Source organism: Vicia villosa, unplaced genomic scaffold (genome assembly GCF_029867415.1).
Source record: "Vicia villosa cultivar HV-30 ecotype Madison, WI unplaced genomic scaffold, Vvil1.0 ctg.001461F_1_1, whole genome shotgun sequence".
NCBI classification, from domain to species: Eukaryota; Viridiplantae; Streptophyta; class Magnoliopsida; order Fabales; family Fabaceae; genus Vicia; species Vicia villosa.
Window position 1 is genome coordinate 1 of NW_026705623.1, and position 72,089 is coordinate 72,089.

At 35.6% G+C, this 72,089-nt stretch overlaps 3 long non-coding RNA genes across 10 annotated transcripts; 2 read left to right on the plus strand and 1 right to left on the minus strand.

Moving 5' to 3' along the window:
• Positions 1–181: 181 nt before the first annotated feature.
• LOC131635256 (uncharacterized) lies at positions 182–6,695 on the minus strand. 7 transcript variants are annotated; one of them, XR_009293775.1, is made up of 8 exons: positions 6,541–6,695; positions 5,227–6,466; positions 5,028–5,112; positions 4,684–4,754; positions 3,950–4,032; positions 3,260–3,396; positions 2,328–2,418; positions 182–2,194 (listed from the first exon to the last, which is right to left on the minus strand). It is a non-coding gene; the product is annotated as an uncharacterized LOC131635256 (long non-coding RNA). The 7 variants fall into 7 exon arrangements; XR_009293774.1 differs by having other exon boundaries at positions 3,260–3,486; XR_009293776.1 differs by lacking the exon at positions 3,260–3,396 and having other exon boundaries at positions 185–2,194; positions 5,227–5,485; positions 5,824–6,466.
• Positions 6,696–12,089: 5,394 nt separating this feature from the next.
• LOC131635259 (uncharacterized) lies at positions 12,090–15,667 on the plus strand. 2 transcript variants are annotated; one of them, XR_009293781.1, is made up of 3 exons: positions 12,090–12,380; positions 15,117–15,300; positions 15,389–15,667. It is a non-coding gene; the product is annotated as an uncharacterized LOC131635259 (long non-coding RNA). The 2 variants fall into 2 exon arrangements; XR_009293780.1 differs by lacking the exon at positions 12,090–12,380 and adding an exon at positions 12,925–13,009.
• A 212-nt stretch (positions 15,668–15,879) lies between these two features.
• LOC131635261 (uncharacterized) lies at positions 15,880–19,866 on the plus strand. The gene is made up of 8 exons (XR_009293783.1): positions 15,880–15,944; positions 16,652–16,807; positions 16,899–17,105; positions 17,488–17,626; positions 18,163–18,558; positions 18,646–18,773; positions 18,854–19,385; positions 19,690–19,866. It is a non-coding gene; the product is annotated as an uncharacterized LOC131635261 (long non-coding RNA).
• Positions 19,867–72,089: the final 52,223 nt, after the last annotated feature.

Genomic DNA, 72,089 nt, shown 5'->3' on the forward strand with positions numbered 1-72,089 from the left:
CGCCATCCCATTAGATTTTAGAAGAGCTTTTTGGAAACAATGTAATTAATAAAATGCCTATTTTACGAGGTCGTTATCTATTTAAATCTCCTAATCTCAAACTTTCGCTCTGTTGACTCGGAACATGCTAATATCCCTAACGTACGCTTTCGCCATCCCGCTCGAGTGTAAAAACAATTTTTGAAAATAAATAAGTTCCAATTAGTTTTAATACGCTTTCGCCATCCTTAAAACTAATGTCCTATGTCTACTATCCAGTTAAAGATCTCAAACTTTCGCTCTATTGATTTTAACCTTTGACCGTCCTAATCCCTCAAACTTTCGCTCTATTGGTTTTAAGACTTACTAATCAAACTAGACATATAAACCAAAAATAAGTGATAATTAATAAAACATAATTTAAGCCAATTTATTTCGGACCCCTACGGTTAACTTACTTTACATACCGACACCTTTAGTATTTTAGCCAGACATATTAATACGATTAAACATGCATAAATCGGTTCGGTTCATAATAATAAGCATATTAAATGGCATATAATATATCATGCAAATAAATAATATAAATAAGGCGGTAAATAAAAAAACCTGAATTAAAATAAATCTGGATTGAATTGAATCTTGAAGTACTCGAACTTCCACCACAGGTTGGCTGGATCGTTCTTCGGAATTTAAATGGCAGAAAATAAAAACAAGGAAAATAAAGCGATAAACCTAACGTAAGGCTAGATCTATGAAAAGTTCACAACAATTTCCAGTGTAGAAATCGTTGTGAGAAAATAGACGGTTAAATGAAAGCAGAATAAGGAAAAGCAGTTCGCGGTACAATTTCGGCAGCACTTCGTTGGCAGGAAATCGGACCGATTGAAGTGAAGTGACAGGTCCTATTTATAGGAGGAGGTATGCAGTTGCTTTGCGTGAAAAGAGGAACTTTCTGCAGACTGGGCGTGGAGACGTGGGTCTCCGTTTCTTCAGGAAGACTTGAGACGTGCGTCTCAAGTGGAGAAAATCTTGGGCAGTTGGAGACGGGCGTCTCCTCTTGGTGACGTGGCTGAAGAGAACGTGGAGACGTGCGTCTCCACTTGCTTGCAGGTCTGGGCCACGCGCCTTTTGATTCATGGTGGGCTGAATATCTCTTTTGGGCCTTTTGGGTCCTAATTGCACCCTTCTTTCACTTTAGCACTCCCTTTTCATCTTTTAGGCATAAATATTGGTCATTTAAGCTCAATTTTCTTTCCTTTTCGCAAATAGTCGAAATTGAAGTGTAAAACCTGAAATAAAGCAAATACACGCGTAATATCATAATAAATTAACATAATAAACGGAAAATGCTATAAATATCTATGGATTTTAGGCTAAATATACGATATAAAATCGTGTTATCATTGTACAACTTTAACACCGCAGACAATCTTGTGAATTTTGTACAACCCTCATACAACGGTTTCTCTGCATCGCTTACCAACCTCTCAAACATTTTGGGACAATCCGCAAGATCTTCTTCAAGCGCTTCTGCAATCTCTTCGACTCGATCGCACTCGTATGTGTCTGTGCAATCGTCGTTTGAAGCATACTTCCTATTACAACTTAACTCAGCATTCCCGTTACTTTTCTCACCATGCATTGTCCAACATGTATAACTTCTATCAATTCCAAACCGTAGTAAATGGGATGCCAACTTATTCCCGTCAACCTTACCCCCATAACAGCAACCCAAGCAAGGACACGGCATTCGAAGCGGGTCTTCGGAGTGCGCAACCGCAAACTTAACGAATTCCCATACCCCTTTCTCGTACTCTTTCGACAATCGGTTTGAATTCATCCATGTCTTATCCATGTCTTAATTAAGCTAAACAAATGCTTCTTGGTTTCTCTATAAGGTACTAAGGAATTATGTCAAGATAATAAATAGCTATCATCATAATAGAATACCTAATCAGAATACCTAATCAGAATACCCGATTTCTTAAAGAAGACATTACCTTATTTCAAGGTAATATAAGTCCACAAACCAAAAAACTGGTTGAGAGATACTAAATTGATATTAAATAGAACCATAAACAATAAACTATAAGCAGAAAATAACAAACTATAAGCAAGAAGAAAGGGATAGTAACCTGAGTTAGACTTTATGTGGGAGATGGGTAGGTTTGAATCGGCGTTGTACAAGTAGAAACCAGAGACTTCAAAGTAACTGTAAAATTAAACACACACACTACAATGATTAAGAAACTATATGCAAACTGTAGCACAAACTACAATGATTAAGAATAGATTAATATTATTTTGACATACATTTTTATATTAGCAAAAGAATAACTAATTACCTTTAGAGAAATTCAGAAACTTCTGGAACCACACACCGTAAGCTAATCTGATGTCTCTAGTGATATTCTTTTAAAAAATCTTTAATATCCCCTGAAAAATAATCATAACCCAGATGTTATAGCAATTCTAGATACATAGTACCGCAAGGTAAATCAAAGTTTAACAACTACTTAGAAACCGGGGCAGCAACTACGCATGTCAAAACAACGTCGTGAAAACGACCACAAATCATAGTCGAGTCATACAAATGGAGAAATCAAGGTGGAGCAATTATATCTCATGAGAAAACAACAATTTAGCATGTATTTTCATAACGGGGCAGCATTGATGTCTAACAAAATAAAGAGGAAAATACACTCAACTCCCTTTAGATTTAGCTAAATAACACAAACATCTTCTTTAACTTTCAAAATATAATAACAGTCCTCTATCGTGATATCGTGTTATTTAGAGAAATCGGAAGAATTAACTTATGTGAGTGATGGAGAGTTGAGCCTGTATCCAGAAGAAGAAGCATGCAATAGAAGCATAGTGAAGGAACTGACTTACAATCAAAGGAGAGTGGGATTTGATTTGGATATAATGGCAAAGATATATCAGGCTATGATTATTTGTTGATAAGATATATTAGACTTGTCAAACATTGTACATGGTAAACTATACCATTATGATGAATCATAAGCCAAAGATATATAGAAAAAACTATTTGCTTGCTATCATACTTTTAGAGTAAACTGTACCATTATCACTTCAGGATCAAATAAGATAGCAACACAAAAACAAATTTCTACATTACAGAAATTATGAACAGAAGCAGAACCAGAAACTATTTGCTTGATATCATACTTTTAGAGTAAACTATACCATTATCTCTCATAAATGTTTCAAAGTATTCTCACAATTTGCTCTTAAAATAGTGGGAAGACTTTACCTGAACAGAAGCAGAACTGGACTTTGATTTTGACCAAGAAAAACCCTAAAATCCCACAAGACTTTGATTCTGATAGAAGCAGCAAGAAGACGACGACGGCGGCTAGTTGAGACGACGACGGAGGGATGGAGGAGGGGCTGAGACCACGGCGGAGGGAGTGAGAGCGAGGAAGCAGAGAGTACGTGAGCGAGGAAGAAGAAGAAGATGTACGGAGGGGTTTTGGGTTTCTGAAAATAGCGTGTTTTAGTTTTATGAAAATTTTAAAAAGGGCTACCAGAGCGCTTTTCAGAAGCGCTTTCATATGCCCCTTTATACCAGCGCTTTATTACTAAAGGCGCTTTCGTACCCACCCCCTATAAGAGCGCTTTCAAAAGCGCTTTCATACCCACCCCCTATAAGAGCGCTTTTAGAAAGCGCTTTCATACCCACCCCCTATAAGAGCGCTTTTAGAAAGCGCTTTCATACCCACCCCCTATAAGAGCGCTTTTAGAAAGCGCTTTCATTACCCCCCCTATAAGAGCGCTTTTCTAGCGTGATTTTTAATTTTGTTTTTAGCCAAACCTACCAGAGCGCTTTTGGGCAAAAGCGCTTTCGTAGGTGTGCTGTTAAAAGCCAAATTTGGCGTAGTGATTGCAAACTCTTTAGAGAACCATATAGGAATAAACAAAGCATCATCTTTCATATACGTACATATTGGTTGTTGGATTTAAAACTTTAATAAATCGCCTACATTCTTCCTGCTCCCTCCGTCAATTACTTTTGCAATATCCAAGCTACAAATCAATGGTGGAAGTTAGATTAAATGATTAATACAAATCAGCTGCTCTCAACTTATCCAACTTCTCCACAGGCCAAGACAGTATTCACGCAAATTACTACAAATAAAATAATCATTAGTTATAAAGTAAAACTCATGAAATGTTAACAATGGTTTAAAGAGAAGTTGTCATTCTCACAGAAACTCATTAAATGTTACATTGTAACAATTGTTTATATCAATTCTACCTCAAAGATAAATACTATAGGCAACATTATCAAGTCCATTATAGTCAACTATGCATTTATGACCGTGCTTAACACTGAAATGTGAATAAAGATGATTATATAAAATTGCTATTGTTCTTCATCGTGTTTCAACTATTCTTATTTTGTGTGAAAAACTTACGAGGGCTAGCATTTTAAATTGTTATGTGTATATTTTTTTGGTTAGACCCTTGATTTTGGGTTATTCAAGTGGGTGTTTGGTATCTGAAATGCTTTAAAACTTCTGGGCAATATAGTGAGGTGGAATAACAATTTCCCATATTTCATATGCAAGGTTAAAATTGAACAAACAATTATATAATTCAAATAAACAAACCCAAAAACAATACTCATTAACATCCCAAATCAACAATGAGCAAAACATGTAACATAAGAACTACCTCAGAGCTAACGATATTTTTGGGCCAACTTCTTAAGTTCTTCCATTACACAGTCTGTGATACACTGGTACCTAAAATTCCAAAGTACAAATAGAATAGTTGTAAGAATATTGCACAAAAAATTCCAAAATAAAACACATACCATATTCATTAAGCTAATAAAAACTAAAAAGAAATTGATACTGCACGTTTCTAAGATAACTATTGAGTCAAATCTTACAAAGACAGAAAATTCGTATTGCTGAACACAAATTATAAAATCCGAGATATTAACAAAGAAAATCAACATAAGCAATGAAAAATCAACATCAATAGTGTTAATAAGACAATGTTACAGCTCTTACCGGCGACAAAAACCGATGGATTTATGTTCTGGAATCATAGAGGGAACGAAGGATCGTACAACAGTGTCAAACAATATATTTTACCCTGAAAACAAAATAAAAGGCATCAATCATCAACAAAACAGGTTTTACATAATCAACAAGTTAGACCTAAACAAATCCAAAACAAATATTAAAAAATGACAAATTCAAAACTTACATGAGATGGTTTCCAACTTGAAGATTGAAATGGAAGAAGAGAAGTTGTGGCATTTTCTTTTGGCATCTTTGACTTTAAATGTTTAAGACTGAAAATAGAAAATGAAAAGGCAGCACTTGATGACACAATATGGAAAGTTGCTCTTTTGGTTCATTCAAAGCAGGCTTTTAATAATATTCCATTGTACCCGTGCAACTTTTCAATTGATTGCACTTCACATTCCAAACAAAATGTTTCAACGTATCTTTCTCTATTACATCTAATTCATGTATTTTATAAATACAGGGAATGATTAGTTAACTTAATAATAGAATTAAAAAAAATAAAATACAATAATAATTCTGGTTATGCCACAACAGCCGTATTAAATGTCAAACTAATATAAATCAAGTATTGTGCAATTAGATAGTTTTATCCATGTAATTAGATTAGATTTAGTCTTATAATCAGAGGGCTTATAATGTAATTATCAAGTACTTTAGTTTTTATATATTTATATTTATAATAGACTATTGAATTTATATTAAATGGTTTAGATTAAAAGATATTTTTAAAATTTGATTAATAATTTATCTTTATATATTTATATATACTCACAAAATTCTATTTGACGCCGCCATCAAACCACGCGTGAAGCGTCAACCGCCATCAACTTTAAACTCGAGTATCATATCGGAAGAGTTACGGAAATATCAACTCTGCATATGTTGTTTTAGTCTTTATTTTCTCTTTATAATTTTCTCCATTATTTTTGTTGTAATCATAGTTTTTTTGTTTATGTTTATTTTTTTCTATCAATAATGTTAGCTTTTGTTTCATTTTTTGATTTGTTATGTAATAAGTTATTGAAATTCTTGTATTGTATTTTGAATATATTTTCATTTCTCTTTCAAAAAGTAGTTCGAAGATTCTCATTAACATTTCTAATAATTTTGTCATGATTGAGTTATATAACATGACATTAGTAATTGAAATTAAAGCAAGAAGTTCAACAAAATGATATAAAGGATATAATTTAATGAAGAGTGTCGATGAAAGTTATATCATTTTTATCTTTCACCAGGTTCCATTCCTTTGTCTTTTTCACCTCCATTTTGTTCACCTCCTTCACCACTATTTTCTTTAGAGCTCGATTCCCTTGATTTCTTTCCAGGTCTTTTAGTTCCAGGTCTTCCCCACCCTTTTCTAGGATTCCATATATCCATCCCAACTTTTGTTTTAAATTCAGTTGTTGCATCAACTACAAACCAACAAATAATTTTTTATTAAATATAACAAAAAGAATGAAATTGTATGTTCAAATTATATATATACATTGTTTCTCATCTTTAGGTTGCTCAAGTGCCATAAGAGAGATAATAATAAATACACTAATAAAGAATACAAAGATAAAAGAGTTGGTTTTCATGCTCAATCAAAACTTAGTGTAATATGAATACAATCAACATTCATTTATAGTGTTCATGAGTTAAGATATATAATATATTAATAAAAAGAGTTTGATTAGAAAATATATATTATACATAAAGAAACTTAGTATATGGAATTTGGCTTATTGTGAAGATTATAGGTCATCAACACCTATTAAACAATTTAAGGCTTAAATTAGGACATGAAATGAGGTAAGAAGATTTTTTACACAATGACAACTAATAAGAAATTAGGGAATTTGAATATTTTTTTTAATCTTAAAGATTGTTCTAACTATTTCTATGATAGTCATTATCAAGAAATAACCTTGTCAACATTAAAATTCTTATGAGTTCATTATTTTAGGTTGTCGAGTTAGCCCACATGAAAAAAGAAATTTCTTCTTTTCTTTTTTCACGGCGACACATGTAACGATCGTTTTATTTACGTATTTTATTTAATTATATGTTATGTGAATTATTTATTTGATTATGTGTTAATTCTGTGTTTAATTAATTTTTTGTTATTTATTGGGAATTATTAGTAAATAACATAAGTTAGTAAGATTAGTGGTTCTTGGGCCTATGATAGAATTAGTAGTTGAGAGGTGCTAATTAGAGTCCATTAGCAATTTGAGAGATAGTAAGGGTTTAACAAAACAAGGGTTTTAGAGAATAGAGAGTTAGAAGCTCATTTGGTGAAATTGGGTAAAGAAGAGAAGAAAGAAGATAAGAGAGAAGAGAATAGGAGAAAGCTAGGTTTTAAGATAGAGTTGGCTTCAATCCAAAACCCAAGGTAAGGGTGGGATTCTTTCATGATAAAGGGTTGTATGATGATGTTTAGGGTAGGGTTTTGATTGTATGTTGCTATCCATGAATATGTGTTGTAGAATCTTAGGGTTTATGTTGGATTTTCATGAATTTGTGGTTGAAATCATGTTTTGAATGATGAGTGTTGATGAATGATGTTAGCTGGTATTGATATGTGTCTTTAATTGTTGATTAATGATGGTTTAGAGTGGTGGAAGTGTGGTTACACAGGTCTGTCACGTCTGTGATTTTTCTGCATAATCGCGCGTCTGCTAAGCGGCTCCTAGCTCGCTAAGCGGATGGTGGGAGAAAATTTGAAAATACGCGAGCCCGCTAAGCGGAGACGCGAAGACTGAAAGTTTCTGGATTTAGTTGGGAGAAGCGCGCTTGAGTCCGCTGAGCGAACCCTGCTGTGTAAAACACGTTGGAACTTTGAAATGATGTATCTTTTGATCCGTAACTCCTTTTTAAGTGTCGTTTGAACCTCCGTGAAGCTCTAATTTATGTCTTTCTAATGAAAATGACTTGAAAACCTTTGGATATATTTTGAAACATTTCCTTGAATTGTATGTTGTCGATTTAATGATGTTTTGTGAAGTAGTATGTGATGTATGTTTGTATGCCGTAACGACGTGATTGAGATGTGGTAAATTACTATGATGGTAATGATACAGTTATTTCCATAGAACCTTGGCATTGAGTTGGTGTTATTTTAGACGATGTATGACATGTTGTTTATGTTGTGTTTGTGGATGTGCATCATTTGAGTCACATCCATTGCATTGTTTGAGACGACCTTAATGGCAAATGTTTGAGATGGCCTTAATGGTAAATGTTTGAGACGGCCCAATGACAATTGTTTGAGACGGGAGTTTTACTCCAATGGTACCACATGCATGTGCATAAAGTCAAGTCACATATTGAGTTTCATTTTGAATGTTTGTAATTATGACGGGAATGTTGTGATATGTTGATGATTTAGTTGTGCTATTGAATAAGTTATTGCAATTGAATAATCATATTGTGGTTTGTGATGAAAGTTGTTGTAAAATGTTATGTGATTAGAAGTGATGAACTATGTATGATCTTTTCATTTCTATGAATATTATCATACTTTCCTTTATACTGTTTGATATCTCACCGTTCTGTTTGAATGTTACCCTATGTTGGTAACGTGCAGGTAACGACGTGGAGTAGTCGTTTACCTTATAGCTCGAGTCGGTGTGTTTATGCTATGATACGTAGCACTCGGGAGGACGTTTGTGATGCTTGTTGATTTATGTCGTTATGTTTTGATTGGATGTTGTTAGCTTTTGTTTGATTATGTTATTGTTCTCTTTTGAGACATGTTGGATAGTTGTTTCCATGTTGGCAAGGATGTTATGATTTGAAATTATGTTGTTCTTTGAATTACGCTGCGAGATTATGAACTATTTGGTTTGAAAGTTCAATGAAGTATAATTCCTGTAACACCCCAAATCTACCCCGCAATTATAAGCGAAAATCAGAGTGCATTTAAAAATATTCATCAAAGATGAGATGTCACAATTCGACTTAAACCAACAAACATACTCAAATTGCAATCAACACAGATACATAGCATTCGGAAAACAAAACTTTATCCAACATCTTCCAATTCCAACTTATAAACATCTCTATAATCGACTTAACACAAATGTCATCATAGAATACAACAATCAAGTAATAACGACTAATCCCCCCGAGTGCTACGTATCAGAGCAATGGACACCGACTCGACTTGCTATAAAGCAACATCAAGACTTCACATCAATAACCTCGAACATCCAGGACTAATCTTGAGTACCTGCCCATTTCCCATGGTAAGGGAAATATCAGCAAAGGGGTGAGATATCTTACAATATAAAGGAATGCATGATAAATAATATAGGAGATATAGATCATACATGATTTTACCACTTCGCATCACATAACATCTTACAACAAGTTTCACCGCAAAATAACTTATCAATATAATACAACTTTCAAAACGGCAGCAATATCATTAATCAGTTAAGACAACATATTCAAATTCACAATTATACTATCATCATGTCACAACAACAGATCATCGACTCAACAATTCAAATAACATAATCAACTTATGGAATGGCAACAATGTCAACAATCAACCATGACAATATATGCAATTCACAAGTAAGATCCTAACACATCACGATAAACATCTCCTCATCAAGTCAACACGTCACCACAAACATAACAAAATTAGACTCAAATGCAACTCACCCGTGACTTGACTTATGCAAATGCATGTGGTACCATTTGGAGTAAAACTCCCACCGTCTCAAAATTTGCCATTGGACACACTGTCGCTATTTGCCATCAAGGCCACCGTCGCTTTTTCCATTAAGGCCACCGTCTCTTTATGCAATGGATGTGACTCAATAAATGTAACATCCACACAAGCACAACACACATAATTAATACGTCACAAAATCATCTAAACCACCATCGAACATTATCAATATAATGTCGAACTTCAACAACAACAAAATCATCATCATTCATAAGAATGCATCACTTCTCAATCACGTCACTATGTTGCATCATTATACAACATTAATTCACCTCAAAATACATCACAATACAACTTATCAACATTGACCATAGGGTCTACGACAACGACAATAATTTCCACATACTAACGACAACGACAACAAATTCATCATGTTAACAACAACCACAAATTCATCATATTATAAAAAACATCAACGATTCATCATATTGCACAACAAAATCAACACATTCGTCATATTCCTTAATTCAAGTAATTAGCATAATACGTTATATTCAATTTCATATATATTGTTAAGTCATCGCATGGCATCATTGTCGACTCATACATATCAAATACGCACAATTAATCGCATATAGTATACAACATCTTTATTAATCATGCATATCATCACATACATAATTATTTCATTCATCATAAGGAAGGTACTTATCATCATCTCAATAACATTGTATCCTCATAAGAAAACATACGTCAAGTTATACTACAACACAATTATGTCAATTCATCGCAAAGAGCATACTTCATATATTAACACAACATAGTTCATCACTTAATCCTAATAAACATAATAGGAAACTATATCATATGGATCATTTTATTGCATCATGGTATAGTTCATTGTGTCAGCTTTCCAACGCTTCGAACGGCGCATAAAACGGAGTTACGGATCAAAAGTTACATCATTTCAAAGTTTGGAAAAAGTTCTGTAAAACAGGGTTCGCGGCGCCAACAAAGTTCGCGGCGCGAATTGAGTGAATCAAATATTCCTAAGTTTCTGCCAAGCAGTTCGCGGCGCCAACAAGGGTTCGCGGCGCGAACTGAGCGAATCCAATTTGTCCTGAGTTTCTGCCAGGCAGTTCGCGGCGCCAACAAAGTTCGCGGCGCGAACTGGCGATTTTCAGAAAACCCCAAACACAGAAAACAGCATACGAAACCCATCCCAAAACCCATAAACTCAACCCAATCAAGTTGGAAAACACCAAGCATCACGAATAACAATATAATACATGTTATAAACACAATTATAACACCTATTATGGGTCTTCTAACATCATAACATCATCAAACATCAATTAAAACACATATCAAATCATAAATTCATGCATTTGTTCATAAACCCTAATATCTCTACACACAACTTCCATGGAGAATAACATACAATCTAACCCACCATAAACATCATCATGTCAACCCTTAGAGAGTAAGAACCCCACCCTTACCTTAGCAAAAGCTTCACTTCCTTCAATGGAGCTCTTCCTCTTCATGCCATAGCTTTCCCTCTTCCTTCCCCTCTTTCTCTTCTTTCTCTTCTTTCACTTCTTTCTCTTCTTTCACCAAATGAGAGTTATGTCTCTAAAACCCTAACTCTCTTACTATCCTTCTTTTCTCACTAATGGGCTTAACCCATAACCCATCCATTGTGTCATATTTCTTCCACTTAGGCCCAATTCATAATATCTCTTTAATGCCTCAATTAATCCAATTAACATACACAAATAATTAACCACACAACATAACCGGATATTATTTCCAATAATATTCCACACTTACCATCGATCCATAACTTAAATATAACGACTCAAGAATTGTATTTCTCCGACTAATCCGACTAATTAATCTGACCATAACTTAACTGCGCAAATCAACATATTAATCCAAATTACGCCTTTAGAATAATACCGATAAATCCCAACTTCAACTAATTCCAACGAATAAATCCTTAATAATTTAATTAAGTAATTAATTATATTCGGGGCGATACAATTCCTCCGTTATATGTGTTATGTATCTATGATTATGAGCATGATTTGTGATGTGTTCTTAGTTGATAATTGTGGCGCCTCAAATATGATGTTTGTTTGAGATTTTTGTACTCTGATTTTCCTTGTTTAAATGTGGGGTAAATTTGGGGTGTTACAATCTTGCCTTCACCAGGCGCCCGTTCCATAATGCGTCGCTTAAAGCATAACTTTCATGTAACAAAGGTCTCACCCTAAGGGGAAACATGGACAATGACGTCTACTTAGTCCATAACTACATGTGCAAAGTCATGTCCATGACTCTCTTAGAATTAGGCAGCCAACAACTTCCCTAGTCAAGGTGGAGCAGTTACCACTTCTAAGGAGTCCCGTAAATTCTAGGCCTATAAACCTCTCTATAAATACATCATCCCAAGAATAAGGAGGAACAAATCATAACATACACACGAATACATAGCATCTCACTTCACGTGAGTTTGCTCTCTCCATAGCTAAAACACCGCCAAACAGAATTACTCACCATCATGAGCAAGCTTTAAAACACTGAAAATCATTATGACCTCTAGCCATCCCTACCAAGAAGTAGGAGTGTCATGTATTTTTTGACAAATACATAAGGTAATATACACAAATTCTAAAACCTTCTTATGTAGCATTCATATTATATTAAAATATTAATAGAATTATTTAAAAAATAGGGAAATTTGAATCGGTAACACATATGTTGTATTCAAATCTTATACAATATGTATTTCATAATCCATAAGTTGCTCTTCTAGATTGAGTTGCTAGTTTGAAGAAATCGTGAACAATATTTAAAAAGAAATTGCATAAATTAAATAAGCAAAAAAGACTACAAAATGAAGTTCTTCTCTATTCAACCGAATGGTAGTATGTTGCAAGACAACAATAATTTTGTTTGATAGTAAAAAGTGGACTTTGTAAAACCAAATAACAAAGCATAAGGCCATTTTGTGAAGTCTTTTTGGCAAAGCTAAAAGTGAAATGAAATAAATGTATAAATGTATTTTAATAAAGATGTGACAAAAAATTTGTTGTTTGATTGACACGTATAGGAATGAACCCAAATCAGATTCTAGTTGTGTATATTATAATGAAGTGTGATTGATAACCCTTTAACATATACTAGTACTTTTGGTTCATTAAATTTGTCTCATCATCTCATTATTCTCTATGTTTGTGGTCTATGCTCAAAATTCATTCATGGTTCGTGATTACAGATGTTTGTGAGTTGGTTCATACAATTGTTTGTTAATGAGTTATTATGTTTTTCATTGTACAATATTTTCTAACACTATTAAATCATATATGTGTAGATATAGGACCTCTTGTCCCCACCCACCAAAAAGCTAGCATAGAAACAAAACATATTATCATAGTAGACATAGTAGACAAGCCAAGGCCATTAAGAACCCAAATAGAACACTATGTGTATACATAGTACTAGTACATGGTCCCCTAAACCAAATGGTTGGCACCTCATGTGCTTGGTATGAATGACATTGCTTCTTTTTTATTATGTAAGACCTAATGTTTGTCCTATAGTTTGTTTTTTCTAGTTTTTTCTCTTTGATTTTAAAAATTGGAAAGAGTGTAAACCAAAGAGCAAACTTGTGTACTATGGGGAACACTTTTGGATATATGGTCAAACTATGCTTGATAGAGATTTTGTTCTTTAAGTTCTTCTTGTTTTTGATTTTTCTTAATATGGTTTCTACTTCACCTTGCTTAATGGAAATGGTAAATGATCTTACTAGCATTGTACAACATTATAAACACAAAATATTGGCAAACTAGTTATATTTTTATACACACATATCCCCACATCACGATAGTGGTTGTAATAAACTAGTTCACCCATCCTAAATATATATGACGGTTCTTCACCATGTTGGTGTATTTTGGTCATACAAAAGAAAGAGAAAAAATAAATAAATAAATAAATAAATAAATATGTTGTAATAAATATACTCATATAACATCTATTAGAAGAGAGAAAAGACAAGCTATTTTTAGAAGGATATTTGTACAATAATTTTCTTCTTTGAGAATAAGATGGATGGAAACATCTCAATTCTTAATCAAATAATTTGGAATTAGTTTCAAGAGGTTACCATAATAATGAAATCTCAGTATTTCTTTTGCCATTAACTGGTCGATAGAAGAGAGTCAGAAAAAGACATAATTTTCTTGAAATTTGTGTTTCAATATAGAGTAATTCATACTAACAAGGATTGAATATATGCATGTAATTTATACGGGGAGGGAGGAAGGGAGAGAGAGACCAAATACTCGCTTTGATATGTGATGTGGTGAAAAATTGAAGTAATTGTAGACGAAGATGATGACTCTAATCCTTCTAAAAGTAGTTTATTTCTTATGCACCACATTCTCCACATTATCAAAGAGCTATATTACCTACCTCAATAACCATATTTTGTATAGAATTTAAAAAATTTACATTCTTAACTCCAAGAAATCTTGTAGGAATATTGGAAAGTTACACCTATGGTAAGTAGATACAACTTGTGGGCAAAGTAGTAAATAATGGGCAATAGTTTTTTCATTTCCAACACTGAAAATACATGTAGGAGAAACAATAAATCCTAGATATTTCAGAGCAAACTTGATTGGAAGAAAGTTACGACAAAGATGCCAAATAAAAAATTAAATGAATACTACTAGAGGATGAATCCCTAAACAACCTAAATTTTTAGGCTTAATAACCTTGTTCCAATTAACCAGATTAAAGGAGAGATTTTTCTTACCATGCAAAACACATTCTTCATAACTTTATTCAATGTCTCACAAACATATTGAGGAAAACAACAATTTTGCGTGAAATTGGTAGGTAAATAACACCAGTACAAAAAGATTAATATAATTTTAAAATTTACACCCAATATACTAAAAACGGGTGTAAATAAGAAATGCGGTGGCAATTTTGTAAATAAAATATCATTTTAAATATTATCATGTGACAATATACACCCTATTTTCTAAAAACGGGTTTAAATTGAAAATATTATTATAATCAAATTTTAATTACTCCCTTTAAACAAAAAACGGGTGTAAATTTATATGAACAAAAAAATTTATTGAATTTTATAACTCAAAATATATAATCTATGTGGCATATTAATGAGATGAATAAAATATTTTAAACATTATAATATTATAATATTAGTTGAAACATAATACTCTAAATTTATTTATTTTTAGAAAACTCTAAACATAATACTCATTTTCAGAAAACTCATTTTCACAAACCCATTATCAACTTTTGCACACAAGAAAACTCATTTTTAAAAACTCTTTCAACTCTGCATGCAGTTTGATTTCACGAAACTCATTTAGCGAGATTAAAGTTTGATTTCACGAAACCCATTTTCACGGAACTCTGCCAAAGTTTGATTTCTTCGCTCGCTCAGTCGCGCAGAAGTTTGTAAAACCCCTCGCCGCCACCATCGCCTTGTTCTTCGTTTCTTCCCTTTAATCGCCGTTTTTGGATTCAAAGGTATCAATTTTCTTCCCGTTGTTAGGGATTCAATTTCATTTACATTTTCCCAATCGGTACTGATTTTTGCTTCGATTTAACAATGCAGTGAAGCTGGAGTGGAATGATTACTTCTAGTGTTACCGAGCTCCACAGTCACAACAAAGGATTGTTGAAATTTTCTATAATTTTCCCGCGTGGATTGTTGAAATTGACGCTGGATCGTTTTTATTCTAGTTGAAGTTTGCATAAATTGTTCTAGATTCACTGCGTTAGTTTACTCTATGCACTTCAGTTCAGACATTATCTGCTTGAATTATAGAATTCGATATTAATTCGTCTAACTGATTCAGAGGAAACAGAAAATTGTAGAAAGAAGTGAAATGAATTTATTGAAGGTACTCATCTAACTAGCTAACTTCAATTAATCGTTAATGCATCATGAGTGTTTGCAATCTCTTCCAACCTCGAGACAATATTTTTCTGAAGTATTGTTTGCTTATTCACTATCCCTAGTTGAAGTATTGTGACTTTGGCTCATGATATTATCCTTTTAATTCCTTTTAATTTTGAAGGTATGCCAAACTTCAAATTTCTTTAATTGGAACAAGGTGAAGATATGCAATTGTGATGGTGCACCTTTTGCTAGTCTCCTAGAAAATGAGGTAAGAGTTAGTTTATCTTTGCAATTTTGAAATTTTAGGACTATATTTATTGTTTGGTCTCGGTGGTTATTTGTGTGTTGGCTGCATATCAGGATAAGAAATGCTTTCCTTTGGCTTTATTTTGATTTGAGATTTTATTTCCAGAACATATTACTATATATACTACAGAAGGAAGTTGGTTGTTTTTTATTATAATTTGTTTTGATATTTTGCAATTAAGTGGGGGTTTAAGTATCTGAGATTTGTAAGCATCAGATCTTGTTGTATAATAAGGATGCAACACAGCATCTTTTTGAAGTTGTTGCTGGTCTTAATTCACTTGTACTTGGGGAAGGTCAAATTCTTTCTCAGGTTAAACAAGTTGTGAAAAGTGGATAGGGAGTGCCGGGTTTTGATAGGAAAATCAGTGGTTTGTTTAAGCAGGCTATCTCGGTTGGAAAACGGGTTCGAACTGAAACGAATATATCATCTGGGTCAGTTTCTGTATGTGTTGGGTAAAATTGTATGTGTAGTTTATTCGTAATTGAATCCTATTATATATGTTAATCATGTTAATTTGATTTCCCAAATGGCAATCTAAACTTTGGAGGGGAGGAGAGGGAATCTGAACTTTGATGAAATTGAATACTAAAGTTAAGAGATTATGCGATTCATCATTTTTAGAAATGTCAAAAATATGTTACTAACACTGTTCTGCATCATTGAAGGCTCAGGATAATACAGATGTATTAGCCTATTGGTTGTCTAATACATCTACTTTATTGATGCTGCTACAACGCACCCTCAAAGCAAGTGGAGCTGCTAGCTTAACACCTCAGCGGCGGAGAACAGCGTCATCTTCTCTGTTTGGAAGGATGTCTCAAGTAAGAAGCAGTTGCTTATCCTTTCTGAACGAATTTGGTCACTTTATGTAGGTTTCATTTTAATTTTGAATGAATGGATTTGTAATTTTAGGGGCTAAGGGCATCTCCTCAAAGTGCTGGATTGCCTTTTATAAATGGAAGAAGTCTTAGTAGACTTGATGGTTTATGACAAGTAGAAGCAAAATATCCGGCACTTTCGTTTAAGCAACAGCTTACTGCCTTCCTTGAGAAGTTATATAGAATGATACGAGACAACCTGAAAAAGGAGATATCCCCATTACTTGGACTGTGTATATAGGTAAAAAAACATCTTCCATGTTTTTCTGAAAAATGACAATCAAACATGCAGGACATACATAAAGGAGGCAGTTGTGCCTGCAGTGTCTGATTTATAACCACAAACATAAAAGTTTTCCCTTTTTTACATGATAAATCCGAAAACAATTCATAGAAAAGAAACATTTTATCTGCTAATTGTACCTGGACTATCTTGTTCTGTTGTTTTAAGCTTTTTTTTTGTGTGCAAGTAATCATTAAATCAGTAGCAGGTACCTGTGCATATTCTTTCACTTATTTTCTATATGTAGCAGCCACTAGGGTTAGGCTATCAAGTAACTATAAGCTTAATTATCTGGTTGTGTATATTTGTTTATTTTATCTGTATGATAAAACAACTGCAGGCTCCAAGGACCTCCCATCAAGGTTTAGTAAAAGGACGCTCACATGCTAATGCGGTTGCTCAGCAAAGCTTTAATAGCTCACTAGCAAAGTATTGTGAAAAGCTTGAACAACTCGCTAAAGATAATGAAAACAAACTATGTGAGTTTCCCTTTAGTATAAAACAGTACATTGGCTCCTTGTTGATAACTATTACTATGTGAGGTATAAATGTGAAATTAAAACAAATGATAAAATTTATAGAGACCAATGCTATAATTTACCAACTAAGTATCAATTGAAAAATAATCGAAGAAAGGAGAGATATAAATGTAATTAAAAGTGATTAAAACCCATTTTTAAAAAATTTATTTTCTAATCCATCATATCATATAACCTAAATTCTTTAAAAGTTCTTTTAGAAAAATATTGTATGATGTTTCAAACCCAATACCTAAAAAAAAATAGCAAACTTCAATAAATTAGAGAAAGTGAAATATTGCTTTGAGAAAGAGGAGAAATATTTTATGTCTACAACAATAATAAGAAGGCCATTATTTATTATTTTACTTAGCTAGTATGTTTAACATCTGTACATTGTTGAACATTATTCGGTTGTGTGTTTTCGTTTGTAGTTGTCAATTTGATATTTGTTATAATGGTTGTGAATGAACGGTTTTTTATTATGATTTTTACAGGGTGTAGTTTCACTTTATGGGATGACAGATCCAAAAGATAAGCCTATAGTGTTCTGCTCTACTAGAGACAACTCAGTTCTCCTCTATGAATTGCCATCGTAAGTCAACTTGCAACCATTGCCATCACCATCACCTTCTAATCTAAACTTGATTTGGTTCTTGATTGTATCTCTACATTTATGAGAAGTACATGAAAGGGGTAAGTTTTATACATGTTGGATTATGCAGTGCTTTAGGCGGATAAACTAACATTGGATCAACTCTGAAAGAGTTGTGCATGGATAGTTTCAATCTCGTTAATACTAAAGTTATTTGAGGTCTTTCTGAAGAGTTTATCAAGGATTATGTCATGGCATGCAGTCGCAATCTTAAGGGCCTTGTTTTAAAGGATTGTATGTAAGTACTGTGATTCATTAGTCTTTTGTGTATTGATAAAAGTTACTTCTCAGTTAAGCTTACTGGTTTAAATTTGTTGTTGTGCAGAAATTTGCTCGTAGGTTGAATGTGCTTGACATTTCGAATTTGTGCAAATTGACAGATTCGTCTCTAGGATATTTTAAGAATAGATTTCGACAATTGAGTACTTTGAAGCTCTGCCGCAATCCATTCAAGTGATCTTTGGATGATGTTTCAGATTGTTTACTGAATGTAATTAGTCTTGATACTAATTTAAACCTTTTCTCCATTACAGTGATGAGGCAATTGCTGCTTTTTTGGAGATAGGTGGAAAAACCTTGAAAGAACTTTCACTTAATAACATTTACTCATCTACCCAAAATGAAGACTTTTCTACTTTAGAACAAGTGGGTTTCACTAGTTATGGTCTAAGAATTTCTTTCTTGATGCTGATTGTATGATGTTTTGGTGCTTCACTTTGTTTTGCAGCTATTCAAAAGATAAGTTTGCTATTCTTTTCGGTCATGAGTATCAAGTGTTTGGATAAATGTTTTATATACATCTAAGTATATAATACCTATACACTGACCATGGTGCATACTCCCAGTTTGTACATGTTTTACAAAACATATTACTTATATCTTCATTATTGGATTGACGACGGCTGTTATCATTTAATAATTTGTGATAGTTATGTTGTATAGGCCCGAGCTTTATAAGTCTAGGGTTTTGGAACTGAATGCTAGTGATGATCGTGGTATTAATGTTGTTCGGACTAAGATTAAAGATTTTGCGGTCGTGGCTGTCGGTACCAATCAGAAAAAGAAGTACGTGAAATTCAGTGTTGCTTATTTTTTCTCGTTTCACTTCATCAATTATGGTTTTTGTAGTACTTCTTTGTCATTGTTTGAATAAATTAATTATGTGTACTAGTTTCTCTATTGCATACTTTGTTTTTCTTATGTTGGCAAGAATGTTAAAATGTATTCACAATATTATCATGATCGATAGCCAAGGAAAGTTATAAAACTAAAACAATACATTGTAGTCTTTTTTTCTTATTGTTCTAGTCCATGTTTTCTTGAGGACAGGTGACATATTGGTTTTACACAAGGTTGTCATATTTTATAGGATTATAGAACCACTTGATTCTAGGTGTGCCAAGTTCAGGTTCAAGCCAATGACAGAAGAAATCATGAGCAACCGAATATTGTACATCTGCAAAGAAGAAGGAATCTACCTTGACGCTGAGGTAAGAGCCTTAGAGCATATAAAACTGTGTTATTTTAATGGTATGCCTTAAAACCCTTCCTTAGAAAGCTCTCTTACTTTTAGTTTGACCAAAGTGAGAACTTATGTTTTTATTTTGTTACATTTTTAAAAATATTCATAAACACGAGAAATTCCCATTGTTTATATAACTTTTCACTAGTTCTCAATCCATCAAATCTCATTGTAACTTCAGAAAAGAATCTAGATGCAAATATTTGTTGATTGTTCTTGAGTTCTATATACAACTTACTAATATATATCTAAGTAATTAGTCGATAAAAAAATCAAAGTAATTACTATAGTTGAAATATTTAATGTGTTAGTGAAAACAGTCTTACATGATTGTTCTTGGTTTTTTTTAAGTTATGTTTGATTGATGTGCATGTAAATCTGAAAGATTTGATCATATAGACTCTTAAAGAGGCTTTTGAGGTCTTTTGCAACAAAGGTGTTGTGGAAACTCTAGTGCAGAACTTCTTGCCACTTTTTGTGATAACATTCTCAACAAAGGATGCTTTCATTATTTTATGGACTTTGGCAGTACTCATGTACTCGTTTTAGGGATTGACAAGGCTGGCAAAATGGTAAAATATTTTTTAACCTAGTAGTTTTTAAGAAATTAGAGGTTTGTTGTTTGGCTCTGAATTGCTATATAATGAATAATTTTGTAGACTTTGCTTGAGAAGATGAAGTCGGTGTACACGAATGTAGAAGGTCTTCCTCCGGGTCGAATTGTGGAAAGCAATTGCTTCTCCAGGGCGTGGTATTTTGGCCATGGATGAATCCAATGCTACATGTGGAAAGCGGTTGGATTCAATTGGACTAGAGAACACCGAAGCTAACCGTCAAGCATGGCGTAAAATTATATATGAAGAAAGTGTTATGACTTGGTTAAAATATAATTTTTATGTTTATGATTTTATAGTACTTGAAATATTATGAATGCAAATGATATTGTATACTTTTTGGTTAATATTAAAAATATTTTGACTTACTTAAAATATGATTTTATAGTATTTGCAATATTATGACTGAAAATGAAATATAACTAAATGGTGTATATGAAATAGGGTGGAAATAGATTTAAATATAATATAATTGTTCATTCATAAATGACATATTTACACCCGATTTTTATTAAAATAGGGTGTAATTAAGAACATATCTACACCCGATTTTAATTAAAACATAGTGTAATTAAAACGTAATTACACTCGATTTTAATTAAAATAGAGTGTAATTAAAACGTAATTACACCCGATTTTTATTAAAACAGGGTGTAATTAAAAACGTAATTATGCCCGATTACACCCGATTTTTATTAAAACAGGGTGTAATTAAAAATGTAATTATACCTAATTACACCCGATTTTTATTAAAACAGGGTGTAATTAAGAACGTAATTACGTCCAATTACACCCGATTTTTATTAAAATAGGGTGTAATTAAAAACTTAATTACACCCGATTTTTGTTAAAATAGGGTGTAATTAAAAACGTAATTACGCCAAATTACACCCGATTTTTGTTAAAATAGGGTGTAACGTAGAACATATTTACACTCGATATTCTTAAAATAGGGAGTAATTACGAACATATTTACACCCGTTTTAAAATAGGGTGTAAATGCATTAGACATTTCTCACCCTGTGGATATACACCCGATTTTTATTAAAAATAATGGGTGTAAATTTAATAAAAAACGGGTGTAAATTAACATTTCTGTACTAGTGTAAGTAGGTAAATAAGTAAGAATGAAATTGGCAAAACATAAGTAGGTAAATAAGTAAGAATGAAATTGGCAAAAGTGGCACGCCCTAACTTGATCAAGAGGCTACCTTTCCAAGAAACAACTTTTGAAGCTATCGTATCATATATTTATAATAAATCATATTTCAATTTTCGTTCATATTTCATTTTGAACCAATTCGTAAATCTTATACTTGTAAGCTTCTCAAGATTATTTTTAGTGGCTCGAATGATACCTTTATAGAAATAAGGTCTTGATGTAACTAGACTCACATTGAAACTTAAAAAAATAATTAAAAGTATCCAAAAGGTTAACAATGAATTGTGCTTGAGAAAAGTTTACCTTGATAAATAGTAGCACATCATTTACAAAGAACAAGTGAGATATTTTAGGACCATGACGAGTGATATCCAATGCAATGGAGATGTCATAGAGAACATATCAATCCACTCTATAATAAGTCTTCTCAAGATCAAGCTTATAAATAACGTTACTATGTTTCTTCTTAGACTTATGCAAATGGTATATGAATTCATGGAGAATAATAACATTATAAATTGTACCTCTATCTAAAATGACGCTACTCTCCAAAGGAACTGTGATCTTTCTAAGCATTGGCCTAATGATATTCACACAAAAATTTAAGACCTAGCTACAATTCACGTTACACAAGCTAACATGATGAATTGTTTTGAAAGTGGGTGTGTTATCAAATTTCATAATCAAAATAATAAGTGACTCAACCACCTAAGAATCCATGTAACCTTTATCAAAAGTAGACCTCACAAAATTCCAAATATCTTCCTTAATATCCTCGCATAAAATTTTATAGAAAATGGGTTGGAACCTAGACTTTATAGGATTCTATGCTCATAAGAGTCTGAAAGACTTCTTCGATTTGTAACTATGACCAAGAAATAATTCTTTAAGTTAACATTCAAAGAGGAAGTGATAGAGGCTACAGGAGCGGTATTGATACCATGAATATTTAACTATGTAACTATGTAATACAAAATAAACTTTTAAAATGCCTTTAAGTCTCCAAATGCAAAGTATCGTTGTTTGTGCACTATTCACTAGACGTAAAAGTGATACCATGAATTTTATTTCTTTTATCCCAAGTAATTGTTTGTGTGGAAGAGAAAGAGGTGTCATGACTTCCCAACCTAACCTAGTGCTTTTTAGATTTTAGGTAACAAAGGATTTATTCTTGGAAGAAGGCATCCTCATATTTTTTAACAAGTTTACTTTAAAGGCATTCTCTCATCTTTTAATTAAAATTACCAAAAAAATTGTTTTTGAGGCCTAGCAGTAGGTTAAGGGATTGTATGGTTGGTTAGGAATTTTTTTCTAAACTATATAATCGATTACATGGTGCCTAATCGAGTCTCTAATGGATTATTACAGTCTTTTAATGATTGGTACTGGCTTTCTTTATAAATCTTTCATTTTGGACAATAACAATCTATTAATTGAATATCCTAATCGATTAGGTTATTTATTTGTCCCATGGATTATTTTGAAATTTACAACATGTCTTGGCCGATAAATAGAGAGCCTCTTTATCATTTCAAAGTATCCATAAAATGTGAAAAATATCACTTTTCATTTTTCTCACCACCTATCTAAATCATTCTTATTTTTATCATATATTTTAGCCATAATACTTTGAGAGTGTTCTTGAGTCTCAGTGAAGATATTGCCTTGGGTGAAGGTATTATTGTAAATTTTCCACGAGTATATTTTCTCTTGAGTAATAATTCTTTCTTAGGAACTGATTATTTTGGTTGTGAGCTAAACCACTTATAAAGCTCTTATTTGTATTTGAGGGATTAGTCTTAGTCTCCATTTGATTCGTGAGCTATGTGTAGCAGGGAAAAATTGAGACCAAAGCCATTGGATTGACTTGACTCATTATTTTAGTGAAAATCGCCACCGCTTTATTGTTTCCAAAAGAAAGGGAAAAGAGTGAAATAAAACCCAAAGAAATTTTTAAATTAAAACTAATAAAAACAAAGCAGAGATCTTAGGTATGGGGGTTGATTATATGAGCAGAAGGTGTTAGCACCCCTCACATTTGTGGTACTCCACATGAATCTTTTTGTAAATTTGTGTGTTGAAAAAGAGTTGTGTGCAAAAGAGAGTTTTGTTTGGTTTTAAAATTATGCTCGGCAAGACGTTACATCTTGTGCCTACATACCTCCTGAGTACAATGGAGAATTCAGAGCAACTGTAGTTCCACTTAAAAGGGAAACAATGATTTTTTTAAAAATAGGATAGATACTTTGTCATAATAGGAGAGAAAACTCAGCCAATCACTCTTGAACATGAGAACAAATGGATCCTTTGCATCACAAATGAAAAAGGGATCCAACTTGGATAAATCAACAAGTATGCCACTAACTCTTTTAAGTGGAAAAAAATCAATCATATCAATCAATATCAAGATATTGGGGGATTTTGGAGAGAAGGAATTTTTGATTGAAAATTATATTATTTCTTTCTATTTTTGGCCAACCTCTCTTCATAACTTGAACCAACGAATTAGGGCATCCATGGTTGATTCTTTGTGCCTTTATTTGATCAAAACAAAAGCTATGCAATTTAATTCATTTATTTTTGTATTTTATTTAATTTATTTAGCTTTTAATTGAATAAAATCCAAATAAATATAAATAAAGGTCACAAAAATATGAAGATTGACTTAGAGGTCTTTATTTGAATCCTGGTCAAGTTTGAAATCCAAAACTTAGGCCCATTAGTTAAGAAACTCAAAATTGCTTAATTGAGGTTTCATGCATTCTTCAAAAAAATTCCCAACTTGTGCCATTCATAACTTAATCAATTTATATCATATGAAGGTGATATTGAGCTTTTTAGAAACCTAAAGATGTCTACTACAACCTCTTGTTGGTCATTTTCCCATTTGGAGCTTTTACCTTCATGTAAATTGCTTTGACAAAAGATGTGTCTTTATTGACTTTCAAGATGACCTGTAATATTTTGACCTATATCTCTCAAATGAAAATAAAATCCTTGCATTTAGTGTGACAAAGTTTTATAAAAATGAATTTTCTTCAAGGTGAGCTTTGGTTTGGAAATTTCTGATGAAGCATGTGAAAGTTATGCCTGGTCAAAGTTATGTTAACTTTTGCTTAAAAACCCTAATTTAGTAACTTTGACTTTTGATGACCTTTGAGATTTTATTAATGAATCATGATCAAACCTTTATCAAATGATGAATGAGACCTTAAAAACTTGATGTTGACCAAAAAATCTTGAAGTTTGACTATATATTGACCATTGTTGACTTTTGGGTCCAACACAATCGACTGTTGATCATTTGAGCAATTGGCTGAGCAATCTTGCACTATGAGGCTTGAAACTTGGCATGGAGGTACTTTGATACATGTCAAGCACTATGAAGTCCACTTGAGGGCTTGGAAGTTCCATTTTCTTGGGAGATACCAAAACCCTAGTTGGAGGGCCATTGCTTGGGAGGAGTGTAGGTATGTTCAAACCCTGTGTAGTCTTGAGCAATCAGTGATCCTATGAGCTTGAGGAGACCTCTTGATACAAATTGTCTTGAATATGTGAGGGCATATTTGAGGGTGCAACAGATGTGTTGAAACTCAACTTTCTCGAAGAACGTCAACAATCTTCTAACATAATCTTTGTAAGGAATCAAACCAAGATGTCGGGTCTTCCATTCTCCTTTGATTTAATTAATCACCAATTTTGAATCTCCATAAACATCAAGGTTCTTGATTATAAGTTCAATGTCTTCCTCAAGGCCGAGAATACAAGCTTCATATTCGGCAATATTATTAGTACAATAAAAACATATCCTTGCAGTGAAAGGAATATCAGAACCTTATGGAGTAATAATAAATGCACCAACCCCATGGCCATGAGCATTAGAAGCTCCATCAAAAACTAAACTCCACCGGGATCCTGATTCTGGTCCTTCTTCTGGAAACGGTTCATGATAATCCTCAATCGGTTGGTGAGCAAAGTACTCTGCCAACACACTACCTTTTACAGCCTTCTGAGTATGATTCTCAATATCATATTCAGATAACAACATCTGCTAGTGACCATTTCTTCTAGTTAGCGCATGCTTCTTAAATATGTACTTGATTGGGTCCATTTTGGAAATTAACCTAGTAGTATGATTCAACATGTATTATCTCAATCGTTTAGCAGCCCATGCTAAGACGCAACAAGTCTTTTCCAGTGGTGAATACCGTGATTCACAATCAATAAATTTCTTACTCAGGTAGTAGATTGCATACTCTTTCTTTTCAGTCTCATCTTGCTGACCCAAAATACAATCCATAGAGTGGCCTAGCACAGTTAAGTACATAATCAAAGGTATTCCTTCAAAAGGAGGGAGTAAAATAGGAGGTTCAAGATGATATTCCTTGATACTATCGAAATATTTCTGACAATTGGCAATCCACACACATCCTTGATTCTTCTTCAATAATTTGAAAATTGGTTCACAGGTAGCAATCATATTAGAAATGAACCTGGAGATATAATTCAAACGTCCAAGAAAACCTCTTACTTGTTTCTCCTTCCATGGTGCCGTCATTTCTTGAATAGCTTTGACTTTATCATGATCTACTTCAATTCCTTTCTAACTGACCACGAAGCCCAACAACTTCCCAAAACGGACACCTAAAGTGCATTTGTTCGGATTCAAACAGATTTGATACTTCCTCAAATATTGAAACGACTTTAATAGATCCTCCATATGTCCCTACTCAGATTGAGACTTGGAAATCATATCATCCACATATACTTTATTTTACTTGTGCATCATGTCATGGAATAGGGTTGTCATAGCCTTCTGGTACGTTGCACCAACATTCTTCAAACCAAAAGGCATCACCCTATAACAAAGTGTTCCCCAGGGTGTGATGGATGTTGTTTTTTCTATGTCCTCAAGTGCCATTTTAATCTGATTATATCCTAAAAATCCATCCATAAAGGAGAAAACATTGAATTTTGTTGTACTATCTACCAACATATAAATTTGTGGTAGAGGAAAATCATCCTTTGGAGTAGCTCTATTCAAATCTCTGTAGTCAACACACATGCAGATTTTTCCATCTTTCTTGGGTACTAGCACAATGTTGGCAATCCACTGAGGATAAACTAACATGACAAGAAAACCTGCGTCCATCTGCTTTAAAACCTCATTGTTAATTTTCTCGTCCATATCAGGGTGAATTCTTCTTAACTTCTGCTTTACATGGAGACATTCGGGCTTCAACGGCAAAGGATGCTCCATAATATATGTATCTAAACCAGGCATATCTTGATCGGACCAAGAAAAATTGTCAACATATTCCTTCAGAAGCTCTACCATCCTCTTCTTAACATCTTGATTAAGCAGTGCCCCAATCTTGACTTCTTTCTTATCCTCTTCAGAACCCTAATTAATGACTTCTAACAGCACTTTATATGGATGAATGGTATCTTTCTCATGCTCAAGAAACCAGGAAATCTCATCAGGAAATCATTCTTCACCTTCTTCTTGCGCCTCATACACAGGAAATTCGAAGCTGGGAGAGGGTGCAGGGTCATTATTTTCAACGGTTTTATTGATTAATTTGTACATATGATTTATTTTTTACTTTAGGAAGAAACATAGGCAACAAGTGATCATGCAGATTATTGACAACTATTTTTAAAGGTGGTTTTTTTATGTTACCATTTTTCCAAAAAAAATATAAATTAAAAAGCACATATATATGTGGGGATAAAAATTACTTTTATTAATGATTTTAATATTTGAAACAGACAAGAAAGCCCAAACAACATCACTTTCACCTTAGACAGAGTGAAAGGATATTTTGAAAGAAATAAAAACAAATTACTTTGAAACATGAGTACATTCAGGAACGCCCACGGCGATCCAGCTCTTGACAATCTTTCTACGTATCACAAAGTTTGGTATCTCCAGTTCTTGTTCATCTTCAAAAATAGCATCCACTTCTGGAAAGGTAGGGATAAATCCCGCACTATGAAATATCTCACAATAAAAACAAGAGGCAGACTCTGGTTTCACCATTTACCTGTTCTGAGTAGAGAATCTCATGCCAATTTTATTCTTGTTTTCTTGCAAACTAACTACTTGTCCCCATACACCTGAGGGCCCTCGTTGCACAACTTGTTGAGCATCTTTAAAAGAAGAAATAGAAGCTTCCACCTTCCTTGGCTCATTATTAATGGATAAAGCTTGGAACGCGGTCCCAATGGCAGTTTCGTCAGCTTCCACAATGTAACACCTCATATTTTACATTTATTAGTTTAATTGGAGATTAAATTAATTTCTTGGATTATTGGTATTTTAATTGGACTTAAGTTGGAAATTGTGTAAAATAAGCTATCGGGCCATAGGTTGTGCTTAGTGAAAGAGGGGTGCTAAATGGTTAGGCCTTTTACTAAGTTATAGTTTATTCTATTTTATTTTCATAAAACAAAAATTGGGAAATAGAGGAGGAAAAGAGGAGAAGAAGAGAAGAATGTGAAAGAGAAGAGGAAGAAGAGAAGAGCATTCAAGAGCATTTGGCTAAGGTAAGGGGTGACTAATCTATTTAGCCTATATTATCAGTTTAATGATGATAGGATTGATTATGTAGGTTTTGTATCTCAATTAAATGTCTATTAGGTTTTGGGGTTTTGGAATTATAGATTGTAATTTGAAGGATGTTGATGAAATTGATTATTTTGATGCATTTAGATGTTTGTAAATGATCCTTGATGTTAGATAGGCTTTTTGTATGATAGAAATGTGTTAAAATATGAGAATTGGTTCTGTTTTGAGGTTGCAATTGTTTTGGTATGATTTGGTTTGAATTGGAGAAGGTAAGATATCAAAGAAAATGGGATTTTCTGCTACTGGTACGCTGTAACCGGCTACGCTATGTACGGTAACTGATTACAGTAGCGAAAATAGTGAAAAATTGGGTTTTTAGGCCTCGTAACCGGTTACGCTCGGGGAGGTAACCGATTACACTGTAGACTCACGGAAAAAATATTTCAAACTTCAAAATCTCATAACTTTTGATCCGTAAGTCCGTTTTGGGTGTCGTTCGAAGCGTTACGAAGCTAATGAAATGCTCTTTTTGATGAAAATAAATTGATTAGCACTAGATGATTTAATTATTATATGGTTGTGAAAATGACATGTAATTGTATATGTGCATGTCATGGATTAATGTTATTTAAGAACAATATGTATTGGTATTGTGTAGTATGTGCTAATTGTGATACATAGAATTGATGAATGCTAATTTCTATGCATTATTGTAATTTTTACATGATGAATGTATGTTGTACAAGTGATGGATGATTCAATATGTTGAATTATGGTGATATGCTTAAATGTTAAGATTATATGGATAATTTTTAATTGCATATGTTTTTGGTAATTGTATGTATGCATGAGGCTTAAATTTATCAAATGTAGATTTTGTTTTTGGTGGTTGTTAAGAATGACATTGGTTGTCTTGTATGCAATATGTCATTTGTGGTTGATAAAAGCTATGTGAATGCCATTGATGTTATGTTTGGTGTGTTTGTACATTGTGTGCATATTTTGATAAATGTAACAATGTGGTGGTGTTGTAATGACCTAAATGTGATGTTTATATTATATTTGGTGTGAATACGTATGGTGTGATTATTGAATGATGCTAATGATATGAACATACTAATTTGGTGATGTGGTGTTGAGATGATTTTATTCATCGTAATCGGTGGTGATGGTAAGTATGTCATATGTTAAGCATGCATTCATATTCATTTTGGTGGCTGAATCCTGGTGGTGTTTGGATCAGCGGTAGCTAATTCCCATTGTGTGGAATTAGTGAGTTGGCGGTAGCCGTATCCCGGTGGTGTATGGATCGGTGAGATGGGTTAAACTCATGTTTGGTACCACATGCATAGTGTTAGTACATTGCATATGCATATTGTTATAACATGATTGGAAGATTTCCAGTGTTATATCTTAGTCATGTGGTATGTGTTTGAATTTCATTTTGTAACTGTTGGTGAATAATTTCTGAAATCTATAATGTATTGCAATAGGGTGAATGATTTGCTTATGATGTTTTATCGTTATGGACTTATAATATAGTTTAATTGTGATATGTCTCACCCTTACTATTGACCATTTTTCAGATTGAAGGTAGCGGCTTTCGACTTGGTGAGGATTAGCTCATGAGTCAGTGTGTTAGTTTAGCGTCAAGTGTCATGCTCTGATAATTGTAACACTGGGGAACGTTATCTTAGGGTTCATGTTTTAATAACTCTATTTTTTTATGATATTGGTTTTATTTTGGGATGTAGTATCAAAGATGTTATATTCATCCGAATGTTGGATTTTCGCTGTGTTGACATGAAATTATTTTATGAGTTATGATGAATCATGTTGAATTTCCTCAGTGAATGCATGGCAATGACGTATGATGTTTGTTTTTAAATTGAATTGAGGCACCCTTGTTTCATGTACTCTGAAATATTTATTTAATTGTCGCGGGGTTTAGAAGGGTGTTACACACAACATGGAAAGAAGAGAGGTAGCTAATCAGCAGAGCTTGTTCCCCATTTACAACAACAAACTTTCCTTTCTTCACAAATTTTATTTTTTAATGAAGAGTAGAGGTGACAGCCCTAACATCATGAATCCATGGGCGCCCCAAAAGACAGCAATATGCTGCATAGATATTTGTAGCGGTGAAATTTGTGAGACTAAAGCCATTGCTTGACTGAGCTCAGATATTTTAACAGAGTCGCCACCGCGCTTTATTGTTTCCAAAGAAAATGGGAAAAAGAGCGAAATAAAATCCACGTAAGTTTTTAAAATTAAAACTAATAAACTTATTAGAGATCTATGGTTCGGGGATTGGTTATGCAAGGGGAAGGTATTAGCACCCCTCACATCTATGGTACTCCATAGGAACCTTTTTGAAATGTATATTATTATTGTTATTGTTATTATAATTTTTTTTGTGTTTTGTTTAAATAGAGTGGGAGGATGAGGAAAGAAGATTTTAAAAGTGAGTTCGATAAGACATCGCATCTTAGGCCTATATATCCCTTAAGTGCGATAGGGAAGTCATAGCTTTTGTAGTTCCCCTTAAAAGGAAAATTAAAGACCCAAGAGGCAAAATCTTTTTGGTTGTTGAGCTTTAACAATACTCAACGGGTTTTTAAAATGCTAAGCTTTAACAATACTTAACAAGTTTTAAAATGTGCCAAGTTTTAACAATACAAGGCAAGGATGATTAATGAGGTTGGTTGAGCTTTAAAAATACAATACCAAGGGTTGAGTTTAAAAGGGTTGAGCTTTAACAATACAAAACAATTTTAAAACAAGTGGGGTGCAAAGCTTTAACAATACTAAGCACAAAGTAAAAGAGTTGGAAAAGAGTGTGAGTACCTTGACAATTGTAGTCAATACCATTCTCATTCCTTTGGAGTTTTAAAATCAATGAGGAATAATACATCTCAAGCAAGCATTAAGGGTGAATATCTCAAGTGATGTGTGTTGTAACGCCCTATTATAGGAAGAGAACCCCACCCTTACCTTATTCAATTCTTATAAGCTTTCCTTCAACCATGCAGTCCCATACCTGCACGACTTTAGGATCCCTCTCATTCTGATGTGGCGACCGCCCTAGCCCCAATTGGCCCCAGGTGTTCCATGTGGTGCAACCATCCCTCGCCTTCTTCGGCCTCATGTGTTACATGCCCACCAGCTTCCGCATGGTTCGTCCTCGAACCCCATCATACTGGGAGAGGTCTGGCTCTAATACCATTTGTAACACCCCATTATAGGAAGAGAACCCCACCCTTACCTTATTCAATTCTTATAAGCTTTCCTTCAACCATGCAGTCCCATACCTGCACGACTTTAGGATCCCTCTCATTCTGATGTGGCGACCGCCCTAGCCCCAATTGGCCCCAGGTGTTCCATGCGGTGCAACCATCCCTCACCTTCTTCGTCCTCAGGTGTTACATGTGTGATATCATGTGTGTATCATGGATACAATCAAGGATGAGTTCAACAATATCACGGTGTAAACTCAAAGATAAATGTTTAATTAATAAAAGGATGACATACCTCAAGATCATTTCATGTGTGAATGAATATGATGTGAGGATGGATAAATGTCTCATGCATGTGGGGCTAGTAAACAATGTATATATACAAAGATAAAACCATAAACCAAGTATAAATGTACAACTACGTAAATCAACAAGTATATGTACAAGTGTATCAACAAGGATGGATCATAGCAACAAGTTATATTTACATGGTATTGCTAAGAGATTAAAAGATCAAGGATCACAAAATTAGGGTTTAGGGTTTTTGTTTTGTACTTAAACCTAATCATTTTAAAGTTGATTTAAACAAAAACCCTAGGTGATTTAACTAAGGGAACATGTTAACATTTTCAAGAGAGGCCTACTCTAACGCTAATTGATTCACACAAAAGTATATTCAAGCTTACTTGGTGAAAATATTAAAAGAAGTTGATTTTAAAAGCTTCTAAAAGCATAAAAGACTTGTTTTTTATTTAATTTTTTAAATGAATAAATAATATAAAAAATTGTAAAAAAAAATTTTTTTGTAATTTTAAAATATATTCTCAAAATAGACAAGATAAATAAAGAGTGCACAAAAAATCAGTTCAAAATAATTAATTTTGCTATTTTTAATAAAATATTAAAGTTGGTTAAAAAGTGAAATAAATTAATGGTAAAAAATAGGTTTTGGCCCTTGGGTGACTTGAACTCACGCCCATCACAATACAAGCTAAAATCACAACCTCTGGGCCACACGCTTGTGGTGATCATAAGGCACATTCAAAACATAAAATAGTAAGACTAAATGGCTGAAAATGAAAATAAAGTTTCAAAAGTGCAAAAGGGGGGATTAGAACCCACATCCTTAGGGATAAGAGAGAGTTAAAGGCAAGCGCGTAACCACTGTGGCAAATGATGTCGTTGTTTATAAAACGCATTCCATTAAAAATAAGATAAAACAAGTTCATGAGTTTGAAAGATTAACTTCATCTTCAACCTCTAGTTCATCAAAATATCAGAAATTGAGTGTATGATTTAGGCATCCATTTTGAAAAGTACAAACATGAAATTTATTCAGAATTTAATCAAAAACTCAAATATATGGGTATCACAAATTTATTCATCCTCTAACTCATGAATTTCTGGAAAAACTGTATGAACCCAAAAAACTCAAAAACGAAATTAAATGATGTATACCAATGATCAATAACAACTAACTGAGGGTTAATAATCCTCACATGATGCTTAACAACATAGAATTAAGAATTACTCAAAATGGTACCATAATCATAGAGTTCAAAGTCAGGTTAACTTATCTCTGAAGTGAGAATCGAAAGTTGAATTAATGGACTCCTGGAGGTGTTGTGATGATTTAGATAGCTTCATTAAACTCCCAGGAATCTATTGCAATGCTTACTTTGGATTAAAAGTGTCTGGATTCTTCTGGAGAACTTGAGTTGCAGTGATGAACAAGTGAGGTATGGAGGTTTGATTTAAGTGTTACAGTGTTTCCTAATGCTTACAGAAGCCTCTATATGAAGTTTGGAAGGTGTTTGGATGCTTAGTTCACAAGAAACTTGTTAAGATGGGAGATTCGAAAACTTGGATTTCAAGCATCAATGGAATTCTCAAAATGCCAATTCTAAATACAAGGGTGTTTGGGATTGATCACGGTAGTGAATTCGTGTCTTTGAAGTGTAAATAACCTCTCTATTTATAGGCACGAGGTTTGAGAACTTGAGGCAACCAGAATTTTGAATTCCAAGTTCATGGTTTGGTTTGGAGCCAAAAGCGAAGTTATGTGAAAATGGTGGTTTCAATGTACAATTACAAGCATGCTTATGAAGTTGTTGGATGCAGAGATGTTGCTTAATACCTTTAGGCTTGCTTGTGCTCAGAAGGAAACAAGTTGGTAGATCAATGCATTGACAAAAGTAAAAAAAACAATGCTTTTCTAGAATGGGAGTGTTAACTTTGTGCCATTAAGGGAAAATTGGAAAAGATAAAGCTTGAATCACTTGGTTAATGGCTCAATCAGTTGTGTAAACACTTGATTATGGTGAGATCTGCAAGCTAATGGTACTGAAAAGTGGAATTTATTTGCTTAGTGAAGTGTATCATGAAGTTGTTCATATGAAAATGGCTTGAATTCCAACTTGTATGGAGCTATGTTCTCAAATTCAGTTCTCTTAGCTCAAGCATGGGAATTTCATGCTCTTGGACATTTTGGAAAGCATGAATCAAGGTCTACAACTTTCATGTTGGGCTCTTTTGTGAAATCAATTTTCATCTTGGTGAAAAGTTGCCATGAAGTTGGAAGAAAACCAAGTTGAAAACTCTTAGAAGGTTTTTTAAGTGTTGAAAAGAACTTCATTAGCCCATATCTTCCAAATGGTTGATTTTTTGGGAAAATTTTATAATTACCAAAGTTGTAGTTTGGATTGAGATCTACAACTTTCATATTGGAAATTTTTTCAAATTCAGCTTGGATCTTGATGTAATTTGTGCATAAAGTTTGAACTTTCTAAGCATAAAACACTTACAAAATTTCTAAGTGTTTAGAATTTTCCAACTTTGACTTTTGATTCTTGATTGATTTTCTTGATTTTTCTTGATCAAATGACTTCAATAAACATAAATTCATGATTTTGATCTTCAAAAATCCATGGTTGACCAAATTCCTCAAACGTCAAAGGTGATCTTGAATAGTTGACTTTTTCCAGATGAACTGCTTTCTTATAACTATAAATTGAATCAAGCTCTTCCAATCAAATGAATGATGTGAGTGGATTATAATGAGGCATTGGAGATCCTTGAATCATGATTTGATCCATGGAGTCATGTCCTGATTAAAAGTCAACTTTCTAGATGAATTAGGTCAGAAACCCTAATTTGTGCACCAGATGAAAATGAAAGTTGTTGACTTTGAATTGAGCCACACTTGGACTTGAATTTTAATGAGGGGAATCAATTGAGCATATGAGAATGTTTGATATCCTTTGTGGGCCTCAAAACCCTAATTTGCGTGAGTCTCCTGATCAGCCACCTGTCTTGAGAAACAAGCAACAAGCAAACACAATCTTTTTGTATATTTTTGTTAACAAATGATATATAAACAATGATAATGACGATGATGATGATAATCACACTACTCTTAAAATGAGGTGAGATCTCAGGGTCAAAAATTGGGGTACAACAACTGCCCCTATTTAAGTTCCTTATACATGAGGACAGGAAGATGGTAATCTTCGTCTCAGCATGGTAGGATGGACTTAAATACAAAACGATAGCACAATTTGGACTCTGAGAGCCCACCGTATGTCATGAATGCAAGACTCCTACTTTTGCGGAGAATAAACAAATAACAACATCCTTAATTGAGATTGAGAGAAAGGGACCAGAGTTACTGGGAATAAGGATCGAGATTCATAATGAACTGCCTCTGACGCTGGAGAGACAAACCATTAATTAGAATAAACTCTTCCATCATGAACTGTCTCTGACGCTGAAGAGACTCACTATTCATAACAAGGACAATTTTCACCATGAGTTATCTCTGATGCTAGAGAGACTCACCACTCATTGGGGAAAGCAAACTTCATTACAGACTGTCTCTATCACTGGAGAGTCACACCATCCATAAGAAGGATAAACATCGGGCTCCTAAACGATCTGTCTTCATTATCTTGTGAGATACCTTGTGAGAACAAATCATTCGTTGGGAAAGAACAAACTTCAATATGAATTATCTCTGACGCTTGAGAGATAAACCATTCATAAGGGATAACTACCATGTTCTTCAACAAACTGTCTTCATCATCTTGAGAAGGCTAGCCATCCATCAGAATTTCTTATCATGAACCGTCTCTGACTCTAGAGAGACAAACTATTCACAAGTTTATTCACCGAAAATAATTGATTGCTCTTTAGAGACTGCCATCTTCTTTTTAAGAAGGAAATCTGGGACATACAAGTTTCTCAAATAAAGAGACCATCACTTGTTGTCGGGTAATAAATCTGAAAGTAACTTGACTTTATAGGGAACCATAATCAGGCTCTCTTTGAGGAGACCAAGTGTTCAGCTATGAAAAATAAATGCATTTTCAATCCAGGATTCGCTTATCCAAATAATCATATCTGATGGAGACAAAGTTCAATCCAAGATGAAGTTGGAGAGAGACATCCAAACAAGACACTTCCTATTGAGGACTAAGCTCAAAATGGGGTTTCATTCTATCATAAGACAAATGAATAAGCTGAACAAAAATCTTTCCATGAGAAACAAACTCTTTGGGGAAACACAAGGATATAGGTATTTCTGCCTAAAGTTGACGCTTAAATGAAGGGAGTAAAGATATCACTTGGGGAATAATAATAAATTTCTCATATCAAAAGGATGCAAACAATGTGCATGTATGTAGAGAAAATGTGAATGGGTGAACGAATATTATGCATATGCTAACGAAACAGACATATAGAGATGACAATATTGGGGATGACAACAGCGGGACATAATCAGGTGTTCAACCAACCGTCACTTAATATCTTCTATGGAGGTAAAGCCTCGTTGGGGACAGAGAAAGTGTAAGAACAAGATTTGGTTCTGCAATATATCTTCGAGTTTTGATGATAACAATGAAGTATTTGTGAAAAACTATTTTACATTCTGATGTTTGTTTCGGTGCAAGATCATATTTATCAAAATAATCAGATCAAACAAACACTATCAAGACGAGTACTGAAGATCATATGCGAGTTACTATGTGTAACACAAGCCGTAAACATTTTGGAGAAGCAAGTATGCTTCTATATTTGATCATAATCGGAAAGATCTAAGGACATATGATATTGCTGTTGCAATGATCCTATGGATTATATCTGAGAAGTGGTTCTATTTCAGAAGCTAGCGGATATTCTGAACGAATAATCCTCTGAAGGAACAAGTGTTGTGATTCTGAAGACTAAAGGTTATGAAGATTAAAGTTTTGAAGATCTGGTTCTAAAACAAAGAATTCTGAAGACCAAGTGCTGAAGACTCTGAAGATGCAGTTCTGAAGACTCTGAAGACTTGAAGTTCTGAAGATTAAAGTTTCAAAGAAAAGGGCTGAGGTTTTGAAGACAAGGTTCTTAGCAAACAAGTTCTGAGAAATTTAAGACCTGATTATTAGAAAGATCAAGTGTTAAGACTTTACTCATGCTTCAAACATCTATCATCAGAAGCCTTTGAAATTGAGAAAACAAATGTTATCGTTAGCAATGATAAGTACACAGTACGTATAAGCTTTATTTCACTATCTATCCATTAGTTTGAAGTATTGAAAAGGACAGACATGGCAGTACTATTCCAAATCAATGTGTAGCGACTCTCTTTCTATAGCCAGTTGTTTCTCAACGACTATTCTTCAACGACTCTATTTTCCTTGGCTATATAAGAAGAAGATCACTTACTTTGAAATGTTGTTGGTGTTGTAATTATTAGAACATATCCAAACCTTCAACCATCATAACTGCAACAAGAATAATTGCCTTCAATGGCTTTTGCATCATGTTGTTGAGTATGAAGATGATCATACAACTTCTCAATTAGAAATCCACAATATGAATATTGTGCTATGAGATGATCATTGAAGAAATGAGAACAAGGGATGTTGTCCAGACTATTCTCAAAAGAGTCAAGATAAAGACGTTCTTCCTTCCGATAATTCAAGATCAACAAAGCTGTCAGAAACTTATGAAGAAGAAGACGTAAGAAATTCAAGTGCTTTGGACTGTGGTCTGTGAAGAAGCTACTTGAAAAAATGAAGACCATACATCAAGCTACAATACAATGTAAAATTCTTAGTATGTATTAGGATCTTCTGATGTACTTAATTGAGTTTACTCTTGCTTGTGTAGAAGCTCTAATTGTAAACACAAAGTTAATAAACTGAATGTTGAGTGTTCCTTGAGAGACCGAGTGAAGGTCAAAAGCTCGATAAGACAGTGGCTGCGGTCATTGTGGAAATCCTCTTAGAAAACCGAGTGAAGGCCAGAACTCTAAAGGGGTCAATGAATGTTATATCTTTTTTAGTCAGATCACTGAACATGTCATTGTTGGTTGGTCACTAGCGGTTGCTTGTGCAGGTGTTAGTCACAGGGGTTTCCTGTGCAAGGTTATTAGTCACCGGCTGTTGCCCGTGAATTGTAGTTAGTCACTCGCGGTAGCTTGTGCAAGGTTAGTCATCGGCAGTTTCCCATGCAAGTGTAATCAGTTTGGTTATAGTGGATTTAGACCTTGAGTTCAAAGAGAAATCACCTCGAAAGGATGGAATGGATTAGCTTGAGAATCTCTCAAGTGAACCAGGATATATCATGTGTTATTTACTCTTATGCTTTACTCTTCTATTTATGCTTCCACAATAGTTTAGAGAGTAACACTTAACATAATCATGTTAAGAAGCGAGAATTTATCAAAGAGTGAAAACCTAATTCAAACCCCCCCCCCCCATTTTCTTGTGTTTTCTTCATACCTTCAATTGGTATCAGAGCTCCGGTTCTGAGTATTATAAAGAGGTTGAGTCCTTATCAAACACCTAACAGTGTCAGATAAAGATCCAAATGTTGTATGAAGAAATACTCTAGGTGACAACCACTCCACTTGTAATTTCAGTCTCATATTAGAAGATGATGATTGAGTACTAAATTATTGTTGCACCCCAATTTTTGACCCTAAGATCCCATCTAATTCAAAAATTTACCTTTGCATCGTTTGAAAGTAAAAAATAATCGAAAATCACATTTCATTGCATTTCATGCATTTTTAGCGCCTCAAGCGTCTTTTTGAATTATTTTACTGCCTTTGAAAAAAAATTTGATTCTATGTTGTGAATTCAATGCCACGAATAAAGTATAAAACAAGGAAGAATAAAGGACAAGGAAGAAGAGGAACACAAGAATTGGTTATAACTGCTATTCTTTTACTTTCTCTTAAAACAAGATTACAAGTTTACAAGAATAACAAATAACCTCTCTCACCCTAAATTAGGATTTGCAGCTTAGCAATGATGAGAGACTAGTATGCTATTTATAATAAAACCTAACATACTAACTAATGGGCTTTTTCCACAAGGCCCATTACACAAGCCAACTTAATAAACAAGCTAACTTAACAAATTAGGATTTAAACACTAAAACCTAATTTTAACATGCTAACAACCCTAGCATCTTCGACACAAGCATGTGAACAATCTTCGACTTCATGCTTAATCCTGTCGAACCAAGAAGCTACCCTTCGACAATACTAGAGTTCGATCCAATATCTCACAAATCTCCACCTTGGACCTAACTCTACAACGTCAAGGAACAAACTATCTTTCTTCATGCAACTTTATCAACTGCATACAGTGGAAAAACTTGCAACTCGACAATGTCTTGGTGATCATATCAGCAGCATTGTCTTCAGTCGAAACCTTCAGCACTTGGACTTCTCCACGCTCGATTACTCCTCTGACGAAATGCAGCCTCACATCAATGTGCTTAGTTCGCTCATGATAGGCTGAATTCTTCGACAGGTGTATTGCACTTTGACTATCACATTTAACAGTGATACCTCGACCTTGAAGTTTTAGCTCCTTCGCAAAACCTTCAAGCCACAATGCTTCTTTCACAGCTTCAGTTAGGGAAATATACTCCGCTTCAGTGGTTGATAGAGCAACAACCTTCTGAAGTGTTGCTTTCCAACTAATTGCAGTGCCAAACATAGTGAAAACATATCCAGAAATAGATTTTCTGGAATCCATACAACCTGCATAATCAGAGTCGACATATCCTTCTATTACTGCTTTACTATCTTCACCCAAGGCTCCACCATAAATTAGGACTCTATTCAGAGACCCATTTATGTACCTTAAAATCCACTTCAATGCTTGCCAGTGAGCCTTTCCAGGATTCGCCATGTACCTGCTTACAAGACTGACTGCGTAAGCTATGTCGGGTCTAGTACAAACCATAGCATACATCAAAGAACCAACTATATTAGCATACGGAATGCTATTCATATAGGCTCTTTCGACATCAGTACTGGGACACTGATCAATACTCAGCTTGAATTGAGGGTTTGTTGGAGTCACAACTGGCTTCGAATTCGACATACCAAACTTTTCAAGAATCTTCCGTAGATATGCCTTTTGAGATAAGCATAACTTCGACTTCTTTCTATCTCTTCGAATGTCAATTCCAAGAATCCTGGAAGCAGCTCCCAGATCCTTCATATCGAACTCCTTATTGAGTTCAGCCTTCACCCTCGTCACATCTTCAACATTGTTGCTTGCTATGAGAATATCATCCACATAAAGCAACAAAATAACAAATGAATTACCAGGTCGAAATCTGAAGTAAACGCAGTGGTCGAACTGACTTCTAATGAAACTTATGCGTGCCATGAACTTGTCGAATCTCCTATTCCACTGTCGAGGAGATTGTTTCAGCCCATACAAAGATCTCTTTAACTTGCACACATAATCTTCCTTCCCTTTTTCGGCATACCCTTCAGGTTGCCTCATCAGGATCGTTTCATCTAGATCACCATACAATAACGCAGTCTTCACATCCATCTGTTCCAGTTCAAGATCGAACTGTGCCACCATGGCAAGCAACATTCGAATGGACCTATGCTTCACAACAGGAGAAAACACATCATTGAAGTCGACACCTTCTTTCTGAGTGAAACCCCTTGCAACTAACCTTGCCTTGTATCTTTTCGACGTCACTCCTTCAATTCCTTCCTTAACTTTGAAAATCCATTTACAGCTGACTAACCTTGCCCCAACAGGTTTCTTGATCAGTTCCCAAGTATGATTATCATGAAGAGATTTCATCTCATCATCCATGGCCTTCAGCCATTGAGTCTTATTTCGACTCCTCATAACTTCCTTATAGTCTCTGGGTTCTTCGTCTAGAACCTCACTTGCAGAGATTAAGGCATAAGCTATAAGATCTGCATATCCAAGTCTCTGAGGTGGCTTGATGACTCTTCTCGACCTATCTCTCGACAATAGGTAGTCATCGTCAGTTTCCTCAACTTCAGCATCTTCTGCTTCTTCTTCGACTTCATCTGGGATATGCAATTCAGTATCAACATGCTCCACCTCAACAGGAATCTCTACCTGTTCCAGCTTTTCGTCAGATGTTTCTGTACTTCGACCAACATCATCAGTTTTCTTAAAAGCCATTTCAGCTTCATTGAAAACTACATCTCGAGTGGTGATACACCTCCTGTAACCTGACTCTAGGCACCATAGCCTATAAGCTTTGACTCCTTCAGGGTATCCCATGAACATGCATTTCAGAGCTCTAGGTTCGACCTTGTCTTGCCTAATGTGAGCATAGGCTACGCAGCCAAATACTCTTAGTTTGTCGAGATCTGGTGGATGTCCCGACCAAACTTCTTCAGGTGTCTTCATATCTAACGCTGTCGAAGGACATCTGTTTATCAGATATGTTGCTGTCGAAACAGCCTCAGCCCAGAACACCTTTGTTAACCCCGCATTAGTCAACATGCATCTGACTCTCTCCAAAATAGTTCGATTAAACCTTTCAGCCAAACCATTTTGCTGTGGAGTACCTGCAGTAGTTCTATGCCTTGCAATACCAGAGGCAGCACAAAAACTGTCGAATGCCTCATTGCAAAATTCAAGGCCATTGTCGGTTCTCAACCTCTTGACCTTTCTGCCAATCTGATTTTCAACCAGAGTCTTCCAACTTTTGAAATTCTCAAAAGTTTCATCCTTAGTCTTCTGGATGAATACCCATAATTTTCTGGAATAATCATCTACTATGGATAGAAAATACCTTGCTCCTGAATGTGATGGACACCTTGCAGGCCCCCAAAGATCAGCATGGATGTAATCAAGGGATCCATGTGTTCTTTGTTTGCCTTTGTTGAACTTCACTCTGCAAGATTTTCCAAGTACACAGGGTTCACAAAACTTCAGCTTTTCGACTTTGTCTCCACCAAGCAGATTTTGTTTCCCTAATTCGACCAGACCCCTTTCACTGACATGGCCCAATCTCATGTGCCAGATTTCTGTTTTCGACAAAGGTTTCGTGGATGCAACATTTTTCGAACCACTTACAACTTCAGCCTCAAGGGTATACAAGCCTTGTTTCTTCACGCCTCTCAAGACTTCCTTCGAGCCCTTCATGACTCTTAGGATACTTTTCTCTCCTTGGAAAACATATCCTTTCTTGTCGAATTCACCAAGAGAAAGCAGATTTCTCTTCAAATCAGGAACATACCTGACTTCAGTCAACAACCTTATTGACTCATCATGGAGCTTGAATCTCACAGATCCAACACCTGCAATCTTGCAAGCCTTGTTGTTTCCCAGCAATACTGATCCACCATCTTGATCACATAATTCCTCGAACAAGTCTTTGTTTGGAGTCATGTGCCAAGTGCAACCTGAATCCATAATCCACTCCTTATTAGAGTCACTGCTTGAAACCACAAGAACATCAGATGATTCGAAATCATCTTGAACAATGGCAGCGTTGCCATTATCCTTACCTCCATGATATTTCAAGCGTTCAGGGCACACCTTTCTTGTGTGACCCTCCTTCTTACAATGGTAGCATCGAATGCCAGATGCTTCTCCACTGTAAGTCTTCGACTGGCTTTTGCCTTTCTTCTTGTCGAACTTACCATCCTTTCGTAAGAGTATTCCTTTAACGGCCAAACCTTCGCCAACAGTCGAAGGTTTATGCTCCTTTCGTTCATTCAAGTCCTTAGAGTACAAGGCTGATTGAACTTCTTCAAACGTCAGGGACTCCCTTCCATACAAGAGAGTTTCTTTGAAGTGAGCATGTGATCGAGGCAGAGAACACAATAGTAATAGCGCTTGATCTTCATCATCGATCTTCACATCAATATTTTCAAGATCAAGAATCAACTTGTTGAACATATCCAACTGCTCAGCCAATACTTTGTCTTCAATCATCTTGAACGAATACAAATCTTGCTTCAGGTAGAGTCGATTTACCAGCGATTTGGTCATATACAAACTTTCAAGTTTCACCCATAACCCTGATGCCGTCGTCTCCTTTGATACCTGCCGGAGAACCTTATCACCAAGGCTCAACAAAATTGCGCTGTGTGCTTTCTCGATCATATTCGTCTTCTCCGCTGCCGTCAATTCTGCATTCATGGCTGCCTCTCCCTTCAACGCTTCCAAACAACCCTGCTGAACCAGTAGGGCTTTCATGTTCAAGCGCCACAGACCGAAATCATTCACTCCGGTGAACTTTTCAATCTCATACTTTGTTGAAGGCATCTTCTCCACGCTCACCGCACCAATTTGTTGTGAATTCAATGCCACGAATAAAGTATAAAACAAGGAAGAATAAAGGACAAGGAAGAAGAGGAACACAAGAATTGGTTATAACTGCTATTCTTTTACTTTCTCTTAAAACAAGATTACAAGTTTACAAGAATAACAAATAACCTCTCTCACCCTAAATTAGGATTTGCAGCTTAGCAATGATGAGAGACTAGTATGCTATTTATAATAAAACCTAACATACTAACTAATGGGCTTTTTCCACAAGGCCCATTACACAAGCCAACTTAATAAACAAACTAACTTAACAAATTAGGATTTAAACACTAAAACCTAATTTTAACATGCTAACAACCCTAGCATCTTCGACACAAGCATGTGAACAATCTTCGACTTCATGCTTAATCCTGTCGAACCAAGAAGCTACCCTTCGACAATACTAGAGTTCGATCCAATATCTCACATTCTACAGGTAGACCGGTAGATTCGACATTGTGCGAAAATTAGAAAGCAAAATATTTCGAGTTTTGATCTTCAATTGTCTGCTTTATGAATCTACGTTTCGCGTAGATCACGTTTGTGTGCTTGCTTTATTTTTCGGTGCATTTTGCAGTCATTTTTTTATTGTCAGTGTCTGTTTAATCGGGTATTTTAATATTCGATTTTGATCATTTGCAGTCTTTTTTATTAATCTTTGTTACATGTAGTTTATTTTAATATATTCATTTTCTTTTTTTCGATTAATTAGGAGTCCATTTTTTATCGTTTTTCGTTATTTCCAGTCCTGTTTTTTATTTAGAAAAAATTAAAATAAAAATATTTTCTTATTGATTTCATTTTATTCTTTTATTTGTATCATTTTTATCATTTATACTAACTTATTTTTTTTATTAGTTGTATTTGTCATTATAGAAGAAAATGCATGTTTATGCCTAACTTTGAGACCATTTTCCATGAAGTTCCTTTGAGAATTTAAGAAAACACTATACACCAAAGTTGTAGAGGATGTTTAGGGCTTTCCAAAATTTACTAGAACTCCTCCATATCATTTGTGAGCTAGGAGATATAAATTTATGAAAATGGCACCATGAAGTGGTTTTTTTCCATGATCAACCAAGTTGCAAAACTCAAACCATTTTTCTACAAATCTTTTTTGTAGCCTATATTACTTCTAAATATCTCCATAATTTAATCTTTAAACCATTAATTGAAGCATTATCCAAATGGTTAAGTGTTTGTCCATTAAATCATTCCATTTTTGTACTAAAGGCACCATTGTCATTTTGGAAAAGTCCCTTTAATCACAAAACTTTATGCATTGAGCCCATTGAAACATAACAAAACCAACAAGTAGCCATCTAATAGTATAGGAGCCACCCTATTATTCATGAATAAAGCTTGCAAAAAATCTTGGAACCATAACTTCTGCTTTTCTTCACAAAAAATAACCTAACACCAATTGAATTTGGTACACTTTTTTATTATATTTTTCCCTCCACAAACCACAAATCTTCCCTATAAATAGAGGCCATTGTCTCTTGTTTCAAACACACACAAATTTCCAAAGTCACTCCCTCACTTGAAAGCTCCAAAATTTCACTTTGCATAAACTTGTGAATTTTGAGTTTCAAACCATTTTTGTGCCAAATTAAGCCAAAACTCTTAATTTTAATTTTAATTTTAATACAATAAAGATCCAAAAATATTTTATTTATTTAATCAAGTCTTAACTTTATTTTATCTTATGCATTAAATAAAAAACCAAAAATATGTTTGTTGTTTAAATCATTTAGGTCTTATTGGAAGTTTGGGTGGTCTAATTTCTCGATAAACTCTTGATACCATGATACCATAATTAACTTGCTTACTTGAGTATGACTTTAGTTTCTTTGGGGTTTATACCATGTTCAAGTGAAGATTAATACCATGAACATGTTTGATTCAAATTGTTTTATGCTTAGTAAATGATTAATATTTATACATTTATATTTAATATCTTCAAAAATCATTAAAAAATATGTTTTCTTTAAATTAACTTGCATAAATTTTTAATACTTGTTAATATAATCTTTTGATAAAATGTCGATATTAATGTCATGCCATTAGAATGTCTTTGTCTTTTGTTATTCATACCATAAATTAATTAGACTTTATTCTTTTTCAAATTACTAAAGCATGATTAGAATGCGAAACTTTTGTCTTGAAAACCCTAAATTCAAGACCCAAATTGGAAATTCCTTTGATTTCTAGCAATGTCATGTTAATATAACTTGTTGCTTTGATTTATCCTTGTTTAGGTACTTGTGCATACTTGTTTATAATTCTATCCTTGTATATTTATAACTTGTTTATAGTATTATCATTGTATATATATATATATATATATATATATATATATATATATATATATATATATATATATATATATATATATATATATATATATATATATATATATATATATTGTTAAACTAACCCCATATGCATGAGTTTCATATTCATCATCCATCATTTATTCACATATGAATCCATTCAAAGGTATAAACATCCTTGTTCATTATCATTGATGATTATCATACTTACTTGTTTGTCTTTTGTGACACATGTTATCACACTCACACTTGAGGTATCCATTAATTGATTGCTTAAGTTGTTTGTTGAAAATCCAAAGGAATGAGAATGATATTGACTAAAATTGTCAAGGTACTCAAACTCTTTTCTAAATCTCTTTTATTTTGTGTTAAAATATTGTTAAAGCTTTTCACTTGTTTACAAATGGTTTTGTATTGTTAAAGTTTAACCTTTTCTTATTTAAAAATGGTTTTGTATTGTTAAAGCTCAACATTTTTAAACCCACCCTTGGTTTTGTATTGCTAAAGCACAACCAACCTTTTATTTTGAAACCTTGGTACTAAGAGAAGAATTATTCCCGATGAAACTACTCTTAGTCCATTGACCTTGTACTGTTAAAGCTTGGTCCTTTTGCATTTTCAACTTGTTAAGTATTGTTAAAGCTTAACCCTTTGTAAAACCCATTGAGTATTGTTAAAGCTCAACACCCAAAAATATTTTGGCCACTTTGGCCCCCTTTTATTTTTCTTTTAAGAGGAACTACAAAAGCTCTTACTTTCCTATTGTTAAAGGGGTATGTAGGCCTAAGATGGGATGTCTTATCGAGCTCACTTTCAAAAACTTATTTTCCCATCCCCACACTCCTTTTAAACAAGTTCACATATGCTTTTTTCAACTAAATGTACACAAAAACAATAACATTTTCAAAGAGGTTCCCATGTGATACCATGGATATGAGGGGGGCTTAAAACCTTCCCCTTGTAAAACAAACCCCTTTACCCAAATCTCTGATAAGTTTATTAGTTTTTATTTTAAAATCTTATATGGGTTTTATTCGCTCTTTCTCCCATTCCTTTTGGAAACAATAAAGCACGGTGGCGACTCAGTTTTGAACAAATGAGCTAAGTCTTTCCCATGACTTTAGTCTCACCAATTTCACCGCTACAATTATAACTGGAAGAATTATCTTGAGTCAGTCACTGATTCGTTGAAAAATGAAAAATTTATCAACAAAATTCTTTTTCCTTGAATTTGGTAGAAAATTGAAAAATCAGCTGACAAGACAGGTTCATCAGAAAAGAAGTAATATATGTTAAATGCTTATCTTAAGAGTATGATTAGAAGAACTTATCTTGTTTGCTAAAGATGAGTTCTTAGTGAGTGTGAGATGTTTTCAAGAAACGGATTAGTCCACCCTTGACTTTCTTATGAAAATCTCATTGGGAACTTATTTAAGTAAAGAGTGAAGATGGTTGACTTATTATACGAAAGAACTGTATACAAAAGTATATTAAAAATCCTGAATGGAGAAACTCAAATATGACTTCCTTGAGTCAGAACATCAGATGATTATATGATCAAGAAGTTAGAAGATGCTAGGAAATGTAATTAATTTTTTTAGCACATAACTTCTCAAAAGCTCATGTTTAAGCTAAAGAAATATTAAACTTCTAAAAATTGGGCTTATGATCTAAGAAAGCTCGGCAAAAGAATAAGTGTTCTGAGAACAAAAGTTAGAACATCTGTATGTTGAGTGTTCCTTGAGAGAACGAGTGAAGGTCAGAAGCTCGATAAGATAGTGGCCGCGGTCAATATGGAAATCCTCTTAGAAGATCGAGTGAAGGTCAGAACTCTGAAGGGGTCAATTACGGTTATATCTGTAGCAACCTGCCTAAAAATTTACGTTAAAACGAGTCGCCACCCACTTTATTTGGGCAAGTGAGAAACCCTTAAAAAATAGAGATTTTGGGTAAGTAGGTTAATTAGGCAAAGGGAAGGTGTTAGGCACCCTTTGCCTCCCTTGTACTCAAGGAGACCTATCATACCCCAAAATTTTCCCATACTATTTCTCTTGTTCAAATTCAAATCAAGGTACAAAGCTCAAAGACACCCTCTCCTAAACAAGGCTCAAAGATTTAGGGTTTTGTTGTTCTGAAGGAAAATCAATGAACCAAAGGCTCCAAAGCATCCCATATGGTCTATGATACCCACATTATCTCCATGACAAATTTCAGGTCTCAATTCAAAATATTGATCTCTCAATTGCTCAGAAAGTCAACAGTCGACTTGGTTGACCTAAAAGTCAACTGTGGTCAAAGTATAGTCAAAACTCTTGATTTTTTGTCAACATCCTTATTATGAAGTATCATTCACCATTTTATCAAGAATTGATCATGGTTCATCAAGGGAAGATCATAAATCAACAATTCCAAAATATTCTAAATTAGGGTTTTCGTAGGAGAAAGTCAACTAAACTTTGACCAGCCATAACTCCTACATGGAACATCAGAAATTTTCCATCCAAAGCTCATTTTGAAGGAAATTGGATTCTCTACAATTTTGTCTCTCACATGCCAAGTCTAAAAATGCTTCATTTGAGAGATATGGATCAAAACATTATAGGTCCTTTTTCAAAAGTCAACCAAAAGTCATCTTTTTCAAAAGAGCACACAAGGAGAATGGAAAATTATTTTGATATGAGACCCAAAACACTGGTTAGAGGACTCTTCAAGGTTTCTAAAAAGACCTAGAACTCCTCCATACCTCAAAAATTGAGGGAGATAGGACTTCTCAAAGTTGGACAAATTTGAGAGGGAAAATGTGAAATAAAAGGCCTCAAATTGATTTCTTTTGCAAAGGAGCCCAAGTTTTTATGGCCCAATCTTGCTCCCCAAGTCATCTAGAAGATCTAAGACCAATGCCACGAATTTCTAACAATTATTTGATTTTTATTGAATTTCTATTCATTAAAAATATAATTTAAATCAAGTAAATCAAAGAAATTTGAAAAGATTTGATTTAATTATATTTTTCAATCAATTCAATCATCAATAATGTCCTATAATTATATAAAATTCGTGCAAAAGAGAATTGGAGTGATTGAAACAATCTTAGCCATAACTAGAAAGAAAATATCAAAATCCATATTCAATTTCAATCAAATTTCAATCTTGGATTCTAGGGAGATTTGACACAAGTTTGTTACCCTAATACAACCTCTATAAGTACACAAACAAATCTAGATGCAAGGTTTCACGTTTTGCAGGATCAAGAACACCAAGCTAGTTTCCAAAAAACTCAAGAATTTTTGGAATTCGGTTTCGAGTTTAGAGGGCAATTCAAGAAGGTTTGGAGACTCCAATACGATCCTTGAAGGTTTTTGAAGCTTTTGAGATACACACACGCGAACAACACCTCTAGAAAATCCTCCAATCGCCCGAGGTAAGTCGTTATCCTTTTTGGTTCGATTTCATTCAATCATGCATCATTCAGAGAATTAGATTCCATATTTTTGTTTGTTATGATGTTTTGATCGTTTCTGGAAGAGTAATTGCGTTTATATGACTGTATGAGGAATCTGCCATGAATGGGGTTTGAGACCTCAAATTAGGGCTTTTTGTTTTAGGGAAAATTATAAGCAATTGTAGGTACCATTGTGATCGTGAGGATGAGACGCTCTCATTCATCATGTCGCGAAGCATTTCCATGGTGGTTTGACTGTATTCGTAAGAGGGGGTTTGTAGTGACGCTTTCAAACCGTCACTAAAAGTCTTTATCAGACTTTAGACGACGGAGCCAGGTCAGGGACGACCTCGTGGCACGTCCTCAATGGTTGGTACGCGCGCGCAGCTTTAGTTTTCAAATCCAGGGATCCTGTGCTTCAAGATGCACGCTCTTGTGGTACGCCCTCAACACGCATCCCTCCGATCTCATTAATCCCAGATCCGACGTCCTTCAAGGCGCAAGTCCATCATACATCTCCAGGGATGCGCCACATACAATCAAAAGCTAAGAATTTTCTAATTTTTTTTCTTTTTTATTACATAACCCTTTTTATTATTATCAATACATATATATATATATAATATAAAAATTCTTTTTCTTACAAAATTATAAAAAACTCTTTTTTTTTATTTATTTTCAATTACCGATTATTCGATTTATTTTATTTGTTATAAAATAATTTAAAAATTGTTTAAATTGTTTTAAATTAATAAATTAATTTTGAATAATCAATTAAAAATATGTTTTGACATTTTAAAATCCACATTTTATTTTGATTGATTTAATTAATTAGATTGAAAAACCAATAATTAATTAAATCTGATTTTTTTTATTATTTAATTTCTGCCCGATTTAATGTTTGCGAGAATTAACTGTACACTAAAAAATATTTTTTGTGCATTCCTTTTTCAGGGTAATTATCAGATGACTCCCGATTACGCGCCACACCTTTTACAAAGCTAAGTCCTGACTTTATTTTCCTTTAAATATTTATTTGCATTATAAAATTGTTATTAAGGTTAAAACCTCGAAAGTCAATGGACTCTTTTGCACTCACGTATTTTGCCTATTTTTGCCCATTTTTCAGGGTTAACCTCGAGGCTACCTCCGACTACCAACCATATCAGATCAAAGCTAAGTCTCGATTCAACTTCTTTTATTTTGCCTTTAAGTTAATTTAATTATTCTTCCTTTTTATTTATTTTTTACCTTTTTGGCAAATGAATTGTCCATACACTCACCTCTTCGTATTTGTTTTCTCTTTTCCCAAATTTCAGGGTTGGCCAACCGCCAAAGCTCAATAGTCGGTAACCCTAAATCTTGACCTCATTTATTTTATATTATTACTTGAGTCAGATCCACTGGTTTCTTTTTCCCTTCCCCATATTTTTGTAACTGCTTTGAGGTTGTATTGTTTGGCCTTGAAGGCATTTAACATTGTGATATATTATTGTATGGTTAGTAATCTTAGGGAGTGCAAGCCTGTTAATCCAATTAGAATCACTTAATTACAAGATAATATAACTGAATTTGATCACATGATTGTTGCACCCACGCACCCTTTTATGGTACCCCTCTTGTTGCGTGTTGCCTGTTGCCTTGTTGCCTTGTGTTTTCTTGCATAATAGCTGTGTCCCTCGAATACGAGGATACCTCAGCCATGTTGCCTCGACTAATGCAAAGATCATAAGTCCCTAATGATGCTGCCTTCGATACACTAAATATGATCTCGTTCCTCGGAAGTTGCCTACGAAGGGCTGAGGTATCCTCTGGTTGCCTAAACGAAAAATGGCTATTCTGATCCTTCCCTTAGACTACCTGCCCCACTATGGCTAGGGACAGTCTTCGGCGAACGATAATTTGACGACCCTTCAACCTCTAAATCAAAGGACTTCCTTACCCTATTATGGTAGGGATAGCCCTGAAAGGCTAAAAAGAACATTTTTCATCTAACCAGGTAATTGCCCCTAATTGTTTTGCTCTGGTTTAAATCTTTTTCTTACACTTTTTCATAAACCTTCAAAAAGGCTACGCTCATTTACGAGCTAAAGTCCTTGTTTCTTCTTCTTCTACATTTCTTTCAAAGAGCAAAGCAATTACGAGCCCATGGAAAACCATGGATGCAAAGGGTGCCTTACACCTTCCCTTTTGCATAAATTACCCCCCGAACCTTGTTTCTTTAAAAAAGGGGTTTTTCTGTTCTTTTAGCCTTTCTGACATTTGGATAAAATAAAAGTCGGTGGCGACTCATGCTATCTGCCATTTCGATAAAGTCAGTTCACCGTATTACAAGACCCATTTAATCTTTAGGTTTAGGTTTTATAAAAAAAGGTTTGACAATTGTTCACTAATAAATTTTAAAAAGTTAGCCTTTGCCCAAAAGGGTAAATCTCAGTTTTGATAAAGCCATTGTCAGATCGAGACAACAATAACCGAATACCAAAAGGCATATAAACAAAATTGTAATAAAAATAATAGGCCTCAATGCATCATCATTGGCCAAAACAAGGTTTTTAAAAAAGGAGCCTCATAGAAATCAATGAATATTTTTTAGAGCATACGAAATCATTAGCTAAAACATGTATTAAACGAAGAAAAAAGCATTTTAAAAAAAGAGGGGAGGCCTCAGTTATCATCATTGGTCAAAAGGGTAAAACCCAAAGGTTTTGATGGGTGGTCAGAAACCCCTTTTTTAGGGGAGCCGACCATTGTCAGATCGAGACAACAATGGCCAGAAACCCTTTTTTAGGGGAGGCCTCATAGGTAATCATCGGCCGTAAGCTTTGAGTTTGTGATTGAGTATGAATGGTTTGAAATCGCATTTGAGTGGTTTGAAAATTGTGTTTGAAAGGGGGAAAGGGTTTGTCGGCCGTTGTCAGTTAATCGACAACAACAGATTAGGGATGTTCAAGACAAACCCTCAAAGGGAGAAGAGAAAAATCGTAGAAAACGTAGTTGTGTGAAAAGCGTAGTTTTTGGGTGTGTGAATTTTGTCAAAAAAAGTACGTGAAATTGAAAGTTCTCTGATAGGATTGTCAAAAGTCCTATTTATTGTGTTAAAAAATTAGGTTAAAACCCACAAAAGGAAAAAGCCCAAATTTTGTCATTTTAGAAATTAGTAATAATAAAATAATAATAATAATTAGTGTAATAATAATAATATTAGTTAAATAATAATAGTAATTAGATAATAATATTGAATTAGTAAAATAATATTGAATAATAATAATTAGAATAATATTTATGTTAATAAATGATAAATTAGACTAAGTTAGTTTAATTAAAAGAAAGAATTAATTAAATAATCAATTAAATTGATATATTAAACTAATAATTTATCAAGAGTTTTAATTTAACAATTTATAATGAACTCAAATAAACCCCTATATTTTGAAAAAATATATATATAAAATGCTAAAATACGAATTAATTTGTTAGTTGTATTTACACAAAATAATAAAAACCTATTAAAAATGAAAAATAATGTGTGCACAAATGATAGAAATGATTTTAGTCGGCCAATATTAAATTGGGTCCACTGATCCGCTGTCGCTCGCGGGTCAAAACGAGTAGTTTTCAAAACGTAGTATAGCGACAATGGCTCGAGTCGTATCGCAAGGATGCTTGATTTTATTAACTAAAAGCAAAGTCGAATTTGGGGGGGGGGGTGGTTTGGTTTCGATTAAACAAAAAAAGTGCTTAAAATAAGTGATTCTGAAAATAAGCTGTTTTGAAATAAGTGATTAAAACAGGTTAATCTGCCGGTTCGACATCCAACTTATCATCGGTCAATATAATTCCAGTCCCTAAATGATTTCAATTCCTATTCGATTGTAATTTCGAATTAACAAGCGCAATTCATACTACAAGATTATAAATTCCTAATGTCCGGATTAAGCAAACAGATTAAAGTATTGTGAATTAAGCAAACACAATTGCGCGGATAAAGCAAACGCGATTAAATTATAGGAAGAACAATCATCGAATCAAATCAATATATATTCTATGGAACTTGAATTAAGCAAACAAGACATAGAGCACGATATTGAAAGGAATGAATAATTTAATTGGAATTGATAAAAAAACCTCAAAGTATTTGGAACTCGACTCCGGCAGATTTCACCTTCGGATTAGTTCTCCATTACACGATCGTACCAAAGCTTCAAAATATTTTCGTGAATAGTGATAGATGAACAGTAACCGCGGCTGCCTAACCTAAGTCAAAGCCACAACCCGTTTTACAATCCAACTGGGTCAAACATACGACCCAGGCCCAAAGCCAATTAACCCGAAACTTAACTAAAGCTAGTGCAGCAACTTCAACGCATATTATGGCCCTTCTACAGTCCGATTCTGACTTTGACTCAAACATAAGAATTGCAGCTCTTTCTCTTAGCTTTCCGGCGATTATTAGAACGCCTCAATCGGACTCCTGGAACTCCAGATATGATCGTTTTCGTGCTGACTATTATTGCTGAAAAATTAATACGAAAAACAAATAAGTGCAAAAATAAAATAAAATATAAAAACATATTAAAACATAAAAATAAATAAAACAAACCGAAGAAATACTTGAGTACAAACATGGAAGAACGTGCATTAAAATGCACTGATCAAATTCCCCCACACTTGAACTTTTGCACTCCGAGCAAAATGAAAAACAAGCAGAAATACATCAACAGTTACTCATCCTAGGCTACAAATCTTCTTCGGGTAAGTTTGCATCGACATGTACTAATCTTGCACACTAAGGACATTGTAAGAACACTAACCACAGATATGCAGACATAAGGCTCCTAAATACACAAACCAATTCAAATCATATTATTATACCATAGCCTAACTTACTCATCCTTTTTGCTCTTTTTCATTCAGGCGCAATCACATTAAGCCTGTTATCTCCACACACTTATAGCAGGACAACCGGTTAGTGATTCTGATCCTTTTGCACGGGGTTCCGGTACTTGCGTGGCATAACCCTTTGCTTACTCAGATGTAGTTGCGGGGGATCGGACCGAAATCCTCCCTACCAAGTTCAGCACCAGAAACCGCTGAACCAACTAACAAAGAGTTCTGAAAACCCTTTTTTTTGAAGATTACACAACCGTTGGGTTAAGTGACCGAGTGAGGGTCACCAAACTTAGAAGGTGTATTCTCTTTTTCTTTTCTCTTTTTTTTTTTCTTTTCGGAACATTCACTTATATTCATCGGCTTCCCTGCGTAAAGTGTGTGAGAGATGGTGCCGACTGCTGAAATAAACTACTCAAGAGCTGTCAAAGAATGAGAAATTAAGGCTAAAACATAATAACAAATTCAAATCAATTTCCATATGCAGGAGACTTACGGTGTTAGAACGATACCGATCTTGTGAATTTTTCCCAAGTCTCCGCAAACCCGACTCAAATCAGTGTGTAGCCTAAAACTTTCAAGAAGATGCATTTTTTATTGAAATTAAACAAACAAAAAAAAAACAAATAAAACACATAATTTCCTCCCCCACACTTAAACTAAGCATTGTCCTCAATGAAAGGACATTACTAATAAAGTAGAGAGAAGGAAAGAAGGACTCCCTGATCAAGTTGCAGTGTAGTCAGGTGCTTCTAAAGAAAGCTCCTCTATGCTGACATTTTCAGGCACCGAACTTTCATGGAATAACTTCAGCCGCTGCCCTTTAACCTTGAAGACTTTGTCAGTACCTGCACTTTTTATTTCTACTGCACCATGAGGGAAAACATTAGTAACAACAAAGGGGCCAATCCATTTGGATCGAAGTTTCCCAACCATTAGCTTAAGGCGGGAGTTAAACAGTAAAACCTGTTGGCCCACAGAAAATTCCTTCCTAGAAATCATTTTATCATGGAAGTGCTTAGTTTTTTCTTTATAAATCCTAGAGCTCTCATAAGCCTCTAATCTAAGCTCTTCCAACTGTTGCAATTGGAGTTTTCTTTCAATACCTGCTTGTTGCATCTCCAAATTACAACTCTTCACCGCCCAAAAAGCACGGTGTTCTATCTCAACAGGAAGATGACATGCCTTACCAAAAACAAGTCGATAAGGAGACATCCCAATGGGTGTCTTGAAAGCTGTCCTTTGAGCCCAAAGTGCGTCTTCTAGACGACGGCTTCAGTCTTTCCTGTTTGGCTGCACCATTTTCTCTAAAACCTGTTTGATCTCCCTGTTGGAGATCTCAGCTTGCCCATTAGTCTGTGGGTGATATGCAGTAGAGACTCTGTGCACAACTCCATACTTTCGGAGTAAGGCTTCCATGGTGCGGTTACAGAAATGAGTGCCTTGGTCACTTATGATAGCTCGCGGTATTCCAAACCTACAAAAGATATTAGACCTGACAAACTCTGCAACAACTTTAGAATCATTAGTCCTAGTGGGGATAGCTTCCACCCACTTTGAAACATAATCAACAGCAAGCAAAATGTAAAGGAAACCAAATGATACAGGAAAGGGACCCATGAAATCGATCCCCCATACATCAAATACCTCACAGAAAAGCATAGGCTGTTGAGGCATTTCACTCTTGCGAGTGATGTTGGTACCTGCTATCTGGCACTCTTTACAAGTGCGATAAATCTCAAAAGCGTCCTTAAAAATAGTTGGCCAATAGAAGCCTGAATCAAGGACCTTTCTTGCAGTCCTTTGAGGACCGAAATGTCCGCCGACTTGAGATGCATGAGAAAATTTTAAAATAGATTCAATCTCATTGTCGAGGACACATCTCCTGATTACCTGATCACTACCAAACTTCCATAGATATGGATCATCCCAAACATAATATTTGGCATCACTTTTGAGTTTGTGAACCTGTGATCTAGATGCACCTGTAGGAAAAACACCAGCAACAAGAAAATTAACAATGTCAGCAAACCAAGGTGTAATCCCATGCAAAAGAAACAACTGCTTGTTGCACCCCAAAATTTGCCCACCTGATTTAATTTCTAATTGGCTTAAGATTTCACATTCATCTGCACTTTACTAGGTCATAGACAACTCATGAATCATTAATCAATAATCTAGCATGGGATCAAGGACTTCAAAAGAGTTAGGGTTTGTTGTTGTCTTGAGGCTCTCATCTCTACTCAAGGTGGATGCAAATTATTTCTATCACGGTTGGAAGCCTAAATGTGCTTTATGAGTTTCTTCATTAATCTATGGGATGTCATATCTAGATTTGACTTGAGTTTGCGTAGAGCTAATGAATCACTTCAAGAATAGGGCATCGTCACTTCTAATACATGGATTTGAACACACAAGTTTGAGTTAGATTGACGAATGGAAGTGAATTAAAGGTCCATCGAAATTTGCAAGTGGATCGGGGTTTATTTATCAAAGATATCCGTGTAATTCAAACTCAATTCCAAATGCTTTCAATTGTTCATTCCAAGTTTACATATCAAGTGGCGCCTATTATTCCACATTCAAGTTCAGATAGCATTAAGAGGCTAAGTCATGGAAGCTAAGAAGTAGAATAAGTTGCGAGTTCTGTTTCGATTTTAAGAAGATATCGTGTCATTGTCATATTCTTAATACAAAAAAAAGGAGGGAATTCAAAGCTTTGTTTGAAGTTTCTACAAAAAGGGCCAAAGTTTCTACAAATAAAAGACATCACAATCCATGCTGTTGCACAATCCATGATTCATTACAAGTTATTTTTATTACAAAAAATAAAGATAAACCATTATACAATGGTTTATGGGAAAAAGTACAAAAATGAAATCACTACAAAGTCACAGCATTACAAGCTCCATTACAATGTTACACAAATAATCAGTCTCTATGAGCTGCATACTCCGGGAGGAATCAAGATCAAATGAAGATCTCTCTGTTTGCAACAGTGAACCTGCTTACTTCTGCAGCTAATTACCAGCCTCTTTATAATCCCCTGCATCAATACATGAACCCCTGCAGCAACATACAACAAAATCAGCAGCAAATTCCAAAACATACATAACTTAGCCAAACTCTATCAGCCCCATACATACACATTCACATTAAACCAACAGCCAGAATTCCAAACAAAGAAAAAACCCTCTTCCTAACTGTCAATAATCAAACACAATTGCAAAATAAAACCTACCCTGCACCATCGACTTGCAGCCACACTGATAACATACCCATTCAATTTCCTCTTAACCTTCAGCCATAACCATTCATACAAAATCAATTAACTGTCCCACAACAGTTTTTTAGCAGCATAATAGAGTTTCAATACAAAAAACAACAATCATTCATAAGCTCCAAACAGCATCTCCTGCACACTTATAACCAGTTCCACAAACTAACCTCCATACACTAATTCCCTAACTTAACAGAACTCTATTCACAACCTAACTAACTCCCAATTAACCTCCTAAGTCAGTTACAAAGATAACAGAATTCTGATTTCAGTTAACACCTCTAACACACTCTAACAGAAATATAACCGCCTCAGACCAATAACAAACTTTTAACTGATTCCCTATAACTAACCTAACAACCTAACAGAAAGCTAACAAACTTCTAACCAATTCAGTTATAAACCTCTAACAGATTTTCAGAAGAGAAGAAACAGAATTGAAGAAGAGCAAGAAGGGACTTATCTATATATACACGAGTCTTCACTTCCCTGAGTCTCTCTCCATTTTTCCAGATTTTCACTCCACAAATCATCTTCACATCTTCATCAACTCTCCATCCACTTTCACTCATCTTCCTCTCTTCGCTCTTCCCATTCTCCATTCTCTCACCATCTTCATCACTACCTCAACCATTTTTCACCATAGCTCTCCACCATAATCTCTCTCCTCCATCTTTCACCTTCACCATTTCTCAGCCTCTATGATCATTCATCATCTTCTCTCTGCTTGATATTCAGCACCTCACTTCATCACCATCTTCACCTCACTCCCAATCGACTTCATCTTCACACTCTTCTCCACCATTTGTTTCTCTGTTTCCATCTCCTCCACGATTCATCTTCAATCATTCACCTTCATTCAATCTCCACAACCATCTTCACCGAATCATCAACTCATCTTCGCCAACCAGAACAACAATCCCAGCGAACAATCTTCAATCTTCATCCTTCAACCCTCAAGCAACAACTTCAACACGCCTCAATCTTTCCATCTCAAGCTCGCAGAACATCAACAATCGCCTCGCAAATCCATTCAGAATTTCAGAAAGAGTCGCAAATTCAAAGAAGAAGAAGAAGATTCGAAGACGAGAAAAGATCGAAGTTACCTGACATTAAAGCCCTCCTCTTACGCGCGTTTATTTCGTGTACGTCATCGTCTTTGATCTGCATCATCTCGTGACTCCGGTAAGTTCTGATTCCCGCTTTTCTTCATACCGTTGTGTAGAACAGGTTCCTATGAACGAAAACCCTAAGCAATCGTAACCGGACTCGTCCCTAATCTCATGTAATTTGGCTTTGGTCGCCGTTAGGTTTAGTATTCGTGGTAGATGCTAGGAAGCGGGGTAGACTGAATCGAGAAGGTTTGTAGTGTGAGATAGTTGATTTTGGAGGAGAAGGTAAGAAGACGGAGATGGTTGTGGATTCGATTTGAGGTTTAGGGAAGGTTTCCGCCGGAGGCGATTCCCGGCCGCCGTTGGATGTTATTCGCGAGAGAGAGTACTGAGAGAGGAGGCTGAATCGTCCCAATGTCTAAACCCTAAAATCCCCTTTTGTTTTAATTTAATTAAGTTAGGCTTTAATTAGATTAATTGAAATTAGGGTATTAGCAGAGATTAATCAGATTTGTTATATAGTTTAATTGATATCTTAATTTTAGCCTAAGGTTTAATTCGGCTTAGTTTTCTTTTAATTAACATTGAATCAAATCAAAACTAAAGTCTGAAATAGTCATTAACTAATCTGGATCATAACACTATGGGCCGAATTCAGACCTCACCCCCCATGAGGCCCATACACACCCTTTTTGGTGTGCTGAATAAACATGAACAAAAAACAAACTCTGTTGGGCTTTGCCTTATGGGCCCAGCGCCCTGCTTTTCACACCCCTGCAATTCAGGATTGCACCTCCTGTTTCCTTTTTTTATTATTTCAAATTTAGATTTTAATTAGATTTTTTGCCATTTCTTTGAATAATTAAATTTCTAATCTTTTTATATCCATTTTAGACTTTTAATACAATTTTTTGTCATATAAAAAAAAATAATCATAAAAAATATTAGTTTTAGGCTATTTTGTTTTAGCCTTTTACTTGACTTGATTCAATTTCTCCTATAAAAATCAATATAAAAAAATAGTAGTATTTTTGGTTCATTTTGTACTACATTTTTGACTTATTACTATGAGCTTGTATACCAATTTTTGCACCATTGTGTTACTTACCTATTGACTTCTAATTGTGACCTTTAATTTTTCATGTTTCTCTTACTCCTAACCTTAGGTAAAAACCATGACAACATTAGGTAGAAATTCCCTTCATACTTAGGCTAGTTTCTTTTCCTTTTCAACTTTAAATCATCTAACAAATACTTGAATAAACTCCCATAAAAAATACCAAGAAAACTCATAAAAAATGACTAATAAATACTTTGACTAATAAAAAGGGAATGGAAGCTTGTAACTTCTCTTGCTTAAGGGATGTTCGAGTGCTTGGAGCTCCCTTGCTTAAGGGTCCCATTCAGGCGTAAGTTCCCAACTTCTAAAAAACACAAACCATAGAGTAACTCGAGTTTCCCTTGCTTAAGGGATTTCCTCGAAACGCTCAAACTCTCTTCTCTATCTCGCCTCCGAGGCATTCTTTAATCGGACACGTTATTTCCGCTCCATTCCCAGCTTAAGACTCCAGAGGTCGAGCAGCGGAGTGCGAATGTAACTTCGTCCACTAAAAAACACAAAAACAAACAAAAACTAAAGAGCCGAACTACGGCGCTCTGATTCCTGAAAAGGATACGTAGGCATTGGGTCGCGGGGCCTAAGCGAGCACAATTATTTATAAACCTTATTTTCCCCGTGTTTCTTTTCTTTCATTTGCATGCATTCCCTTAGTATTAAGCTTTAGATTTATACACCCTTTAGATAGCAACAAACATAGGTGGATACCATCGGGTACGATGGGCGTGAGGGGTGCTAGCACCTTCCCCTCGCGTAACCGACTCCCGTACCTTGATCTCTGGTCGAAAGACCTCGTTCTTATTCTTTTTCAGGTTTTCTGATATTCCTTTCCCTCTTTGGGATAAATATATTGGTGGCGACTCTGTTCATTTTCGCGAGCGTGCGACAGCTGGCGACTCTGCTGGGGATGTTGCTAGACCTGTTGCTGGTCCATCCTTAGTGAGTCGATCCTAGCCTGCGTTTGTTTGTTTATTTACTGGGTGTTTACTTGCTTTATGTCTATATCTTGTATATATGTTTGCATGTTTATTTTCTGCTTGCATATCATGTCTATTTCTGTTTGCACATCATGCATATGGATTATATTCTGTGTTCCTTGGGGTCTTCTGTTCTGTTTTGCAGGTGGGGGGTTCGTATGAGGTAAAAGGCCCACTACCCAGGCCAAGTGACACATAGGATTAGCGTGGATGCTCATGTTGACTACCGTAGCGCTTGCTATGGATGAGTTCAATATGGGGTACCACAACTGGGCGAGGTTCTTTCATGGAACACTGTGTCTGGCACGCTTGTTGCCTCAAACACTTTGTACCCCATGGGAACTGTAGACCCTGGTGACCATTAGGGACCACTTGTCCATGTCTAGACTACATACCCGTGAGATTGGGGTGGGACAGGAAACTTGACCTCCATCATACCCGGATTTCTGCTATTCAATAAAAGACGTCGAACCTTTGATCCTGGGACGTTTGACTTATACAGAAGTTCTACATCAGTTTTCTATCAGAATCAACGTCGAACCTCTGAATCTGGAGGGTTCGACCACCTTTTGACTTATGCACAAGCTGTTTATCCAGAAAGCAACGTCGAACCTCTGAATCTGGAGGATTCGACCATATCTTATTGACCATGAGAATATGTTATCCAAGAGGCCTTGATCCTTGATCCTGATTTATGATACATTTGCATCTTCATTAACATTTTTGCATTCATGCATGTGCATCCATGGTTACCAAGACTCTTACCACTTCTCCTCTCCATCAGATCAGTCAAGACGATTCCTCCACACCGATATCTGACAAGAGCTCACAGAAGAAGAATCATGGAGAACTATGAACAAGATCAAGCTGCCATTAGAGAAGAGATGGATCAAATGAAAACTAAGGTCGATGCTATCCTGGAAGCTATCCAAGCCTTACGAACTGAAAGGGTTCCTGTTACACAAGAGATTCCCGTTGTTGGTAACCAAGCTGCTGCTAGCCAACTTGAGGTCGTTCCACCTTCTTCTACTCCATTTGAGTTCCAAGCAAGGACTAATGCTACTCTTGGGATGCCATTCAACTTCATGACTGTTGATACCCTTGGAGCTTCAAACCAAGGAGGGTCCATGCCCTTAACTTCTGGAGTGCCAACCACGAATGGGCCTGTTTTCCCATTTCCTACTCCACCTTCTCAAACAGAGATTCCTATTCCTGCTTTCTGTGGTACTCAGTTTGCTAATCCAGAAATGCAAACAATACCAACTGCTGAAAGAGCTCGACCCGTCGAGAAATCTGCTGAGAAGTACAAAATCCTTGAGGAAAGAATTCGAGCCATTGAAGGATTTAGCGCCTATGGGATGGATGCTGAGGATATGTGTCTAGTTCCTAATCTGGTTGTCCCTCCTAAGTTCAAGACTCCCGACTTCCAGAAGTACAAGGGTTTGAGCTGTCCGAAGAGCCATATCATCATGTATTGTCGTAAGATGGCTTCTCACATCCACAACGACTCATTGCTCATTCACTGCTTCCAAGATAGCTTATCTGGGGCATCTTTGAACTGGTATATGAATCTGGAGCGTGATAGAATCCGATCTTGGAAGGATTTGTCTGATGCTTTCCTCAAGCAATATCAGTATAACATTGACATGGCACCGACTAGGTTGCAACTTCAAAATCAAGTGCAAAGGACCAATGAGACATTCAAAGAGTATGCTCAAAGGTGGAGAGAAATGGCTGCTCAAGTGAATCCACCACTTTCTGAATCCGAACTGGTTGACATGTTCATGAACACTCTTCAAGGACATTACTATGAGAGAATGGTTGGTAGTGTTTCTTCTGGTTTCTCCGATCTGGTCCGGATTGGTGAAAGAATTGAGAATGGTTTGAAAATTGGTAAGATCCAGAATCCCGCCAATGCCGCTGCTGCAAACCAATATGGGTACAAGAAACCTCAGGGTAACTTTGTCAAGAAGAAAGAAGGCGAGACCAGTGCCACCTATGCTCAAGATCAAGCTCCTCGCTATCAAGTGGCCGCCACCGCCCCTCAAGCTTATGTGGCACCTGTTGGTCAACAACCTTGGGCCCCTTATCAACAATATGTCCAACAACAACAACAAGGTTATCAACAGAGACAGGGTCAACAGAGACAGAATAGGCCAAAAAGGGTGTATGATCGTGTACCAATGACCTATAGCCAACTTCTCGCCGCCTTGCTTGATCAAAAACTGATTCAATTAGCTGAAGCGAGGCCTCCTCCTGATCCTCTCCCTCCAAATTACAAGATTAATGCCAAGTGTGAATTCCACTCTGGGGGATCTGGTCACACCACTGAAGAGTGCAGAGTTCTCAAAGACAAGGTTCAGGATCTGCTTGATGCAAAGGAGATTACATTCACACCTGTGGCACCTAATGTGGTCAATAATCCCATGCCACCTCACAATGGAGCTTCCACCAGTGGACCATGAAGACTTTATGTTTGTCAGAGAACATTTCATTTGCATTAGAATAAGGCCAAGCTTGCCATTGTATAGATTTCTTTAGTATTTTCAATTGTATTACTTTTGTTGTTATCAAGTACTTCTCATTGTAAGAAACCCATTTTGTTTGAATAAATAAAAATAATGCAATATACATGTTTTTCTCAAATCATTTCATCTTTGTCATTATGTTCATTGATACTTCACTCATTTGTCTTAAGCAACTAAAAAAGGAGAATGATGAAAATCAAAAACACATGAATCACTAACTGTATGCTTTTCGAACAAGAAACCTGCTGACGATGTACAGGCATTATTTCAATTCCTAAACACTGGAGTTGTAAGGGAGTGAAACCTTCGTTAACCCCTTTGAGCCTAAGGAGTAGTAGTTCTTTTCAAAAAATACAAAACCCTCAATCTTAACCAGGGGCAGGGTAGACTTCAGTTAGTGCGACCGAGCGCTCAACTTTCAGGTATTCCATCAGAGGATCAATCATATCTCAGATCTCACGACAAAAAAAAAAAAAAAAAAAAGAGCACAATCCACAATGGATGTCTCCCATTCACTGAGAAAAAGGCAGTCACAACCTTTTCATCAAGTCAATCACCAAAGTCATGCAACTTGTTCCCGAACGAGACAAAAAAGAATGAAAAGAAAGTTATGAATCATGATCAAAAAAAAGAAAAAAAGAAAGAAACAATAGCCCGCTAAGTCAAAAGAAAAAAGAAAAGCTTTGAAGCAAATGACTTAGGCAAAAATTAGGGCATATCCCGCTGGACAACGAAAACCAAATTCAAAAGAAATTTTTTGTCCAGGCAAAAATTAGGGATAGCGAAAGACAAAGCGAAAAAAAAAAACCTCCAAGGGACAAGTTGTTATAATCATCAACGAAAGAACCAAAGGGTGACTGCCACCTCCATCAAAGCCATAAAGGATCCTCATCCATCACCACCCTTCCTGAAAGGCGAACGCTCGTGTTAAACTAACTGAATGTAGGACTGGAGAACATCACGAAGAGGGGTGGGTTAAGTAGAACTTGAGCCTTTATCCTTTATTTCTTAAACCGTGAACCCGACCACGTCACAACCCTTAAAAGTCCTAATTGAAGCAGGGTTCATTCTGAAAGCATACCAACTGTGAAATCATGTCAAAACTGACTCCTAATGTTGCTGTGTCACTTGTGTTAGTATCAATACAACATTTTGACAAATAAAACTTTCTCTTTGAGATTAACATGTGCATCGCATTTCTCATTATCCTTTTCAAAACAGAATTGTCTCTAATCTAAAAGCAAGTACTTGATACCAAGGAAAGTTCAACATGGAAATTCCATCGAGTAATCTTACAAAGGCAAAAGTTGGTCATCCACAAAGCAAATACTTGAAACATCCATCTGGTGGAACAATTCCTTTCAATCTGGGGCATTCATCCCTTGATCAACACTGGGGCAGACCATTGCACATCTCCATGATTCAAGCATGTCAAAATTCTATCTCAAAAGGTCATACAAGCTGGGGCAAGCTAGTGACAATTCTTTCTTCCATCCCCAAGAAAGTGTCAGATATCAAGACAAGTGTCGAGGAGTCAAACTAAACACCTCACCCTCAGGAGTCCTGTACTTCAAGTTATGACCTTTCCATAAAGGCATTCTCCATCCACTCCTGGTATCTTGGAGACAATCATTGCACTCATAATCATACATGCATCATGCATATCATTGCATTCTCATTGGCATATCTCCCTCAATAATCCAATCATCAACAAAACGGGGGCATCCACCCTATCTTGAATCAAGCAGAGTTCAGAACTCCACCTAATCTATTCCACATCAAAGCAGAAACCCCAATCAATCAGTACACTGCATATAGAATCCATAACATTGCATCTCTAGAAGTGCACAAATAAATCAAACATTTGCATGTGAAGCATAAGCCAAGTTATTCATCAGATGAGTCCCTACAAGCATTCAATTGATATTCCACTGGGGCACTCAGAGTTACCATTGTGGTGTCATCTCCTCGAGTCAATCATGTTCATCTTGCTTCAACCCAGAGTTGGTGTCTTTGTGTTCAACCTAGAGTTGACCTTCCTTTCATATTTCAACCCAGAGTTGATGCTTATCCTTTTCCCACTCAACCCAGAGTTGATGGTTGCCCTTTTTCCCACTCACTCAGAGTTGACGGTCACCTTTTATTCAACCCAGAGTTGATGTTTGTCTTTTATTCAACCCAGAGTTGATGCTTATCTTTTTCCCACTCACTCAGAGTTGACGGTCACCTTTTATTCAACCCAGAGTTGATGTTCATCTTTTATTCAACCCAGAGTTGACCCTTGCCCTTTTTCCCACTCACTCAGAGTTGACGGTCACCTTTTGTTCAACCCAGAGTTGATGTTCGTCTTTTATTCAACCCAGAGTTGATGATTATCTTTTTCCCACTCACTCAGAGTTGACGGTCACCTTGTATTCAACCCAGAGTTGATTCTCACCTTTTAGTCAACCCAGAGTTGATGTTTGTCTTTTAATCGACCCAGAGTTGATCCCTATCTTCTACCCACTCAACCCAGAGTTGACGGTCATCTTTTATTCAACCCAGAGTTGATGCTTATCTTTCTCCCACTCACCCAGAGTTGACGGTCGCCTTTTATTCAACCCAGAGTTGATGTTTATCTTTTTCCCACTCAACCCAGAGTTGACGGTCCTCCTTTATTCAACCCAGAGTTGATCTTTCCCACTCAACCCAGAGTTGACGGTCCTCCTTTATTCAACCCAGAGTTGATCCTTTCCCACTCAACCCAGAGTTGACGGTCACCTTATATCCAACCCAGAGTTGACCATTGCCTTTTTTCCACTCAACCCAGAGTTGACGGTCCTCCCTTGTTCAATCCAGAATTGATTCCTTTTTCCACTCAACCCAGAGTTGACGGTCATCTTTTATTCAACCCAGAGTTGATGCTTATCTTTCTCCCACTCACCCAGAGTTGACGGTCACCTTTTATTCAACCCAGAGTTGATGTTTATCTTTTTCCCACTCAACCCAGAGTTGACGGTCCTCCTTTATTCAACCCAGAGTTGATCTTTCCCACTCAACCCAGAGTTGACGGTCCTCCTTTATTCAACCCAGAGTTGATCCTTTCCCACTCAACCCAGAGTTGACGGTCACCTTATATCCAACCCAGAGTTGACCATTGCCTTTTTTCCACTCAACCCAGAGTTGACGGTCCTCCCTTGTTCAATCCAGAATTGATTCCTTTTTCCACTCACCTAGAGTTGACGGTCACCTTTTGTTCAACCCAGAGTTGATGTTTATCCTTTTGTTCAACCCAGAGTTGATTCTTATCTTTTTCCATTCAACCCAGAGTTGATGGTTATCTTCTTTTGTCTTTCCCACTCACCCAGAGTTGACGGTCACCTTTTATTCAACCCAGAGTCGATGTTTACCTTTTATTCAACCCAGAGTTGATTCTTATCTTTTTCCCACTCATCCAGAGTTGACGGTCGCCTTTTATTCAACCCAGAGTTGATGTTTGACTTTTATTCAACCTAGAGTTGATGCTTATCTTTCTCCCACTCAACCCAGAGTTGACGGTTACTTTTGTTCAACCCAGAGTTGATGCTTGTCTTTTTCCCACTCACCCAGAGTTGACAGTCACTTTTTATTCAACCCAGAGTTGATTCTTGTCTTTTTCCCACTCACCCAGAGTTGACGGTTACCTTTTAATCGACCCAGAGTTGACGGTCGCCTTCTTTTCAACCCAGAGTTGACCCTTATCTTTTTCCCGTTCAACCTAGAGTTGATGGTTATCTTGTTTCCTTTCCCATTCAACCCAGAGTTGATAGTTATCTTTTATCTTTCCGACTCAACCCAGAGTCGACGGTTTTCTTCCTATCTTTTCCTCAACCCACAGTTAACGATCCTTCCTAATTGTTCTTTCTTCCTTTTCTCAACCCAGAGTTGATATCCTCATCTTATCTTCGACTCAGAGCTGATGTTCTTCTTTCCCTTCTCGATCCAGAATCGATGTTTATCTTTTGTCCAACTCAGAGTTGACTTTTCTCCGTTCTTCAACCCAGAGTTGACCCACTTTTCTTCTTCAGCTCAGAGTTGAATTCTATTTCATTTCTAACCCAGAGTTACTTCGTTCAATCCAGAATTGACGCAGTTTTCCTCAATAAATGACACTATCACTTTCCCCAGTGGATTCCATCTCTTTAGGCAAATTTTCAGGTTCACTTGATATTTAATCATCTTCTACCTTGAATGCTTGAAAGGCTAACGCCAATCTCGCTTTCAGGTTTAAGATGATTAAATAGGGGCAACTGTTGCACCCCAAAATTTGCCCACCTGATTTAATTTCTAATTGGCTTAAGATTTCACATTCATCTGCACTTTACTAGGTCATAGACAACTCATGAATCATTAATCAATAATCTAGCATGGGATCAAGGACTTCAAAAGAGTTAGGGTTTGTTGTTGTCTTGAGGCTCTCATCTCTACTCAAGGTGGATGCAAATTATTTCTATCACGGTTGGAAGCCTAAATGTGCTTTATGAGTTTCTTCATTAATCTATGGGATGTCATATCTAGATTTGACTTGAGTTTGCGTAGAGCTAATGAATCACTTCAAGAATAGGGCATCGTCACTTCTAATACATGGATTTGAACACACAAGTTTGAGTTAGATTGACGAATGGAAGTGAATTAAAGGTCCATCGAAATTTGCAAGTGGATCGGGGTTTATTTATCAAAGATATCCGTGTAATTCAAACTCAATTCCAAATGCTTTCAATTGTTCATTCCAAGTTTACATATCAAGTGGCGCCTATTATTCCACATTCAAGTTCAGATAGCATTAAGAGGCTAAGTCATGGAAGCTAAGAAGTAGAATAAGTTGCGAGTTCTGTTTCGATTTTAAGAAGATATCGTGTCATTGTCATATTCTTAATACAAAAAAAAGGAGGGAATTCAAAGCTTTGTTTCAAGTTTCTACAAAAAGGGCCAAAGTTTCTACAAATAAAAGACATCACAATCCATGCTGTTGCACAATCCATGATTCATTACAAGTTATTTTTATTACAAAAAATAAAGATAAACCATTATACAATGGTTTATGGGAAAAAGTACAAAAATGAAATCACTACAAAGTCACAGCATTACAAGCTCCATTACAATGTTACACAAATAATCAGTCTCTATGAGCTGCATACTCCGGGAGGAATCAAGATCAAATGAAGATCTCTCTGTTTGCAACAGTGAACCTGCTTACTTCTGCAGCTAATTACCAGCCTCTTTATAATCCCCTGCATCAATACATGAACCCCTGCAGCAACATACAACAAAATCAGCAGCAAATTCCAAAACATACATAACTTAGCCAAACTCTATCAGCCCCATACATACACATTCACATTAAACCAACAGCCAGAATTCCAAACAAAGAAAAAACCCTCTTCCTAACTGTCAATAATCAAACACAATTGCAAAATAAAACCTACCCTGCACCATCGACTTGCAGCCACACTGATAACATACCCATTCAATTTCCTCTTAACCTTTAGCCATAACCATTCATACAAAATCAATTAACTGTCCCACAACAGTTTTTTAGCAGCATAATAGAGTTTCAATACAAAAAACAACAATCATTCATAAGCTCCAAACAGCATCTCCTGCACACTTATAACCAGTTCCACAAACTAACCTCCATACACTAATTCCCTAACTTAACAGAACTCTATTCACAACCTAACTAACTCCCAATTAACCTCCTAAGTCAGTTACAAAGATAACAGAATTCTGATTTCAGTTAACACCTCTAACACACTCTAACAGAAATATAACCGCCTCAGACCAATAACAAACTTTTAACTGATTCCCTATAACTAACTAACAACCTAACAGAAAGCTAACAAACTTCTAACCAATTCAGTTATAAACCTCTAACAGATTTTCAGAAGAGAAGAAACAGAATTGAAGAAGAGCAAGAAGGGACTTATCTATATATACACGAGTCTTCACTTCCCTGAGTCTCTCTCCATTTTTCCAGATTTTCACTCCACAAATCATCTTCACATCTTCATCAACTCTCCATCCACTTTCACTCATCTTCCTCTCTTCGCTCTTCCCATTCTCCATTCTCTCACCATCTTCATCACTACCTCAACCATTTTTCACCATAGCTCTCCACCATAATCTCTCTCCTCCATCTTTCACCTTCACCATTTCTCAGCCTCTATGATCATTCATCATCTTCTCTCTGCTTGATATTCAGCACCTCACTTCATCACCATCTTCACCTCACTCCCAATCGACTTCATCTTCACACTCTTCTCCACCATTTGTTTCTCTGTTTCCATCTCCTCCACGATTCATCTTCAATCATTCACCTTCATTCAATCTCCACAACCATCTTCACCGAATCATCAACTCATCTTCGCCAACCAGAACAACAATCCCAGCGAACAATCTTCAATCTTCATCCTTCAACCCTCAAGCAACAACTTCAACACGCCTCAATCTTTCCATCTCAAGCTCGCAGAACATCAACAATCGCCTCGCAAATCCATTCAGAATTTCAGAAAGAGTCGCAAATTCAAAGAAGAAGAAGAAGATTCGAAGACGAGAAAAGATCGAAGTTACCTGACATTAAAGCCCTCCTCTTACGCGCGTTTATTTCGTGTACATCATCGTCTTTGATCTGCATCATCTCGTGACTCCGGTAAGTTCTGATTCCCGCTTTTCTTCATACCGTTGTGTAGAACAGGTTCCTATGAACGAAAACCCTAAGCAATCGTAACCGGACTCGTCCCTAATCTCATGTAATTTGGCTTTGGTCGCCGTTAGGTTTAGTATTCGTGGTAGATGCTAGGAAGCGGGGTAGACTGAATCGAGAAGGTTTGTAGTGTGAGATAGTTGATTTTGGAGGAGAAGGTAAGAAGACGGAGATGGTTGTGGATTCGATTTGAGGTTTAGGGAAGGTTTCCGCCGGAGGCGATTCCCGGCCGCCGTTGGATGTTATTCGCGAGAGAGAGTACTGAGAGAGGAGGCTGAATCGTCCCAATGTCTAAACCCTAAAATCCCCTTTTGTTTTAATTTAATTAAGTTAGGCTTTAATTAGATTAATTGAAATTAGGGTATTAGCAGAGATTAATCAGATTTGTTATATAGTTTAATTGATATCTTAATTTTAGCCTAAGGTTTAATTCGGCTTAGTTTTCTTTTAATTAACATTGAATCAAATCAAAACTAAAGTCTGAAATAGTCATTAACTAATCTGGATCATAACACTATGGGCCGAATTCAGACCTCACCCCCCATGAGGCCCATACACACCCTTTTTGGTGTGCTGAATAAACATGAACAAAAAACAAACTCTGTTGGGCTTTGCCTTATGGGCCCAGCGCTCTGCTTTTCACACCCCTGCAATTCAGGATTGCACCTCCTGTTTCCTTTTTTTATTATTTCAAATTTAGATTTTAATTAGATTTTTTGCCATTTCTTTGAATAATTAAATTTCTAATCTTTTTATATCCATTTTAGACTTTTAATACAATTTTTTGTCATATAAAAAAAAATAATCATAAAAAATATTAGTTTTAGGCTATTTTGTTTTAGCCTTTTACTTGACTTGATTCAATTTCTCCTATAAAAATCAATATAAAAAAATAGTAGTATTTTTGGTTCATTTTGTACTACATTTTTGACTTATTACTATGAGCTTGTATACCAATTTTTGCACCATTGTGTTACTTACCTATTGACTTCTAATTGTGACCTTTAATTTTTCATGTTTCTCTTACTCCTAACCTTAGGTAAAAACCATGACAACATTAGGTAGAAATTCCCTTCATACTTAGGCTAGTTTCTTTTCCTTTTCAACTTTAAATCATCTAACAAATACTTGAATAAACTCCCATAAAAAATACCAAGAAAACTCATAAAAAATGACTAATAAATACTTTGACTAATAAAAAGGGAATGGAAGCTTGTAACTTCTCTTGCTTAAGGGATGTTCGAGTGCTTGGAGCTCCCTTGCTTAAGGGTCCCATTCAGGCGTAAGTTCCCAACTTCTAAAAAACACAAACCATAGAGTAACTCGAGTTTCCCTTGCTTAAGGGATTTCCTCGAAACGCTCAAACTCTCTTCTCTATCTCGCCTCCGAGGCATTCTTTAATCGGACACGTTATTTCCGCTCCATTCCCAGCTTAAGACTCCAGAGGTCGAGCAGCGGAGTGCGAATGTAACTTCGTCCACTAAAAAACACAAAAACAAACAAAAACTAAAGAGCCGAACTACGGCGCTCTGATTCCTGAAAAGGATACGTAGGCATTGGGTCGCGGGGCCTAAGCGAGCACAATTATTTATAAACCTTATTTTCCCCGTGTTTCTTTTCTTTCATTTGCATGCATTCCCTTAGTATTAAGCTTTAGATTTATACACCCTTTAGATAGCAACAAACATAGGTGGATACCATCGGGTACGATGGGCGTGAGGGGTGCTAGCACCTTCCCCTCGCGTAACCGACTCCCGTACCTTGATCTCTGGTCGAAAGACCTCGTTCTTATTCTTTTTCAGGTTTTCTGATATTCCTTTCCCTCTTTGGGATAAATATATTGGTGGCGACTCTGTTCATTTTCGCGAGCGTGCGACACTGCTCATCAGGAAAATCATCCTTAATAGGAAAAGGATCTTCATCTCTCTCTATCCTGCTCAAGTGGTCAGCCACTAAGTTCTCAGCTCCACTTTTGTCTTTAATCTCAACATTAAACTCTTGGAGCAGCAACATCCACCGAATCAATCTCGGTTTTGCATCCGGCTTCTTCAGCAAGTACTTTAAAGCTGCATGGTCAGTAAAAACAACAACCATGGAACCTAGCAAATAAGATCTGAATTTGTCAAGAGCAAAAACAATAGCTAGTAGTTCTTTTTCAGTGGTAGTGTAATTTGACTGTGCAGAATCTAAAGTCCTAGAAGCATAGTAAATAACATGGGCAGCCTTGTCAACCCTTTGTGCAAGGACAGCCCCAACAGCATAATTCGAAGCATCACACATAAGCTCAAAAGGAAGTGTCCAGTCAGGGGGCTGAATGATGGGAGCGGAGGTCAATGCTTTCTTCAAGAAGTCAAACGCTTGTTTGCATTTGTCATCAAACTCGAAAGTGACGTCATTCTTCAACAAGTTCGACAGTGGAAGAGCTATCTTGCTGAAATCCTTGATGAAACGCTTGTAAAAACCTGCATGACCAAGAAAAGAACGAATCTCGCGAATGCAAGAAGGGTAAGGCAGTGTAGAAATCACATCAATCTTAGCAGGGTCAACAGAAATTCCTTTTTCAGAAATAATGTGACCAAGAACAATTCCCTGCTCAACCATAAAATGACACTTTTCATAATTCAACACAAGGTTAGTCTCGATGCATCT